Raw genomic sequence first — 72,089 nt, 5'->3', positions numbered from 1 at the left:
TTTAGTTTTAGATGCAAACATGGAAACTAAAGGCTCTACTTTTATTGGAAATTTAGTAATTTTCTTTTTTTTCTTTTTTCTTTTTTTTAATATATTTTTATTATACTTCCAGTTCTAGGGTGCATGTGCACAATGTGCAGGTTTGTTACACATGTATACATGTGCCATGTTGGTGTGCTGCACCCATTAACTCATCATTTACATTAGGTATATGTCCTAATGCTATCCCTCCCCACCTCCCATCCCACAACAGGTCCCGGTGTGTGATGTTCCCCTTCCTGTGTCCAAGTGTTCTCATTGTTCAATTCCCACCTATGAGTGAGAACATGCGGTGTTTGGTTTTTTGTCCTTGAGATAGTTTGCTGACAATGATGGTTTCCAGCTTCATCCATGTCCCTACAAAGGACATGAACTCATCATTTTTTATGGCTGCATAGTATTCCATAGTGTATATGTGCCACATTTTCTCAACCCAGTCTATCATTGTTGGACATTTGGGTTGGTTCCAAGTCTTTGCTATTGTGAATAGTGCCACAATAGACATACGTGTGCATGTCTTTATAGCAGCATGATTTATAATCCTTTGGGTATATACCAAGTAATGGGATGGCTGGGTCAAATGGTATTTCTAGTTCTAGATCCCTGAGGAATGGCCACACTGTCTTCCACAATGGTTGCACCAGTTTACAGCCCCACCAACAGTGTAAAATTGTTCCTATTTCTCCACATCCTCTCCAGCACCTGTTGTTTCCTGACTTTTTAATGATCGCCATTCTAACTGGTGTGAGATGGTATCTCATTGTGGTTTTGATTTGCATTTCTCTGATGGCCAGTGATGATGAGCATTTTTTCATGCGTCTCTTGGCTGCATAAATGTCTTCTTTTGAGAAATGTCTGTTCATATCCTTTGCCCACTTTTTGATGGGGTTGTTTGTTTTTTTCTTGTAAATTTGTTTGAGTTCATTGTAGATTCTGGATATTAGCCTTTTGAAGGCTGGTTCGACAAACACAAATCAATAAATGTAATCCAGCATATAAACAGAAGCAAAGACAAAAACCACATGATTATCTCAATAGATGCAGAAAAGACCTTTGACAAGATTCAACAGCCCTTCATGCTAAAAACTCTCAATAAATTAGGTATTGAAGGGACGTATCTAAAAATAATAAGAGCTATTTATGACAAACCCACAGCCAATATCATACTGAATGGGCAAAAACTGGAAGCATTCCCTTTGAAAACTGGCACAAGACAGGGATGCCCTCTCTCACCACTCCTATTCAACATAGTGTTGGACGTTCTGGCCAGGGCAATCAGGCAGGAAAAAGAAATAAAGGGTATTCAATTAGGAAAAGAGGAAGTCAAATTGTCCCTGTTTGCAGATGACATGATTGTATATCTAGAAAACCCCATAGTCTCAGCTCAAAATCTCCTTAAGCTGATAAGCAACTTCAGCAAAGTCTCAGGATACAAAATCAATGTGCAAAAATCACAAGCATTCTTATACACCAATAACAGACAAACAAAGAGTCAAATCATGAGTGAACTCCCATTCACAATTGTTTCAAAGAGAATAAAATACCTAGGAATCCAACTTACAAGGGATGTGAAGGACCTCTTCAAGGAGAACTACAAACCACTGCTCAACGAAATAAAAGAGGATACAAACAAATGGAAGAACATTCCTTGTTCATGGGTAGGAAGAATCAATATCGTGAAAATGGCCATACTGCCCAAGGTAATTTATAGATTCAATGCCATCCCCATCAAGCTACCAATGACTTTCTTCACAGAATTGGAAACAACTATTTTAAAGTTCATATGGAACCAAAAAAGAGCCCGCATTGCCAAGTCAATTCTAAGCCAAAAGAACAAAGCTGAAGGCATCACGCTACCTGACTTCAAACTGTACTATAAGGCTACAGTAACCAAAACAGCATGGTACTGGTACCAAAACAGAGACACAGACCAATGGAACAGAACAGAGCCCTCAGAAATAATACCACACATCTACAACTATCTGATCTTTGACAAACCTGACAAAAACAAGCAATGGGGAAAGGATTCCCTATTTAACAAATGGTGCTGGGAAAACTGGCTAGCCATATGTAGAAAGCTGAAACTGGATCCCTTCCTTACACCTTATACAAAAATTATTTCAAGATGGATTAAAGACTTAAGCGTTAGACCTAAAACCATAAAAACCCTAGAAGAAAACCTAGGCAATACCATTCAGGACATAGGCATGGGCAAGGACTTCATGTCTAAGACACCAAAAGCAATGGCAACAAAAGCCAACATTGAAAAATGGGATCTAATTAAACTAAAGAGCTTCTGCACAGCAAAAGAAACTACCATTAGAGTGAACAGGCAACCTACAGAATGGGAGAAAATTTTTGCAATCTACTCATCTGACAATTTAGCAATTTTCTATCAAAGCCTTTAATACAAATAAATAAATACTTTTTTTTTTTGTTATCCTAACTTCCATGAGACAGAGAGAGCATGTGTGTGTGAGGAACGGAAGGAAGAAAGAAAGGAAAAGTAGGGAAGAGAAGAGAAGGGAGGGAAATGAAAGAGAGGAAAAGAAAGGGAAGAAAGGAAGTAAGAAAAGAAAGGAAAGAGGAAGGAAGGAAGGAAAAAAGGAGAGAAAGAGGGAGAGAGAAAGAGGAAGAGAAAGACAATGGAGAGAAGGTTTCTAATGGGCATGGTGCCACTGTAACAGATGGTCATGGGGTGTAGACAGCCAGGAGAGGCCTATGAGCATCAAAGGACATAAGGGCTAAAGGCAAGGTTGATCTGGAACCACCTAAACATCTACCTTTCCTGTATGAATTGAGAGAATATTTACTAATGGATTGACTGGAGTCTTTTTTTTTTTTGTTCTTTAATCTAAACAACGGCTCTCTTGAAATTCCATACCTGAGCTGAGCAGGAATAAACTCTTGTACTTACTAGCACTGCAGAGTTTTATATTTGGACAATTAGATAGTACTTACATGTCCCATTAGTTAACAGGTTACATTTATAGTCAAATATATGTTATGTAATAGCAGCTTTATTTAAGAAAAAATATTTTAAATTGCTTATTTTGGTTTTCTTTTGTGAAACTGAAAATTATATAAGTCTATGGTTTAATTTCAGAGAATGTCAATGTAAGAAGTAGATACCTAATAAAGCGTATATTATACTTCAGGCATTATTTTGATTATAGATTATCAGCTGAAAGTGAGTACAAATTTGGGTTATTTCTCACTTAGCTATACAAATATACAGATTCTGTGATAAAAAAGAAATCTTAAGAAGTAACCCTAAAATTAATATCAGGTAATAATGAAAACCTATCCACAGTAATTCTATTTATTTTATTATAAAGAATATTCTACTTAGATTATATGCCTTATCAAAATAGTTTAACTCTTAAATTTCTAGTTCTTTGGATGTTAACCACATAGTCTAATAGAAGCACATAATTTCATAAAATGATGACTAAGAAAATGTAACAGACTTGCCTAAAACCCCACAAAAATATAAAGACAGAGCCAGGAGTCAATGTATAATCTGGAGTCATTTCTAATAATCATTTCCTCTTTTTTAGGGGCTCAGTGAAATTTATGGGTTGGGCAAAAGGTCTCTTCCCAACTTTTAAGACTATGATTATTACTTCAGCTGTTGTTCCATTTTTTGATTCATCTTACGAGTTTATTTTTATTTTATGTCAGTGCAGAGATAATACCTAGAGTGCTACAATGTTTCATTATAACAATACAAACTTACTGCCCTATTCTAATTTTTTTCTCTCTCTTTTGTTTTGTTTTATTTAACAAGTACACTCAAGAATCTAAAACTTTGCAGTGCCTTCAGATCAGTGTCATCACACTAGTACCCATGGAAAGCCAGTATCTCCAGCCCTTCCCTTCTGTCTCTCAGAGAGCCACAAGGAAATACATTTGATCTCAAAATGTTGTAAAACATCAGCATCCATTCATTGTTTTCTTCTGAAGAGCAAGGACACTTAACGGATTTTTCTGTATTATTTTATGTGAGACAACGCGTTGAATGCTTTATTCTTTGTAATAAATAAAATGCTTACCTGGTTCTTAAACTTGTCAATATTTTTTCTCCCTTCCTCCTCCTTCTCTTCTTCAAATAAATCACTTATTTTTCAATATTTGAAATGGTGAATGGTAAACCAAGACTTGAAGACAGAGCCAAAATTTGCCTTGCAGAAATATACATCAGACCTTAAAATAGTATTTTTTTCAATATATCTTCCCATTAATTAATTGATATCTTTAAAAAATGTAAAAAAATTCAAATTATCTTGGATCCATGTGAGAGACACTTATGTGATATTTACCAATATTTCATATTAATATAGATATTTAGGTAATTTGTTAACAATTATATCACTTTGAGAGTTATTTATGCTTTTCTGTCTTGTCTCCTACCTCCAGCCCAACCTATATACATTAATATATAAATAATTAGATTCTTAAAAAAGTAAAATTATGCTAAGTCTACAGAACAATAGAAAATGAGAAGTGGGAATTCCATACAACAGAAATTTTCTGAATTCTTGTCTGTCCAGGCACAAAGCTCATTTCTGAGGTCTGCAATCCTCTCTATAAAATCCGTGTGCATTGTCAGACATCAGAACGGGTCCTGGATCCCTGTTGGCATATGTGGCAGAGTCATGGCCCTCTTCGTGCCACTGCAATTACCAGAAGAATCAATGAGCAGAATAACGTGCTGCCTTTTTCTCTAGGATTTCTTGCTGAGATGATTTAGGCAGTAGATTTCCCCAAAATCAATGAAGTTCTAGGTGACATTTTTTTTTGTTTTTGTTTTGTTTTTGCTTTCTATGTTTGTTTTATGAAACACTCACTGTAAGTAATTTCTCTGCATCATTATATAAAATAAAAGGAAAATAATTAGGAAAGGTCAGATAGAATACTTTTTTTTTCATTTTAAATTCATTTCATTTAAAATGTATTCATTTAAATTAAGAATGGCCTAAGTTAAGAATCATTTTCCATTTGTTTGAAGCAGGGAACAGTCATGTTGTAGTCCAAGAACTCTGACAGCAAATTTCAGGATGGCAAGGGCTGACCCTTTTTGCTGCGTCTAATGAGCTGGGAAGGCCTGAGTTGGCAGTGTTCATTCACATCCACCAGGGTCCTTTGCTGCAGGCTCTTTTGCCTTCCGTGAGGAAATGCAGAATCAGAGCCCCTGGGTACAGCGCACTTCTCAGCGCTGGGATTTTAAAAAGCAGATGTAACCTGAAGAGGCTGATCATGCGGTGGATTTGTTTCTTCTAGGGAATATTCCAAGGGGCCTCTTAGCTTTGCCCGTGCTCAAGTGACAGCTTTCAGGTGATATGGCCAAAAACCAAGGCAAGTAATCCGCCTTAGGCTGTGCATTGTCCCCACCCAGGCATTTCTCTCAAGAAGGACTCAGCCCATAAATCAGAGACAGAAAATCTGTCTCAGAGGAGCGTGAAGGACCCATTGTCCGCAGCACTTGGCTGTTTGTTGAATGTGTGATTACAAGCTGGAAAAACGCAGCCCTTGCAGAGGCTCCAGTCCCTGAATTATACAACAGTGATTAATTAGGAAAACCAAATTTCAAAGTTGTGAAAAAATGAACAAGTTTTTAGAATGAATGGGATTAATTTATGATGTATAGTAGGCAGTCTGTCTAATTGATGTACCCTTTAGACAAGTAAAATAATTAAAAGCCTATATATTCTACCAACTTCATGTGAATTTTTTCAGTCAATTTCTGTAACTCCTTTTGGAACTAAATATAGCACATGCTTTTTAATATGACAAAATCTGCTAAGCGTACTAGATGCTTACTCTTACATAAAGAATTGAACTAAATAACAAAGTATAAGCATGGCTTCTAGTTTTAAAAATCCTCAAAAACTCGGATTTTGTGTTTGTGTGTGTGTGTGTGTGTGTGAAAACACTTTCCTCTTTCTCAGGTAAGGTTGAAAGAAGATACTTTGGTGTTACATTGAAATGACAGCCACCTTCACAATGAGTTACTTGGTGATTTAAAAATTTTCTCTTCAGAAATGTCATCATGTTTATTGAAAATTCCAGAGAATGTGCTGAATGTAGAAAATAATAATGAATAAAAAAGTCTTCATTGATAAGGCATATAATAAAGCATAATCTTTTAAAAGTTACCTTTCACTTTCTGGCTTAGAATAATTATAAATATATATAGAATTTAGATTGAGGTAATCAACAATACTGGATCATTTCCTCCAAGGGAAGGCATTTTAAAGAGGTGAAATGAACTGTCTGGTAATATTTTGGAGTGTTTATGAGAACAAACAGTAGCTTGAAATAAACAAATTCTGTGAACAGAATACTATTGTTATTCTATTGACTCATTATTTAATAAAATTCAGCTATATATTATAAGAGTGTAAGTGCAGAAAAATTGATAACACAGATTAGGACTAAAATCTTTCAGGTTCTATGAGTGTGACTGCTACGTGTAATGTGCATTTTTTGAAAATGACTACAATCCATATTTTTTTTTTCTTTTTGAGATGGGGTCTCATTCTGTTGCTCAGCTCTGGAGTGTAGTGGTGCTCTCGGCTCACTGCAAGCTCCGCCTCCCGGATTCACGCCATTCTCCTGCCTCAGTCGGGCCCAATCCATCTTTTTATTAGTCTTTACATACTTTCTTAAGTAAAACTTTACACACATCCCTTTCAAACATAAGTTGCCTTCTGTCTGTGTGTTTTGCATTGTTCACGTCGAGTATATACATAGGGAATGAAATTAAGTGTTCACTTCTCTTTTCATTGTTCTTGTTTGTAACTTACAACTGTGAATCAGTCCATGGTAATAAATAACTTGCATTGAATATTTGTGTACATGCCTGCTATTCTGCTAAGTGCTCTGATATGGTTTGGCTGTGTCCCCAACCCATATCCACCTTTGAATTGTAATAATCCCCACGTGTCAAGGGCAGAGTCAGGTGCAGATAATTGAATCATGGAGGCTGTTTTCTCTGTACTGTTCTCATGGTAGTGAATAAGTCTCACGAGATCTGATGGTTTTATAAATGGGAGTTCCCCTACACAAGCTCTCTTGCCTCCTACCATGTAAGACGTCCCTTTGCTCTTCCTTCGTCTTCCATCATGATTGTGCAGCCTCCCCAACCATGTGGAACTGTGAGTCCATTAAACCTCTTTCCTTTATAAATTACCCAATCTCAGGTATGTCTTTATCAGCAGCTTGAGAACAGAGTTATACATGCTTTCTCTTCAATACCTCTCAACACTACATCTTGGTAGGCAGTCACACGATTAAATCTAAAGTCCTCACCACAGCTTATATGAATAGTCTGAACTGTTTCCCGCATTTTGTTTCCCATCTTCTTCTTTTCACTCACTCTTCTCTTGTCACAAATGCTTCTTTCCATTTGCAGAGCATGCTAAATATGAAATAGCCTCAGGGCCTTTGCGCATGCTGTTGTCTCTATCTAGAATGCTTGACAATTAGTTGGAATCATGACTCATTTTTCTCACTTCATTCATGTCTCTAGTCAAAAGTTACCCTCTCAGGGAGGCCTTCCCTCACCACCCAATCAATAATAGTACTTTACTTACTCTATCAACTTACTGTGGTTTTTTGTTTGTTTGTTTTGCTTAATTGCAAATATCACCATAGAATATTACATTAGATACTAATTCAGTCCTTTAGTAAATAGGTAACAAACACCTGATACATACCAGGCACTGTTCTAAGATCTTGGGATATGGCAGATGGCAAAACAGACAAATGTCCCTGGGCTCATGCAGTTTACATTTTAGTGAGAAAGATGAAACATAAAGATAAATAAGTAAAATACGTGGTGTATTAGAAAAAAAAAGGACTAACACTTGAAAACTAATAGAACAGGAAAGGGAATATGAACTGTGATGAGGGTGGGATTTAAATTTAAAGTAGGTAACCAGTGAAGGTGACTTTTAAACAAGAATTTGAATGGTGAGAGGGAGCTAACTCTTCAGATTTCTGTGGGAAGAAAATTCCAGGAAGAAGACAGCACATGCACATGCACTATGCAGGTAGGAGAAGACGGGTATCATTAGTCTGTCAGTTTATTATGTGTCCCCTACTACCAGAATGGAAGCTCCATTGCAACGGGTATTTTATTTGTGTGGTTTACAACTAAATCCTTATAGCCTAGAATAGAAATCTCTGAATAAATATGTTTGAATGCATTAAACAAATTAATTATTCTCAGTTTACCAATGAGGAAATTGACACACATTTAACTAATTTGCCCAGAGTACCAAGGTGGTAAGTAGTGGGCTTAAGATTTGAATTGGAAAAAAAAATACATGTATATATGTATACCACCACAATCTGTGTTCTAATTAATATCTTCTGCTGTTACAGTAGCTTCCAGTTCTCTCGGAAAGTAAGAACATGTTGTGGGTAAATTAAATGACTGAACTGGTAATCACGGAAGACAAATCACTATTCTGGATATTTTTATTCCCAATTTTAATTTAGATTCAGAAAGGTTACATGAGGTAACGTCCAGAAGTTCCCAAGGTTAAGGCCAGAACCATCTGAATCAAAGGCTCATGTGATCACTGCTATAGAGACTGGCGAGTCATAGATAGTTAGTCATGATTGCATAATTTATTACTGTATGACTTTGGGCAGTATTCTTTCTTTGTGCTTCAGTTTCCTTAGCCACAAAATGAAAAGATCGGGCTAGATAACCCCTAAATCTTTTTTTCTCTTTTTATGGTATCTTATCTTTAAATATTAAGTCACCAAAAACACTCTGAAAAGGTTTGAATAGTTCTTATCTACCAAAGAGATGAGTAGACATTATCTGTGAAGAGAAACAGACAAGGCATGTGAGAAAAAAAGGGTTATTAAGGGGGGCAACTTGGTATAACAATTCATATGTTAGAAAAAGAGCACATAAATATTAGACTGGTGTCACTGAAAAACAAAGTGAGTAGAGGGAGAAGAAGGATGTTTGAAGCTGCTAAATTTTCTGGGCTCAGAATATGAACAACTTTTAATACCATGGAAGGGAGTGTGGACCTGATTCTGTGGGCAGCAGAATGTCTAGACAATTGCAACACAAAGTTATCTGAGTTGTACATATTTTACATGGTCAGTGATACATCTACTGTATGGGCTACAGTAAAAGTTAATCAGCTTCTTATTTATTTATTTATTTATTTATTTATTTATTTATTTATTTATGTTTTGAGACAGAAGCTCACTCTGTTTCCCAGGCTGAAGTGCAGTGGTGTGACCACAGCTCATTGCAGCCTTGACCTCCCTGACTCAAGCAATTATCTGGCCTCAGTCTCCCAAGTAGCTGAGACCACAAGTGCATGGCATGACGCCCAGCTAATTTTTGTATTTTTTTTGTAGAGATAGGTTCTCCCTATGTTGTCCAGGATGGTCTTGAACTCCTGGGCTCAAGCAATCCTCCTGTTTCAGCCTCCCAAAGTGCTGGAATTAAGGTGTGAGCCACTGCACCCAGCCAATCAGTTTCTTATTTTAAAATATTTTCAACTTGATTTGAATTGTGACAAGTGAAGGTGGAGAAGCAAGAGACAGAGTTTAAAAAGTTATTGGAATAAATTATAAAGGTGTAAAAATAACTTTGGGAGGCCTTCCTTCCTCCCCTCTACTTTCTATCCTGTACCGGGTCTTTGTAGACTGTAAGGCGTGGGGTTCCTGCTCTCACACAGCCTATCACAGCGTAGACAAGAGCATTATGTAAACAACACAGAAACTCATTCCCCAAATCACTTACAAGGTGTAAAGTTAAAAAAAAATTCTAAATTGAATGAGGTGAAATTTAGAGTTTTTAAAAGGCTATGTGGACATGTAATGGCAATTGAAGAGAAGAGTTGTAGGGTTTATCTAAGTAGTTAGTTCAATGGTCAAGAAAATAAAGAACAATGAAAGTTGCAGTTGCCTGTCCTCCCACACATTTATTTTTTCCCTCCTTTCTTTTCCCTTCCTCCTCACACTTATTTATGCTTTGCATAGCCATCTGTGTAAAAATCTCAAAAAGCTTCCTTTAGAGACTGTGATTCACCAGTCATTGCACAGTATTGCATTTCTTGATGACTCACATGTTGAGTAACCCATGTGCACCCTTCATTTTTAACTGGAGATGTGTCTTTCCTCTAGAGTTGCTGAATATCATTTGTAAGGTCAGTTGCACATTAGTTCCTCTACCACAGAAGCCATAGGAAAAAAATCAATACATAGTTTCCAGCAACACCATATAAAATGCAGTACGGAAATTTAGTAGAAATCCACTTCAAAACAGATAAGTCAAAAAGAAAAAAATGTAAAATGCAAATGCAAAGAAGTAATGTCTAGACTTTGACCATATTAGACAATTTCAGATACTTTCAAATCTAAAATTTTGAGTTAATTCTTAAGTATATTTAGTTAAATTTAAATTTAACTACATTAAGCCAAACCACGTTACCAACATAAAATAATGACTTCATTCTAGAAACAACTGTAGTGCCTATCAATATACTGTATTCAAACATGAAATTAATTGCATATGATAGTGATTGTTTCTAAAAAGCAAAGGAATGATTGCACTGATGGTTTTGATTTGTATATATATGTAATTTTATATTATATATGTATATATTTTAGTAATATGCATATGTATCTATTTTTTAAATTATATAATTGCCTTGCTTTAAGTAGTATGTATTTTTAGAAGTGAACTAATAAGTCAATATGCTTTATTTTCCTTTTCCAAACAGATCCTCATATTCTGAGCAATGACAGCTACAGACACCCGTATTATTTCCCCACTTTGTTCTTTTTCTTTCTTTGTTTACTTGACTGCCTTCCATATTTTTAAATCGAAGCCTTTATTTATTCACCTACCTTCATAATATTTTAGAATATATGTCTTGGTTGCCTCCAAACTGTTCAAGTTTTTAAAACATTTTGGGTCTCACATTTTGTGTATATTTTTACAGTAAATATTTTGAAGTGGGAGGAAGAGTATCGTATAAAAGAATGGCCACTTCCCAAACTTTAAAGCAAATTGATTTTGGAGAAGTATTTTCTCATAGTCAGAATGCAGCTCTTCCAAAATAAATGACCATACCAGTGCTCAATGGCAGCAGGCTTCTTACAAAATTGATGTCTGAGAGATAACTATTTCTATTTTATGTGGAAAAACTTCAGTGCAATTAGTTGTTCCATGATAAGAAAAACAAAGTTTATTCATTTAAATGATGAAGACATGAAGACAAATAACCATTCTCATTCAGAAATAAAATTGTGTTGTACTAATATTTCAAAATGTTTGCATTGTTAAATTAATGTTCATATCCAAATTATGTTTCTCTTTTTTCTAGTCAACTCTATTTTGGTTGTATCTGAAAATATTTTAGCATTATTACCAACTACTTTTTACCAACAAAATGTTTTGTCCTTTATTTCAGCTTTAAGGAATCATTGAGCTCCATTTTGTTTTACGCTAATGCAATAAAAATGTTGGAGGAAATGAAATCAATTTAATAAAAGCAAAATGAACCTAAAATTGTATGCTTCAGGAGACAGGCACTATATGAGCATTGATAAGAGCTTGTTATAGCATAGGTATTACTGATAGGTTTAGAATATAGATCTCTTTAGTTGAAAATGAAGCCCAGTAGTTGTAAAGGTGATAAACACTCTTGTAACAACAAAGATGTAATAGTATTATGTTTTTTTAAGAGAAATACAGGAAGGGGTTCTTGGACTTTATTAAAAGAGTACCATTCATTCATATTTTATGAATTATTAATGTGAACTATTATTTATTTCATAGTTCCACATTTAAAAATTAACAGTGCCTTTTGATCCTTCTTTTTGGAAATAGATTATGATGAAAGGAGCAAAGATATTTTGATGAAGTGACTACAGGGTGAAATTTTCAGGCCACATAAAGAGAAGGATAAATTCACTACACCTGTGCTTGTTCTTTTGCATGAGCCTGTGGAAATGATAGTCCAGTTCTTTGACATGAAACTGGATTAACCCAAAGGATAATGAGTAGTTACCTTTAGGGGATTTCCCTCATGTGTTAAGGCATGAATGATATTTCTATTCACTAAAATTCAAAAAGAACTAAACTACAAACAGTCCTCATGATAATTACTGAACTTTTCCATGCATAGATAAGCACTTTGGAAGATACCAAAGTGTATTATTATCTAGAGTTACTCATAAAGATGAGTTTAGGTGGCAACCCCTGAAAGATGTGGATTTGAAGCACCTAAACAATTCCTACCCTATCAGTTCAGGACAAGAAGGATTTGTATCTAAGCTCAAAAATATGTTTAGTACCACAAAAGCATTAATGCTCCCTATGACTATATTGAAGGATATTTCTGCAGTAATTCTTAAGGTCCATGGGTCTGGATGTTTGAGAACTTTTCCCAAACTCATCAAATCTAAATGTGATGCTCAGTCCCCTGATTAAAGCAATATGGCATAGGGCAAGTTACATACTTAACTTAATATTTAAAATATGCATTCAGTATACACAGTTGAGATTTTATTGCCTGGGATAAAATACTCTATGTTAATATCGGTAAAAACTAAATGGTGGTCATGGGTTGCACAGGTTATGGAAAAAGTATAAATTAAAAACCAGAAGATTTGAGATATTATTATACCACTTATCAGCTATGAAATCCTAAGGAAATTATTTAATATCTCAAAGATCTATTTCTCAAGAGTAAACGAACAGCTGCCAACTCTGCTATCTACTTCATGGTGTTTTGGTGAGGATTCATTTAGCTAAGAAAGGCAGAATCTATAGTGGATGAAATGCATTTTGATACCAGGAAGACTAAAGTTTGAACTTTGATATTGCCACTTTTTAATTGAAGGGCCTTGTACACTTTACCTCTCAAAATGTGTTTCGTCACCTGTAAAATGGTCAAGAAAGAGTTGAGCCAGACTGACTTGACTATCTATCTATCTATCTATCTATCTATCTATCTATCTATCTATCTATATATCTATCTATATATCATATATCTATCTGTCTATTGGCTTATCTATCAAATAATCATCTGATTGTATTGGCAAATATTAATGAAGTAGAATAAAGTTTTTTTTTAATTAGTATTCCATGCAAATGTATCCCATTATTAAGTGGAGTAGCATGAAAAAAAGTGTTTATAAAATCTGCTATTCAAATTGGTAACTTTGTGTCTATACTTAAAATTCTAATGGTTTCATATTATTGAAATTAGAATATAGCAATTTGGATACTGTATCAATAACACTTGTTCATTTTTAGAAAATTAAATGCATTCGAGTAACAAAAATATTGTAAAAGAAAATATATAAAACGTGTATTGTCTCTATCCTTCCTTCTGCCAGTCTAAAGAAAGTATTATCAGGGTGTTTTGTTTTGTGACAAGGTCCAGCTCTATTCCCCAAGCTGGAGAGCAGTGGTGCGATCTCGGATCACTGCAACCTCTGTCTCATAGGTTCAAGCGATTCTCCCACCTCAGCCTTCTGAGTAGCTGGGACTCCAGGCACATGCCACCATGCCCTGTGGTGTATTTTGTATTTATTGTAGAGACAGGGTTTTGTCATATTGCCCAGGCTGGAGCTCAAGCGATTCACCTGCCTCAGCCTCTCAAATTGCTGGGATTACAGGCATAAGCCACCATGCCCGGCCAGTCTCAGAGTTTTCTTTTAACACCTAGGATGGCAACTGCCCAGGATGATAACGAATGGGAGTTCTTAAAAATCTTCATAACTAAAAATAATTGAAAGCAAAGACTAAAAAAGATATTTGTATACGTCTGTTCAAATAAACAGTATTTACAATTATCAGAAGGTGGAAGCAACCCACTGCTCTCTGTTCATCAATGGTTGAATGGATAAATGAAATGTGATATACATATATAAAAATCTTATGATTATATATATATAATATCTTATGATTTTATATATATTATATATATATATACACACACACACACAGACAATGGAATACTACTCAGCCTTAATGAAGAATATTCTGCTACAATATGGATGAAACTTGAAGACATTATGCTAAGTGAAATAAGTCAGTCACAAAAAGACAAATATTACATGGTTTCACTGACATGAAATAACTAGAGTAGTCAAATGGATAAGGACAGAAAGTAATATGGTGGTTGACAGGAGATAGAAAGAGGCAGGATAGGTGTTAAGTGTTATTGTATAATGAGTACAGAGTTTTAGTTTGAAAAGGTAAATAATAGAAGAGGTAGAGATGATTGATGGTGATTTTGCACAATGATGTGAATGTACTTAATGCCCCTGAACTGTACACTTAAAATGGTTAAAATTGTTAAATTTATATCATTTACATTTTGCCACAATAACAAAAATCTATCTAGTAATTTTCTGTACATTTCTCTACTTCCTTATACTTATGATTGTAATTATAATCTTCAGGTTTGGTGTTAATATTTAGTATTTCCAAAAGTGGTTTGAAAAGGGTATGGGAAGAAAAATGAAATGGGTCATTTTTGCATTGGCTCAGTCCTTTAATTTTAATCTCCATTTCCTGAGTTTAAAATAAATTTGTTTAATTAATTTTAAGATAACCAAAATGGATTCTGGCTTTGCTTCCTCTTCTAGATAATAGATTTGGAAAGAATGGTTGTTGATTGGTTTAGCAAGGCAGGTATTTTACAAAACCACTCAAGTAGCTACTTATACATAGAATTGATGCCTGTGTATAAATAATACTTGTAAAAATGATGAAAGTAATATTAGAAAATATTTAGGTCTTTTAAAAGGAAGCTTGTCTAGTTTTATATTAATATCATAATATGCTTCATATACATTCATTAGAGTTTTAAAGTTTTACCTTCCACATATATACCCTTAATCTATCCACAAACCTATGACTGAGAAATTTCTATTCTAGTACATACTTTAGAGCATTTATTGCGCATGTGCACCAAGAGATGCATACAAGAATACTTGCTGCAACAGCTTGCTTAATTCCAAAGCAGATAACAATTTAGATGTCCAAAACGGAGGACAAAAAATAAATTAAGAATGCTTACATAATTTAATACTATACCCCAAGGAATAAAATAAACCTAAAACTATATGCAACAATGTAGATGACAATTAGAAACATATTTTGATTGAAGAAAAGCCAGTAATAGTAGGAATATGTACAAAATATTACCATTTTTTGTAAAGCTCAAACCAAGCTAAACTTTCATTTGAAAAGGTAACCCTGAAATTCAGGAGGATGGAGAACCATCGTGCAAATCTGCGTAGGTGATGCGCTGCACACTTTAAGGGGCATCGTTCATATCAGAACTGTATGTAAGGGTAGGCATTCCCTAGATTTGTAAAGTACACAACCTGCACAACTGTACGTGGAGACTTTGATAATAGTAACCTCTGAGGGAGAGAAGGCAGAGAAGTACAGAGGTTGCTTTATCAATTTTGATGTTGCTCTAGTTCTTAAATTGGATAACAGATTTACAAGTGTTCATTATATTGCACATAGTCTTTAGTATTTATCAAATAACATATTTCCAGAAATAATTCTGGGAATTATCCTTGTGTTGTGGGGTAGAAGAGAATGGGGATATAAAATAACTATTTTCCACACAAAGAAAAGTGTTCTTTCTACTCTATTCTTTTGCCTCTGAAAACCACTATTTTTTTTGCTCCCAATAAGAAAAAAAAGTATTTTAATGAAAATATCGCATCATATGTTCCCACTTAGCTACACAATATTCTGACAATAATTTCTTATTTGACAATGATTTCTTATTAAATGTCAGCCAAGTATGGAGACATCCAATCCTAATTCAATGAGAAAGTGTTATAATAAATTATCCCCATTCTCAATAAATACCTTCTGCATTTTTTACCTGATTCTTCAGCTAAGTAAAATATGTCAAAGGTTCCTTGGCATTTCCAGATTGAGAAAAAGACTTTACTCCTCAAATCTGTTATGTTTCCAGTAGCCCCCTTTATTTCTACTCTATATGTGGCAAATAGAAGATGTGATTTTCTACACAAAAATAATAGGTACAAAAGTCAGTCAAAATCAGAATCAATATATTGTAATGGTTGGCTTTTTCCAAAACAGATATACATATTCTCATAAATATTCTCAGTTGATTTTATCTAAGATAGTGTCACTTTAAAGAAATGCCTCCCATGGACATGTTAAAATCACTTACCCTCAACAAGCATATTGCATCTCAATCTTAAAATGAACATGTGATTTAAAAATTCATTATATTTTCAAGTTATTTAAATCTACTCTTAAAAATGCATGAAACTCCCTGTTGTATTCTGAAGCATGAAAGCAAAGTTATCCATCAGTTACTAATCTAGCACATGCTCCTGAAAAAAATGTTTTACTTTTTAAAATGGCTGTAACTACTTATCAATATATATAATATTGGATATCAGGAAGGTGTAGGTTAATTGTGTATTCCTGATTATATCTATTTTTGAGAAAAAGCTCATTGCTTCTGTAGAAAATGTAACATCTAGGAGGGTGTACAGCTCAGGAGTAGAGTATTGGACTGCAGATCAAGAAAATGTAACATCTTATTTTTATATGTACGGGAATATTCTGAGTAAAATGCTAATTTTCAGCAAGTTTTTATTGTTAAGTTACTATAATAAACATTATGTTAGAAGTACATATTCAAATGAAAACTTGTCTCTCCAGTGACATTTGAAACACACCATCTGCATTATGTGCTACAGCAGAATTCAGAGAACAGCTCCTTTCTTTTATATGTAATAGTCATTCTATTATAAATCAGTTTAACATAAAATACTTTGCTTAGAAAAAGAGATGCTTTAACTATAATATTCTGATGGGAACACATTTTTATTTTTCATGTCACAAAAGTCTATAGTATGCCATATGCCATGTGATACATTAGAGAGAAGAAAATCCTAAAATCAAACAAACAAAAATGTGGAAGAATGAAAAGAATAAAAAAAATCTTTAAGTTGGTTTAAATTTATTAAGTTAAAATAATGTAAGCCAAAGTGTGTCTTTGTCTATCTTGATTAGTTCAACTCGTAAACCTAGTTAAAAAGGCAGTTTACTCAATTTTTCTTCCAGAAGAGAAAAATGAGGGCAAGTACAGTATAGAAGAATTTTTAAATGAGACATACTGACAGAATATAACATGGTGTCCCATCAGATGATGTGGTGTTTTGACTGCATGGCTACAGAGGGCTATAATTTAAATGCCATTAAAGACACATAGGCTTTAGCACGGAGACAGGAATACTGTAAAATCTTTTGGTCTGTAGTCACAATGCAGATAAAATTGTTCCTTTGATCTTGCAACGCCAAAGTCTGTTGTCCAGAAGGGAAATGTCTTTGTGCTTCTGTCTTAAACTAAGACAGATTTCATTTTTTTTAATATAAGCCATTCTGTGAACACCATGTAAAATAAAGTGCATTTTATCAAGCAGAGCTTAGTTTTCTTCCATTGTCATTTTAGGTTACATTATGATTATGTAGTGCTCAAAAAAATGTGCCCAAAATACACACATCTGGGTTTAAAATGATGAGACGCTAACTTCAAATGTCTTGATGTGGACAGCTTAGTGGCATTTGTATGCTAGGAGTTAAGAACATTGTAGTTCTCTTCTTTATATGTTTTTCTTTTTAAGCAATGGTGATATATTTTGTCATAAGACTAAGCAGAACATAAACACACACATTTGACCTCTGTAAGAAACCTCAGCAGCTAAAAGTCTGTAATAAAATATATGCTGCATGATTTGCAGAATCACAACCAATGCTCTCCAGATCAAGTCTCTAAATTTAAAAAATTGTAAAATGCTAACAATTTTTAAGCATTACATTGTAATTTTAAATGTATATACTACATTATTAAGGGGAAGCTACACTGTGGGAGATTCTCATAATAGATTCATTATGTCTTATTTCTTTAAAAAAACTAGAAAGAGGAAGTAGTTGTTGGGATTTGCACATAGTCTTGATGGCTCATTGTACATGAACTATTACATTTATGCCAAATTCATATGTAATTTTTGAATGACAGTATGTCAATGATAGTTTCCAGCACCTAGTGTATTTTGGGTCTTAATGGCTTATATGGTGATTCTCCTTTATATTAAAAGATGAGCAATATTATTTTTAAAAAGTAGATAGTGAGTTTGAGTTAGAGATACAGATATTTTTGCCAAGATTAAATCTAGTATTAAAAATGTTACTTGTCTCTCTATTCTAATTAGACTTAAGAACTATTTCCAGTTTCTTTCCTAGGTGAAAATTTTGGGATGATTAAAGGCTGTATGTTTATTGGCCAAAACTAACATTTCCATTCTGTCAAAATTTATGTTATCAGGTGAGAAACTTTTGATAATAAACGTCTCTAAAGTCAGGTTTGAATAGCTTAAAGGCAAAATGTCTTATGCATAAATCATCTGTTTATTTTATTTTCTGCCTTGATACATTTTATTATATTATGGCATAGCAAAATTCTTAAATGCAAGTTTCTGACCAAGAGGTCTTTGGAAAATAGTGATTTTTAAATGTGTAGGAAAAAAGAAAAAGAAAACAAAACAGCTTAATCAGCACTATTTCTGGCACAAATCATGCTCAAAGTGAAGCAATTCAAACATATTGGGCATTTCTGCACAACACTCATCAACAAGCAAACCGTCAAAATCAAAGCCTGTAACTGAACTCTTCAATCATATTGTTATAAATATTTGATAATTTTAACCATTTGTCATGTAGCAAAGGATATCTATAACTTTTAGCTGAAAGGATGTGCTTTCTTTGTTCTAAATATTTCAGATCAGTTTGTATTTAATAGAAACAGAGGCTCCGTTTGCTGTCTGGCCCAAAGTGGAGATTAATGGAGATGCTTCTGTTGAAAAGCTTTTACTTAGTGTGTATTATTACTCAACTTTGACATATTATTAGTAAAGACTTTATAGGATGAGAACAGTGTCCCAGGCATCCTCTTTGTGTTTCCCCTAAAGTCCAATACATATGTCAAATGATGAGTGCCCTGACGGTAGAATGGTGTGCCCATGTCTCCTTTGTGTAAGTGGATCGCTTGGCAATTAAAAGTACATCACTGGCATTTTGTCCAGACCTCTGCAAAACATCAATGATGTGTAAAGACACCATTTTATAAAAATAATTCTGCTTTGCTGATTCTGAAAATAATTTATCTGACTATGAATGTCCAGGATCAACCCAAGATTGATACAGCATTTTTTTGTGACTCATTGCAGGCTGATGAAAAGTGAATTTTAGTTAAGATAAGAAAGGCAAGCAGCATGAATGGCAAGAAAAACAATCCTAGAAAATGTGTTGTATTTTTTGTGTCTGATTTTGAAATAGCTTTTTAAAAACTTCCTATCAATGTCTTTCTAGAATCCATAATTGCTAATGGTTACAAGTATCAGCCCCAGGCAAATTGCCTAGTGAGATTTTCTGCAGCAGTGAAGGTAAACAAACCAGTCACTTTCTAAACAAACATTGCTTTTATGGTTATTTAAGCCTGCAGTATACATTGGAGCATTAAAATAATATGAGAATGCACAGTATCTTCTGGTTATCATAGGAACACTTGAATAAAAGTGATCAAATGCTTAAACATACACAGAATCAGTGTAACAGAAAAGATATTATAAATACATTGCAAAAATATTTTTAACAAGAAGAGGATATTAGAAATTAGAGTCACTGAATACAAGGCATCAGAAATCACTTAAGATGAACTATTAAATTGTGTGTGATAGAAAAAGAGAATAAAAAAAGAAAGATAATAAGAGAGAGGAGATTGAGATTTAATCACTATGAGTGTAAAATTCCAGAAGAAATAATTAAGCAAGGAGAAATATTAAATTTAATTGGAAATTAGGTCAAATAAAAATATACAATGGAAAACTTTGCCATATTTTAAAAGAATGTAGGGAAGAGGGAAAACAGAAATAAAAAATAAAATTATAAACTAAATCAAAATCATATGTAATTAATTATATTTTTGCAGAGCTTTTCTGTGAATCAAAACAATCCTCAATCTGTTCTGTAGCAAGACAGTTTAGTTTCTTGGAGATCATTGGCAATCATTTTGATTACCAAAGTAATTGTAGGGCAGTACTAAAATCCATTTCATTCTTAATTTGATGAACAAAAGACACTAATGCTCTTAAAATGAGAATAACAATTATTTGTAGCCATTTCAAAGATAAATTTGCAGTAAATCAATCCAGCAGTCATCCCTTTGATTATTTTTAAAGAATAAGAGCAATCTGAATAAACAATATATAGATTTATCAGCTCAAAAACACAAAATAATTTTAGGCATTTGGTGACACTAAAATGCAGTTAGATTTGCCCAACATTTAATAGTTCTGCTCTTCTTTTGGAGGTCTCGATTTCTAGAAAATTAATAAGTATCTGAAAATCTCTGCTAACAGAGGTTCTATGTGGGCAAATACAGAGCAGGATGATTCTCACAATACTTACTTTCTAACTCAAATTAATTAATTCTCTTCCAATGACTTAAATAGGAGCATATTTTTGGGTAAGTCTTCTTCCGTGTTAATCATTTGAGAAAATGATGGCAGAAGTGAGTATGAGCAGAATGAGGTTTAATTCTCTAATATACTACTCTATATTTAAAATGATTAAATTTGGAATATGATATCATTAAGAGAAAGACAACATTAACACCTGTAAGTTGTTCAGATTGTGACATGTTGTACATTTGTGTATAATTCCAAAATGTGGTTGCCACAAAATAATGTGTTCACCAATATCCAAGCTTTTTGAGCTGCCAGAAAATATCAAAACAATTGGTGCTCTTTGGAATGTGTAGTTAACTTCCTGCTAGGAGAGGAGTCACAGCTGCTACAGTAGCAGTGGGTTTCCAGATGTCAAGGCTGTGAGGATAGTGAGGTAATTGCAGGAAGGAAGGGATACAATTTTGTTATTACAGATTACCCTCCCCATTGAAATCTCTGGATACAGCATTAGTATCAGTGCTTTGGATATGCACATTGTGAACTGGAGGTCTTCATGTTGAAGTGTAGAGGTCTGTACATTTGCTTCAGTTGAAAAAGCTGGGCCAGGCTTATTAAAATTTGTGGGAAACAGAGTAAATGCTCTCAAAGCTGTATTATCGGATTTATAAAGCATCCATAAGTGTTAATATGTTTTATCAGCAAAAGTTGGTTTTATAAGGACAATAACCAAATAACAAAGTTTAGCTATAAATGTTCCAGTACTATAGCTCATCCACTGAATTAAGAGAAAACAAAATGTTTAGATACCGATAAATTAATCAGCAAATCTGCTTAAGTCCTTCTTTGTATACTAGTGACTGAGTAGAGGAAACAGATGATGATTTTTCCAGTATTCAACCTAGAAGAATTTCTTTCTCAACTTCCCGTGCTATGTAGTCAGAAGAGTACAAATTACTGAAAACTCTGTTTTTCATTCAGAAGCTACAATCATGGTGCCATATTTCCATATGGGAATTTTAAACACTACAGTATTTTGACATATTTTATTGTCAAAACCAATACATATTTGTCCACACAAATTAAATTGAAATTAATTGAAGAAATTCAGTTTGATAATTTCTGGTGTTTTTTTTCTGTTGAGGGGTCTGTATTACTTATTGTACTGAATGTACATATTAGCTTAAGTTTCTCTGTAAATGAATGAAATAATTGGTGCATTAGTTTCACCTAAAACAAGGCAGGGTTGAGGATATTCTGAGACTTATGTGAAGTTGACAATTCTGGATTCATTCTACCAGCCATGAAGAGAGAGACTTCTCATCTCACTCATAAGAGATACACCATCCTCTGCTAAAACTCTAAGCTTTTCATAGTTTTTGAGGGCAGTTACATATCACTATTGAATCACACTGAGCTATTCATGGTCAACTAATAGCCGAAAGTCCCATGTGCCATTCTTATTTCATGTCTCCCACATTCTATGGAATTTTGAAGTTAAGGCTAGAACTTTATGCCTGTCTTGCTAAACCTGACCTATTATATCTGACTAAGGCACACTGGATTGTACAATTCCAGAGAGTGCCATTCCTATCATTAACTCATAAGTGTTCTTTCTGAAGTTACACAGCCTCTATGGCCGCAGGTGGCCTTGTCTACCTTTGAATTTTGCTTTTAAATCATGGATAATTTATTCACTACAGCAGATGTCCTCTAGGTTAATTAATAATATACCTTAAATTTAATAGAATCCTGTCAACGTTTAAATAAAATTATTGAATTAGTGGGGTCTTAAAGTACACGTAGGTGATGACTTATAGAAGGACAAGAGCTATTGGGTACTTTAGGGAGGGCTGAAGACTGAGGACATAAAATGATTAATTCTTTTGTGGCAGGTGAAATAAGGATAATTATGGGAAAATATAAACAAATATTGATAACAAAGTATTTGCTAGTCTAGGAGAATGAACTTTGACTTTGTAGTAGGCATTTGAAAAAAAAAAAAGATTTTAGCTAATTCAAATCCCCGTTTAGGAGTTGATTATCAGTTTTGTTTTTCTTTTAACGTTTCCTGTCTTTCAGTGGCATGTAAAGAATCTCTCATTAAAACAACCACTCTCCTAAGTCATTCTTTCCAGTGGTAATGCTGATGTGGCCTGTTGCAAATGAGAAAGCCCAAATGAATACAATTTATTTATTTTTATCTACATTGCCTTTGCTATTTTAATAAAGAGAAAGTTCTCAAGTCAAAATAAGTTGTACCTAAAATTAAGCATGTCTCCAGAACAATGACTCTCTATACTACTGCATCACCGGAGAACTTGTTAGGAATGCAAGTTCTCAGAAACTCTGAACATCAAGCCCAGCAATATGCATTCCAATAAACCCTCCAAGTAATTCTGACACAGCTAAAGTTTGAGATACTTTGGCCTGGCAAATCTATGGTAGCTGAGTGTTTCTTCAATAACTAAGTTGGAAGAAATAGTGACCCAGTACTTGGTTAAAGGAAATTGTAATTTCTTTTCAATTTGAACATATTCACTGTAAAAATGTTTAGTCACATTTCAAATATACTGGCAAGGATAAGTTCTCATATCCACTTTTCCCCTTTATTGCATGCCGTATTATTTGTTTTCAGGGAAAGACTTTACTGTAATTTAAAAGTGCAACATACAGGAACAAAGCATTGTTACCCTAAGCTCTTCATAAAGAAAAAAATTGAACTATAATCATGCCACCATTTTATTATTTAGTTACTACAAGTTGGACTATAAATCCTCCCAAGTTTAATATCTGAATTTTGATACTACAGATTCATGGTAATATGTTTAGCAACATTACAATTAATACCTGAAAGGAACTGATCCCACATCTATCCTCAGTGAACAATGCTGGGTCTACAAAAGAAAAATCTATTTTAATATTCATGGATCTAGATAGCTTATTAAAACCTCAAATTTTAAAAATATAATAAAAGAGAAATATTGGTAGATTTAAATTTTGGGGCCTTCACATCACCTAGTAGAGAGTTTTAAAGTAAGTGACCTGGTGAGGTGAAGTGGCTCATGCCTGTAATGCCAAAACTTTTGGAGGCCAAACTGGGAGGATCACTTGAGTTCAGGATACCAAGACCAGCCTGAACAATACAGGAGGATTTCATTTCTGCAAATAATTTTTTTTAAAAATAGCTGGATGTGGTGGCACACACCTGTGGTTCCACCTACTCTGGAGGCTGAGGTAGGAGGATCGCCTGAGTGGGGGAGGTTGAGGCTGCAATGAGCCATAATCACGGCACTGCACTCCAGCCTGGGCAACAGAGAGAGAACCAGTCCCAAAAATAAGTAAGTAAGTAAATAAATAAATAAATAAATAAATAATCCTTAGGAGCTTTGGGAAATTATCCATGAAAGTCATAAAGAATGAAGGGCAAATTAGCTAAGTCGTTTCAGGTGCTCAATGAGGAAGCCATATACACAAACACACACACTCATTAGATATTTATAAATTTATACTGAAGGGAAATCTTCAACATTTACTAAATCTTGAATTGTTCATGTAGCTTTTTTTTTTAACAGATAAACTAAGCTAAAAGTTACTGGTTTAACAACTTTCACCATTTTTGAAACAATAATGGATCAATTCCATATAATATACTTTTTTCTATTGTGTAAAGCTGAAGATTTCATACTACCTAGATATTTCTGTTATTGACTTGCCTCCTAAGCTTCCATGTGACTATTATTTTTTCCTTTCTTATCAATTTATTTCCACCAAAACACACACACACACACACACACACACACACACACACACACAGAGAGAGAGAGAGAGAGAGAGAGAGAGGCATATTAAGTTAATAGCTTCTCTGCCATCTCATCTTAGTTTAAAAAAAGTTAACAGTCCATATTTTAGACATGATTATCATGATTATCAGCTCAATTTAATGATGATTTCCCAGGTTCTCTTCAGATTTTATCTTTCACTCTCAATCTTTGTGGTCTCCCAAGAAATCTGTGCTTTAATACATGGATAAAGCCAACATTTATGGAAAGGCACAATGAAGGCTACTCTTCTGTTAAAATCAGCTCCATGTAGAATCATCATAGTAGGGTCTTGTTTTGTTCACTGCCACAGAAAGTTACCTCTAAAAACCTATTACCATATTTAACTATAATACACAAGAAAACTTTTTCATACCCAAAGGCAAACATTTTGCATCTATTTACCTTATTTACACTGCAAATTTTTCAAATAAGGCACAAAATAAGAGCCTACATTCAACATCTTTCAACATTCAACGTGTGTTGTGTAGCAAATATTTCGAGATGAATGTACCATTGCGATTCTTATTTTTATATCCTGCAGAAACATTTGCATTGTAGAGCTATTCTTAACTTATTATATAAACTTTCTCTGTGCAAAATTCCTATTATTGTGAATGCAAATAACCAATCAAACTAATTTTGCATAAAGATAAATGAAGAAAGCAAAATCGCCTAGACAAATAATCTAAGCAGATTTTGTTCTCAAGGGAACATTCGGCAATATATGGATATCACCATAGTGGGAGGGGATACTATTGGCATCTACTGGGGAGAGGTCAATAATGCTGATAAAAATCCTCCAATGCACAGCAAATTTCCTCAGGACAAAGAATTATCTGGTCCAAAATATCAATAGTGGCACCTGTTGAGAAATTCGGGCCCAGAGAAAAATAAAGTGTTCTCTAGGCCAATATGAATTGGCCATAGTTACTGTAATTTCCATGTTTCCTACTTGAAAAATGAAAGCCTTCCATCATAGCAGTGTAACCCTGCAACATGAGTGAAATTCACTTTTCTTATACTCAAAATCTCCACTTCCACTCTAATTCTCAACTCCTGGGGAGAGCTTTCCTTCTAAGTGCAGAAACTATGACTAATTATTACAGACAAGCATTGAATCTTTATTGACTAACTAACATTTTTGCACTGGCATTTTGAATTATGTGGTACATTGCCTTGTGTGAATGTTTAGCTTTGTTAATCACTTTCTTTTACTGAAAAGGAAGTTATTACATTATGAAATTACTGCTCCTTATAAAAAAAGTAGTCATTTCACTATCTATATAATTACTATTCCTAATAAGACTTTTATTTCTATTTCATCTCTTTCTAAATTTTCTTTGTGATTGAAAATTAGTTGACAAAATACTAAACCACAGCCAAATTTCTAAACAATATAAGCTGTTGATCAAAATATACCTTTCACTGTGCCTTTAAAAAATTCTTGGTTTTTAAAGGCACAGTGAAAGGCATATTTTCTAGAAATGTTTTCTCTACTGTACATTATAACCTTTTTATTTGTTAGCCAAAGGATGTTTCTAGGCTACCCTGGCTAAAGATGTCACTCAAAATTTAGTGTAATTTTGCAACATAAAGATAACAGTAGACAAATGTTGCTGTGAATTTACAATTTATCTAGCAATATAAAAATAGAACATTGGGAATAATGTATTTTTGTGCAATCTGATTTCAAGTTTCATTGAGTTATATCCTTCAGTGCTATTTGTAGAATATGGGCAGGTGATACACAGCTGCACTTCCTGTCCCTGAAGATTCTAGGAAAGGCAGTTGGCATGAAGCCTAATTATTTCTGCTATATTTGATTATAGATACCTTTATTAATACCACAGATACTGCACACCTACAAACTCTGATGATATCTTCATATCAGTTGTTACAGAGAAGTCTATAGAAGTAACAGGAAAAAATAATCATGTTCATCCTCCTTTGTGATGATTTCCCTGTACTTTTTTGGCTAAGAGAATTCAATTTTCCATATATACAAATTAATTATATGATAGTAGTGTATATTTTTGATATATTATTATTTAAATTATGACAGCCCTTGAGACAATTCAGATCTTGATGATATTCATCTGAATTTGGAGACCATAAAATATAAATTAAGCCTGCCGACTGCCACATGATTCTGATTTCTTAAAAAAAGTGATTATTTTTATTTCACTGAGATGTGTCCTTGGTGTTTTGAGACTGAAACATATGCTCTGAATAAATAACAGGTAGCACTTAATTGTGGAGACGGAGAACGCTTTAAGTATTGTTATTTCATCAAAATGTTCATCTTTAACTGAAGAGATGACCATATTTTAAACATTTGAATCAAAATATGTTTAGGTTTAGAAAGCTAATCAAATTATGATTACCTAAATACATTGAAGACTTGCATTGTTAATCCTAAGGCAGTCTTGAAGCCTTTTGGAGCAACGACTTTTTGCTCTTCTAGTTTTCAAAAATCCTCATTTTCAGTAATATCGCCACACACATTTTTGTATGATATTTGCAGTATTAATCTGAGTGGATATTTCCTTTAAAATTGCTTTATTTCTCCAGAAAAACTAGAAAGCCAGTTTAGGGGTATAATTTAAATTTTAAAAGCCTTGTTTAACAAAAATATTTACTGGTATATTTAATATGTTGGTTTAAAAAATATTATATCTATTAAATCTTCAAGAACAAACTATATTTTCTGTAGAATAAAACTGATTGTCTCCAATAATAGGATCTAGCTGTTTATTGGTAAACATTTCCTCCCCACCTCACCACTGCCAATTTTTATGGGAATTCTTATAAATGAGAAGATGAGATTTTTTTCTCCTTCTTTTTTCTTTTTTAAGAATACAAAGCTAATAATAGAAAAAAAAACTTCTGATTTCCACCAAAACTGATGAAATAGCTTACCTTCTTTTCTTCTGGGTAATCCCTTTGTTCTGGTTAAAACTACAGAACTGTGAGTAATAAATAACTGGAATACACAAAAGTGAAATAGGGATTGTACTGGGATCCAAAAATATATTTATGTACAGAATTTGGTTGGTTTATATATTTTATACATATACAGAGGTCAGAAGATTTATTAGAAATTCAAGTAAGTTTTGCTATATGAATAATACACTCAGGCAATTCAATACATATTCTTGCCTATGTTGAATGATGGACGGTTACATTTTACTGTGAATATATTTTGATGATTATATTTCTTCTCAAACAGTCCTAACCAGTTTCTGAGAAAGTATTTTCTTTGCCTAAATATATGCAAAACTATAATTAAGCCAACAGCACTTATAGACAAGCTGAATGGCTTAGGACAGTTGATTTTTTGTGCATCATTTTCTTCATCTGAATATGAGAGTTGTATATACAGTTTCTATACCTTCTACCAGCTCTGAGATTCTGTTAATTCTAATGAAAAATAAGAATAAAGACAAATTATACATTGAAATTCTCAAGATCATAGTGAATATTATGCAAGGTAGACAGGTACCTACATTTATCATTTTGTTGGTGATCCTGCTTCTATCAAAATTCATGCCTCAAATTACTTCATCTACAAATAATCCTGACACCCATAGAGCACAACACATTAAAAAATGGACTAGTGGACTGGGGAGGCCCTTCTGAGATGCACTGTCTCCTTTTTAAACATACTCTATTTTCTGGGGACATCCAGCATGGAACAGTAGTCAGAGGCCAAGAACTACAGTAAAAAAAGGGGGTGGGAAAAGGGGAATGAGAGGAAGGAAAGTAAAATATAGAATTGTCAAAGAGATAAAATCAAGTGGAAAGTGTGGGGACACAGGAATGGGGCGGGGAATAGAAACTAACTGGAAAATGGATTCAGCGAGAACTACCTACAGCACATCTTCAAAACTGGGAGCCTGATTCACTGTCAGACGCAGAAGTGTCTTCTTCCCAGACTCTGAGCTCCAGTAGCCACATCTTTAAATTGCCTGACTCCAACAGCTGATTTGGTTGCCACCACATAAATAGAAATTATAGCTTTCAACCCTTCATTTTATCTCTCTTACCTATAATCCTCTAGTTCCAGTCTGTCTGACCACTTGACAAAGGTTTCTTCATTTTTGTTTTGTTTTGTTTCAACATTAGTGCAGCATTGGGGGAACACTTAAATACGTTTTACACATAGAGAACAGTAGACAGCCCTGGAAACCCCAGATGAGAAAAGATATATCCTGCTGGGAACATAAAATGGCGCACAGGACACACACTAATGATTCTTGTAATTGAGATTGTCATGTGTCTTATTAAAAGCCATCATCTACCTGGAGGTCTTTCTTGAAAAAAAATGCAAAGATGCTTTACAGATTTTACTTAAGAATGTTTCTCAAAGCCTTACTGATCTATTTTCATAGGTATGTTGTTTGGTTAGGTCCTTCAAAGGGCTTCAAGGTTTACTTTTATATTTAAAAAGAGTGAAGATGAAAGCTATTATTTGAATACAGCATTGCATTCAGTGGCACCAAGATGCTTATTACAAGTGCCCCGATGAGACAGTCGAAGCGTCTCATGGAAGCCAGTCTCCTCTAATGTGTATTTTGGTGCCCTGTCTGCTGGTTCGCCTAAGTGATGTGGCATACATTTGATGAAAGGACAGTAAATGACATCAGTTATAAAAGACATCTACTAATGAGAGGAATAAGAGGAAGAGAGAGAGATTGAAAAAAAGAATAAGAAATTCTCTGAAATGGAAACAGCAAAGCACTTTGATTGAACTAAAAGAAATGACGTACCTTAATCATGCCCTAATTTTAGGGTACCACCAACCAAGCTACTCACTCTTCTTTGGAAAGACGACGTGTTTCTTCAACTTCTGTACAACTGTCATTGAAGATTTAAATCAATCTCCCTTCAGTATCCATCATTGATTGTTGGTAATTTTGCCAGGATCTCTGTACAAAACAAAACAAAAAGATATTATCTGAAACTCAGGCCATGCTGAGCAAATTAGCTGAAATTTATTTTTATCCTCTTATGGGGATGTTTTCCAGTTCAACAATCCATAGGGATCTGCCAACTTTTCACATTCTAAATTTTCTCCTTTCTAGGGCTACTAATTTGGTCACAGAAAACATATTTTTTTCTCTATAAATAAGCTTTGTCAAATAACAACCAGAGATTAGTGAAAAGATAAACTAGTTTTGGATATTTCTGGCATATTAATTGAATACAAGGTCCACATTTTCTCTCAATGCATATGCCATCCGTAAAAACACTTAAAAATATTACATTAAATATTAGCATAATTGTTAAGGAAATCTAAGATTTTATTCTCATACATCTTATATAAATATACTTGCTTTTTAATCATCCAGTATCTCTAAAGAGACTTTATCTACCTAATAATAATATTATTTTATGTTAACATCGTTCTTCTAGTCTATGATAGTAAATTTTCAAATAAGAAAATATTAAATGTGATTAAGCAGTGTGGTTTTTCCCCCTTCAATTGGGCTAAATAAAGACAAACAAATCTGTTTCTTTTCTTTTCAATATTGAAGTATAGAATCCTGATATTTTGCTTAAAAAAATACTGTAAGAGACTGCTTAGAATTTATGAGTTTGATGACCTTCTTAGGTTAGTCATTACATATCTCTCTGCAGGAATGCATTTCTATTACTTTTTTCTTGAACATTTTCTATATTACAATATGTTTTATTCCCATGATATTCTATATTCAAAGCTCTAGAGACTGCTTAGGAAGCACAACTAAAGAGGTGTGAATGACCCTGTTGGCTGAAACGCAAGGAAGTGTATTGAAAAGCTTCACATGTCATCCAGTGCTGTTCTTGCCTTCCAAGGCAGAGGCAGTGCGCTTGGCAGTCTGGGAAAGGGCATAATCTTGCCCGCATTTTCTGGATGGATTTTTGGGTCACTCTGGCTCACACTGGCTCACTCAGCTATTCTGTGTACATATACTTAGTAGTGAAATGACTAAAAAAGGAAGGGTGAGTTAATATCAACCAATCATGTAAACAAATATAAATAAATAAAGTAATATACTTTAAGAAATTAAAAGTCACAGAGTATCAGATTTAATTTTATAGCATGTGAAACATTCTGAAAAGTGAACAAATACACAAATCAACTGGTCTTTGGTGTAGTGACTACATAGCTTTGGACTGATTTATTCTACTGTATTCACCAGAGACTTCCTGTCCTTATTAATAAACTGAACTGTTCTGCATATTAAGCTTAAAAGTTTTAAAAGACAACAAAAGTATTGCACACTCCCTTCAACTCCACATATTAGCATTTTGTAGTCAGTGCTGGCTTTGTAGATTTAGTCCCCATTTTCTTCAGTTGGCAAAATTCTTCATATTACAGACAGATAAACTAAGGCTCTAAAACTCACTAAGATTTCAGAGTAGCTGAATAGGGCTAAAAAGTCCAAATTCCCAAACCAGTGCTCCCATTTGATAAACAAATAGATGAATACTCACTTACATTATTTTAATATCTCAAATGAAATATTAATTTTATTAATTAATATTTTAAACACCTTGGTTAAATACTCCATAGTATTCTTGTTAGATTTGAAATGATACTGAAAATGTATCCTGACATGAATGTTGCTCTGAGACTTTAAGGGTTTGTATAAAACATTTAACAGACATAGGGTTTACCTAATATTCTCTTTCCTTTCAATTTCCTTTCAATTATCTCTCATTAGATTATAAAGTAATTTCTTAGTCTCTTTTCTCTGTCTGATCCTCCTATTGACCAAAGAAATTTAAGAAATTCAGGAGCTAGGAAGGGGATGAAAGTGAACAAAGTGTGTTCTCAATTTTTAAAAAATTTGTTTTAAAACTTTCTTTTTAATTAAAATATCCCCAGTGAAATTTCTTGGTCTACTACTCCTGCCAGCTACTATTAATTATACTTTCACCTGTTAAGGGTCTAACACGCTCTAAAACATATTAAGCCAAGTTTTCTGTAAGTATTGAGCCTATCTGTTAAGAACAAAATGATACTGAATGGATTTGGGTGAATATGTAAGTGGACAGGAAGAAAAGCGTAATCTTCCTTGGTAAATGACAAACTTTCTTTGTCTCCCAGTCCTAGGCTTTGTACCTACACACTGCCTGGTGTGGTGTGGAGGCCGACCAGACGGCCTTCACTGTTAGATGCCAGAAGAAGGGACTGCAGAAGCCAAGGCCCTGGGCACACAAGCTAAAACTTGCATGCTTGGCAAGGCTCAGATGCCAGGTTTGAATCTCTAATAAACCACTCGCTGCCTCTCCAGTAATGATACCCTGGGGCTGCTGGGAGGGGATTCTTTTTATAGGAAACATACTCATAAGGATTTAATATTATCTTTCAGAACCCTTTGATTTAATGGTTTTTTAAAAAAAAAAAACTTTTCCCCCTTATTTTGTAGACCCTGTGATGTGAGCCAGTGTTAATTCCTAATCCAACAGTAGTATATAATCAACATCTCTCTACTGAGCTCAATATTCCTTTTCCTTTTCAGCCGTGTGCTTAAAAAAAAAATAAAATATCTTGCCACTGAATGTCTTTTTACAGACTGAAAAGACTTTTAGGTTAAACAACATTTGTTAGGCTTTGATGCAATCAAATGCAATTTCAATCTTGAATTATTCAGCCCTGCCTCTCTGAAATTGCACATATGTGTCAGCTTTCAATTTTTCTCACTAGTGTTTTACACATGAAATCTATTTTCACTGAGAAAATGGAATCTTTGTGTCTTTGTCTCTAGGAGCGCTGCTTTCAGGCATGTTCTGGCAGGGGCTTTGACTGTCTAGGCACTGGGGGAGGGGCCTGGCAGTCATTTGTCAGCTTTTCTTGCATCTGTAATTTCTGGCCACTCAGCAGTATTAGAAGGTCTTAGAAAGGGGGTGAGGAGAGTGCGGGGAAGAGCTTGTCATTGATGAAAGCCAAACCCCGAATAACTGCCCAATGTTAATGACCAAAGAGAGGAGAGTCTGAAAAACTTTTATTGTGCTTTAATGAAAAAGACTTTTTGGAAATAGCTAATTTACAAAATTGCACATGGTAACATTTTCAGATCTCAGTTTAGAAAGCCCCTGTCCATATTGTGTTACCGATTTCATTGCTTTTAGCTTGGCAAGGGCTCATGAAACTATTTTAATTTTCCACCAGTGGCTTCTGGTTATTTCTGCTCTTATTTCCTTGTAACAAAACTGACAGCCCAATTAAACATCTGCATTTTTTAATCTGAATTTCCCCCATAACTATTTTGCTTTTCTTCTAAAACTTCCAGATGTTTTGGTTCCTTTATGATTTTAATGCATGCGAGTATATTTCTTCCCATTTCAAAGAGAGAGAGAAAGAGAGAGCTAGAGGGACTGACCAGATGTTTCTATATGAAAAGCTTTGTAATACACCAATAATCAGGTCAGTATTTTTGTCTCTTTATGAGAATATTTACATTAGAATACATCTCATTGTCTTTCAGCACTTTACAATTTGAGTCGATCTGTGCAACTTATTTTTGTGGGCCATTAGATTTCAGAATTCACATTGTGTTCTGTTAATTAATCCTTGTGGCAAATGAAGAAAGTAACCAACTCTGTTATTTCAGTATCTAGTAACCGGGATAGAAGCTGCTGTGATTTGTTTCTTATTACTTGTCTTTTTACCCACCCTGTGGGAAATAAGAAGTTGTAGGTTATGTGAAGCAACAATGTATTTAAATTCATTTTCCAGATTTGTACAAACATTGACGGAATCATCAATATCTTGCCTTGAAGAGTCTGGACAAGAGTTTAAAGAGTCTCTTGTATATTTCAAGAAAACCTGTTTCCCATAATTAATAACAGGAAGCCTGGTAAACAGACTTTTGCTGACAAATGAAACTGAAACAGTAACATATACACAGAAACATGGGAAAAGAAAACAATGCAGCATTGTATGGTTATTCCAGAAGAGTAGCTCAGTTTGGATACACTTATGCAATACTCACATAAAACCTCAAAGCCCAAGATTATTAATTATATATTTCTGACCATGGAAACACATACTTGCAGAGTACAATCATTTATCCCACTGCTTACTATCTGAAAATGATCTCTGGCTATTTAGACATCTAACATTTAGGCAGAAAATCATTATTTCCTGGAATATAGATTTTCCAGACTATCAAGTAAACATGAAGAAAGACAATTTAAAAAAAAATTATTACAAGATTGTAAAAGTCCATTCTTGATGCATACTTCTGGAAATGAAATGGGAACACATAAGATAATTTTGGTGTAAGTTTTTTTTGGGGGGAGTGAGGAATGTATATCCAATTTGGGGAGCGTATATTTATGAGGTCTCAGGCACACTAAATGCAACAGTCATTAATTAGACAATTCACTGTGCAACTTGACCCACTTGTGCTTAAAGCTCTGGACAATGCTTCCCCTGGAAGTAATGGATCTTTATCTTCCAATTGTATCATAGAATGGGAACTCTCTGATCCCAATATTGATCTTGAAAGTAGCAAACTGAGGTTATCCATGGTGTCCCTGCTTAGAAACATTGAGTTTGAGTTTAAAATTTTTGTTTTTGTTTTCAAAAAAGAATTAGCTGCTTATTTAAGTTAACTATTAGGAATGAATTGCTTGATCCTTAAGTGATTTTTTAAAATTACATGTTAAAGGTGATTATCTGAGAATGGTTAAATGTAAAATAAGCTTAATCAGATATTTATTTCTGTTTATTTTAAGATGAATAAGAGAATAAGCAATGACGGGGGGAATAAGAAAATGTTTTTGTTTTATGATGTATTATATTGCACATTAAAGGATGTATTTTGACGATTCGAGAGTAATAAAGAGACCTAAACTGTGCTACATAAGTAGAATTACTTGCCTTCTTGGTAGGCTCTCGTAAGTCGTATCTTAACACTAGAAAAATGAGAATGGAAAGTGTCCTGGGTGGCAAGGGCAGCGGTTTGTGACATGTATAATATACATTCATACAACTGACTTAGGAACTGAAAACCAAATATATATTTTTCTTAACCATATCCGCAGTGGATATAAATTTGAGCCAAGGAAGTTACACTCAAAATGGAATAGGTCCAATTACAAATAAATAACACTTGTTTCATATTTTATATATACCTGAGTGAAAGAGAAGTACATATGACACACTTTAACTCTGGAATCTTATATTTATTGTGGAAGTTGGAATCAACCAAACAAATACTTTGAATTTAAAGAACAGTTGAGTTGGAATAATTATCAGAGTAGACACTTGCTAATTGCAAGAGAAAGTAAAACATTTCCTTGGCTGTAAAATTTCAGTGAGTTTGTAGGTAAGCAAGAACAACATGCAAAAATTTAAAGTGCTGAAAGTGTACTTATTTGAATTGCTGTTAAGTATAGGATGGACTCTATATTTTTTTTAGGTATATATTAGCTTTTGGGGAAGCTTTTTGGGAAAAAAGTGTTAATGAATCCTAAATCATAAGAAATGTCAATAAAGCTGTCGTTTGTTAAATCCTTGTAGAAAGAAAAGAAAGCCAATCAGGTTTCTTACTAGAATTATGCTATTTGCAAATTGATGCTTTGGAAAATATAAAATATCCTTCCAAAAATTTTAGATAAAAGTCTTCTCGGAAAACTTTTAAATATAAACTAACTTTTAAGTAACAATCATAAATTTATATAAAAACAAGGAGGATATCCAAATTTAAAATAATGATTTTCACAGGCAGATTCATTATCATACTCTCATTTTACAATATTTAAAGCTATTCTTGGAAATGGTTTATCATAAAGACCATGTACATGATATGACTTACATTGTTTAGTGATATGATCCCAGAGCCACCCCAAATCTGGTTACACTAATTTCTCAGGTAGATTAGGTTGAATAGAATTCCCAATACCTGGTAGGAATAAAATTTCTCCTCCTTTCTTTGGCTCCATGAGAGCACAATGTACTAGTCTTTAGATGAATCAAACAGGAAAAATTTGGTGTATATATTTCAGAGAACAATGAGCTCTGTGTATGATTGTCAGAGCATCAGTAAATTATCTTGCTTTTGTGGGAAAGTACTAATGAAAGCTTCATTTCTTGAAAATGAGATCTGGAAGAAAAAATATTATTGACCACAGCATTATACATGCCACTGAACTTGGACAAAGATTTTAATCAAAGAGCTAAAATATATCAAGCAAAGTTCCAAGTTAGACTTGTTTAAATGTTCTCATAGTAACATCTTTTGGTTCAAGTGGTTTGTGTATGGTGTATAAATTTCATTTTTGTTTGCTCATCCTATCATAAACACACGATTGGTGATTTCTCTAGTATACTGTCTTCTAGTTTCCATTTTCTTTTTAGTAATCTGCCACAGAAAACAGTAAAAATCTGCATCTTGACTTCTGCCTTTCCCTGTATTATTAATGTATTCATTTAGTTAGTCTTTTATAAATTTCCTCTAACAGGTATTCTACAGGGATAAAACGTATGGGTATAAGTGGAAACTGGAAAAATTATTTCTTGACTACTTGGTGCCTTCTAACACTTTCAGTAGCTCCTATAATCTATCTGATACCTAGTAAATTTCCAATACAAGCAGAGTAATTTCTGTTGTGACTGTCAGGTATGAACAGGGTAATCCCCATCAACAGGGTTTGCTGAAGAGCAAGGAAACAGCGTTGGTATAATTCTTTGACAGAGAATTTAGCAGTTTCAACACCTCCCTTCCTGCTCCCTTTTAAGATTCATTGTTATCATCAAACAAAACTCTAAGACTATTTCAGACTTCCCAAAACAAGGAAGTTCTTTCAAACTCCAACCAGGTTTCTGGAGATCTTTTTGTCTTGCATTGTCGTGTGCTTTGCTTAGAACATCCCAATATATTTCCTGTCATTGTCATCATTCTAAACACTGCGACCTGTAATACACGCTGAGCCCACTGGAGGAAAACATGTTATTTTGTTAATAATGTGCTAGCAGTAGAAATTATTAAGATTGAAGAGCAGTTTTTAAAAATCTATTCAAATGTGAATAAATGATGGTTTTGATAGGACCTACATTAAAGTAACAATTACAATTTTATTTGTAGCATAACTATAGGTCAAGGCTGGACATGCACATTGACTATAAATATCAAGAGTGCTGATTCTTCTGTAATAAACAACAGAACATGCCTAACATATAAAAATCAACCTTTTTATTTTGGCCTTACAATAAAAAACAAAATGGTGAATCATTACTGCCATCCAATTAGCATCCTTTTTTCTAATTTCTCACCCTTTACATGTCTTCTTCCTTCAAAGAGAAATCAAATTCGCTTTGCTAGAGTGTAAATTATGTTTATAAATTCAAATTTTGTAGAGCAAAAGTATAACATTTGTCTTGGTGGTTTAACAAGTAGAATATTCATAATATATCCCATCCATAATATATTCAGAAACGAATTTAGCTCTGCTTTACAAAAACTACAGATATTTAAAAATAAAAATAATTTTGAAGTATAGCTGCATTTTTTTTTGTTTAAATGAGAACTCAAATGATATTGCTTGAGAGAGTTTCTGACTTTTAAGAACCCATGGATTTATTTATAGATTACTTAGCAAATGTAAGTATACATTATCAATTTGTTAAATTCTACTTGCTTCTAGATAAAGGGTTTATTGAAACCTTAAATATGTTGTATAAATTCTCTATGAAAGGAAATTAGAACAATGTATAAGCAACTTTTGGGAATTGATGCTCTTCGATTCTACATTTCTGTTCTTCATGGGTTGCAATATCTCTAAAGTGTTCAGTTCACTTTTATTGAAGTGTGATAAATAGGCATGTCAAATTGTATACAGAGAATAGAACACAAATCAGCTCTGCCTGTTTCTGTTGTTTCTTCATTCTCTAAATAAGTATCCATTGCTCAATACAAATAGGGTATGTGCCCTTTTATTTGGCAGGTCTTATTTCTTCATTGACTTCCACATTTCATGGGATGGCAATAGAATTAACAGCCATTTATATATCTGGGAAGAAAGATGTATTGGACAGAAAAACAACAATTTTCTTTCCTTTTTAGTATATTTTGTACTTTCTCTTATAAATTCTACGGCAGCAAACAGTGACTGAGTGAAACTTGGTATACAAATTTTAATCTTATAATTTCAGATAACAAAAATCATTCCTTTAACAATATTTATTATGCAAAACCATCAATATTTATTTTTCATTATGCACAATACAGTTTTTATTATACATAATGTAGCAATATTTTAAAAGTTTGCTCATAAAATTAACACTGTAAATAAAATTTATTGTTTGTATATTATAAAAAGATAATGTTATATTTTATACTATGTTACTAGATTTTTATCTATAATTTCAAGAAGAATTATTTGGTTGTGGTCTTGAACCTCTATGAGAAAATATTTCTTATGCTAATTATAAGCTTAGTAAACTTAAATATTTGAGATATTTGTGGTTTTGAGTGGCAGAGTATTTTTTTATTATTGTTAATGGGATTAGAAAATTCTGAACTTTGGAACCTAACAAAACAACCAAATAACCATTTCATTATACTCTGTCATCATATTTACGGTGCTCATTGGAAGCAGAACAGAACAACGCTAAATAGAAGACAGAAGATGATACACTTCAATTTCTACTCTTACATAATCTTTTGAAAACATCTAAAATTTGCAATCAGGGTTTAAGCATGCCCGACTTTCAACAAATGCAATTTCCAAAAAGACAGAGTTGAGCATCAATAACTCTGACAGGATAAATTATTCTACTTTTAGCAAATCTACATGCATCCATTATAGCATCTTCTTAGGCAAAAAAAAAAAAAAAAAAAAGAAAGAAGTGACTTTTTCCTCTTTCATTGGAAGGAAACCTAGCATATAACCAATGAGACGACTCCCAGTAAATATGCAGTGCCATCTTGATTGCTCTTGGTGACTATCCATACTTAAACAGAGACGGTTCCTTTCTGTATTTTAATAAATCCTTAACTCTGTTTCTTATACTCTTCTATCTCCCATACTTACTTTGCAAATTCCCCTATGATCAAGGATTAGCACAACACTGAGGGCTGAAATGAAAAGAAGGATCTAAGAGAAAATACCTTGAAAGAGATGACAGAACTCATCTTTGATGGAACAAAGAAAAGGTTAAAAAATTCTCTTTGGACACCTGAAAAAAATGTTTTCTTTTTTTTTTTTTTCTTAGAGAATAAGCAATTGGTGGGAGTCACCAGATTATCAGTTATTTAACCTCTCAAGACTAGTGGCAGGTTTTTCCTTTCTTATTTAGCTTAAATGATTATTTAGGAGTTAGGTCCTCAGAAAACAAGGATTGTTTCCAATTCTCTGTTATCTTTGTACCACTTAGCCAGAATATCATGCATTTTAGGGGCTGTCAATAAATACACAATGCATTAAATTCTCTTTGCGTTTCCAGAGGAAGCGGGTAGGGAAAAGAAATAAATGAATGCCTGACTCAAGGGACTGAGAGTCTATTTGAGTGAGGTGTGGGTCTAGTGGAAATCTGCAGAAAAGAATCTTGTAGAGGAAAAATGACTCACAAGTATGTGAGGGGGAAGACTTTTTAATGTCAGTGTCCATATTTCCTGATTAAAGTGAGGGTATTTGCATCATGTTCTAGCATTCTAAATATAAAAGCAGCTAAGAATCTCCAAGAATCCCTTAAATTCTTATTCAAGAACAAAAAGAAATGAATAGTTTAGAACTCAAATATTGTAATAAAAAAGTACTCTCTAGCGCAATAAAATCATTACAATAAAACTTGTTAGCTGATTGGTTAGTGTTTTAGAGTGCTGTAAATGCATAGTAACTGAAAAATGTTTCAGAATTTAAAAAAGAGGTCATTGGTTAATGATTCAGAATAAAGAAATATGTGAATGGTCAGGACTAACAATAAAGTTAGACTTTTTCTCCTAGAAATAGTTTGTTAAATGATATCTTTAAGGATGCTTTTAATAATATTTATGCTTTAAACACACATATTTAAAAACAAGACAACACAGAACATATCACTAATAGAATGTATTTTCCCTATAGAATGTGCTTGTTAAAATTGTTCAAAAATGAATTATTGCATGTTTGTGTTCAGCCTAAAAAATGCAAAACATTACCAAAATCACTACACTAATCTTTTGAAAATAAGATGCTAACAATTTTTTATGAAGCTAACCATTTAAGTCAATATTCAGAATTTTTCCTCATGCTAAAAATACGTTACATATTTTAAATCAAAACTCCTCTTGAATATGCAGAAGAAAACTGAGAACAAAATGTGAAATTTAGTAGAAGGAACAGTAGCTTTGGAGCTCTGGGATCTGTCTTGACTTGTGACACAAAGCATGTCACCCAGGCCTCTCTGAGAGATGGGGTTAATCCTAACAGATGAGCTCCCTAGAGAGTAACTGTGAGAATAATTACCATTATAAATATGATATAATGAAGTCCTCTCAGAAAAGATGCTCTTCATATCTGACGGAATCTTACTTGGTAAAGTCTTATACAATAATTTGACCTTCACTCTAACTTAAAATACACCAGAATCCAGCCACTTCTCACCACCTCCACAGCTGCCGCCCTAACACAAGGCACCTGCACCTCTTGCCTGGATTATTGCCATACCAGCCTCAGTGGCCTCCATGCTTCATCCTTACGCATTATCACCACCCCTAGCCTAAGCTGTTCTTTGCACAGAAACCAGAGTGATCCCTTTAATTCTAGAGCCAAATCACATATGTCCACTGGTCAGATCCCAATAGTTTTCCATCACACTCAGAATAAAATTTTGAATCTTAACCAGAGCCTTTCAAGACCCTACATGATTTGCTCACCTCACTTCTTCACTGCGTCCCCTGCCACTGTCTCCTTGTTCACTCTAACAACCTCCCTCTTTACTCTTTGCTCATACATCCTAATGACATTCCTGCCTCAGGGCATTTGCACTTGCTATTCCCCTAGTCTGGTCTGGAGAGCTCTTCTTTGGATATTCATATGACTCCCATCATTCTTTCCTTCAAGGCTCAGCTCAAATAATATCATATCATAGAGGCCTTTCCTGATAGCCTTATATAAAATGTCATACCACATATAATAGTCTGTTCTCATCCTGCTAATTAAGACATACCCAAGACTGGGTGATTTATAAAGACAAAAAAGGTTTAATGGACTCACAGTTCCACATGTCTGGGAGACCTCACAATCATGGTAGAAGTAAAAAGCCACATCTTAACATGGTGGCAGGCAAGAGAGAAGGAAAGCCAAGCAAAAGGGGAAACCCCTTATAAAACCGCCAGATCTCGTGAGACTTACTGCCACAAAAACAGTGTGGAGAAAGCTGCCCCCATGATTCAATTATCTCCCATCAGGTCCCTCCCACAGCACGTGGGAATTATGGGAGCTACAATTCAAGATGAGATTTGGGTGGGGTCACAGACAAACCACATCATTGCATTTTCATAATTCTTTTATTTATCTTTTTAGTATTTATAGCCCCCGATTGATTATGTATGTGTTTACTGTGTGCAGTGAATTTGTGTTTATCATTGTCTTCTCAGCAACTAGAAGGGTGCCAGACTTATAACAGGTACTCGATAAATACTTGTGGAATGAAACAATGAATCAGACAGCAATCAGTCACAGAGATACATCAGCCATAAGATATTTTAGGATTACATCTATTTGTTGTATTTCATAATCACTTCTTCTCCTAGTCTTATAATGGTACTTCTGTTACATGCAATTCATTTGTTTCTCAAGATTTATTCTTCGATAAGCTCATTATTTGTGCTTTTTAATGATGCATATTTAGGGCATGCTTCCATTAAAATCTGTAAAAGTAATCATTGTCTTCAGCATTGGTCATGTATTGGGCATAGATTTTTAATTCACATAATTAGAATCCCACTCCTATCTGATTCTCCTCAATTTCTAAGGTTTTTGTTTTCTGTTTATTTTAAAAATAGGACTATTTGAATATTACAATTTAGGAAGAGGCAACTTAGTAACCTTCACATTTCTAGAGATATTCATGTTCTAGAGCTGGCTTTTGGATTTCTTCAGGGATTTTTCTAAATCTTTACACATTAACTCAATATTTTAACAAATATTTACTTGTATCTATTAGATCAAGGGCACTCTGCTGAATGATTGAGATCCTGCCTCCAAGGATTGGTCTTCTAAGGATGAAAATACAGTAACACAAGAAACATTGTTGTAAGTACCCTTAAAAGAATAGAGGTGAAAGGTTATTGACATTTAAAGAAGAGATTAAGTACCACAGTGGTAGATGAGTAAGTATTAGAGAAGGTGGCATTTGAGTTGAACTACATTTGGATATTCAGAAAAGAGCAAGAAAAAATCATTTCAATAGGAGGAAATAGCATAAGCAAATTTGGGAAGTATATGGAAAACAAAACAATAAGTTCACATAATAATGGGAAACCTTGGACTATGATTGTTTACACACTCAATTTCTTTGTGCAAGAGTGTGCTTACTGTAATGCACATTATGGCCTAAATATAAGTGGACTTGTACATACACTTGAAACATGTACTTAAAAAATAAAAATTTCTTTTGTTTTTCCTACTTTTATAACTTAAAAACCCCCAAAATCAATGTTTAAGTTGCATTAGACAATTCAATAAGTAATACATACAATTGCAGCAATGTAGGCATATGTAGCTTTGAGCTCTTGAAGAAAAAAAATTACATAAGTTTTCAATTATTCTTTATATTCAGTGTAATCAGAGTATGTGGCACACACCTTAAGTTACTATTTAAATGTGTTAACATTATCAGGTATTTGCTTCCATGATAAAATACCTGCCTACAAATGCACACTGAGATGGTTTTCATGTTTTCTGTGCCTAGTGATTATGAACACGGAGAACTTGCTAGGGAAACCTAAGATAAAACTGCTCTTCCATCTTTGTATTTTTAGTGAGAATCAACATGTTATCTCCTACGTGCAATTCATGACTTCACTATAACTATCTTGAAACACTGCATTACTAGCAAATATATGGCCAAAGAAGGACACAAATAACTTTTAATTGTTAGAAGGCTTGCATCATGTGTGAATCTCAGGCAGAGCAAAAAAATGTAAACTTCAGTTCGAATGTCAGTATTAGGCATTTTCCTCATCCGAAAGCATTGTTTGCTTTATATAGTTTCTCTTTTGAATGATTTTGAGCAAGGCAGAGCAATTATGTGGAATGCTGGCAGAGGCCCATGCAACATCAGCCCCAAGTGACCAGGCACACACTCTTGGGAAGTCCATATGTGAATTAACAACTGAGAGTTTTTCCTGTGTGGGTTGCATTTGCTTTTTATACTATGAAATAATAAAATTATATCCGGCCTGAAACTACACCAACTTAAACATGTGCTCCAAATGTGTAAATGAAGAAAAACACGAGGAGAAAAATTAATGGCTGCCTGTTTTTAAGTCTTTTGTTTAGAGAATAAACACTTGAGGAAAAATATGAGTTACATTTCATGCTTAAATCCATATTTCATTTTTTGCAATTACGATGTCACCTCATCTGAACTGATGCCTGAGTTATCTTTCCAAATGCAGATTTGATCCTGTCATAGTTTTGTTTGCAATCTTCAGGCGACTGTCAATTACCTGATACATAGATGTGTTCAAGGAACGTGGTCGTATAAATGAATTAGGTGTTTGCAAAGGAGCTAGATGGCATTCCCAGAATAAAATCATACACATATATGTTGAGATCCATTTTGAGAATGGAATGTTGTATAAATGCCTCCATAAACCCATGAGATTTTCTGAGAATTCTGCCAGCAGATTGCCTTCACACTCAAACTGCAGCTCCTCTGGGTTCCCGGCCTATGGCCTGCTCTACAGATTTTGGGCTTGCCAGCTTCCACAATCGCATAAACCAATTCCTTAAAATTAATATATCTCTCCCTCCCTCTGTCTATACATATGCAGAGGTATACATTTATATATACATATCTTATTTTTTTCTCTAGATAACATTGACTAATGCAGGAAAGTTGCATGGCTTGAAGATGACCATCTGAATACTGACCAGCCTCTTCACATATATTTTGCTCTACAACTCCTTGGTAAATCCTGTCACAGACTTGTTTGTAAAATTGTTTTAGAACTAGGACACTTGAAATCTGTTGGATATGTCAGCTTCACTTTTGCACTGAAATTATTCCAACATGCAGGACTGGCCTTCCCAGTAGTCAGTACAGTATCTCTAGAATGTCTGGTCTGAAAGGTGACAACTTTGAAGGCTATTTCTGCTGCATGCCACAGCCCTCCTACTGCTAGCTACCCTGGAAGGCAAAGGGTTGATGTCAATGGAAGAACCAAGAACAGATGATAATGGAGGAAAAGCATGAGAGAATTCCACGCCTCATCAACATCTTTAGCAAAATTGTTTCTACTCTCTGCAAAAATTAATACTACATGGTGAAATGATGTGGCTGGCAATGTTCTCATCTCATGATTAGGACATAAATAACTTTTAATTGTTGTTAGAAGGTTTGCATCATGTATGAATCTCAGGCAGCAAAATTTTTCATATGGTAATGTACTTTTTTAGATATTTGCCATGTCCTATTATTTTCAAGTATTTATGATAGGCAGTTTAAGAAGGAGACTTTGTAGAAATGTTGAATGAAATCCTTTACTTAAAATGTAGGCTTAATTTAATGTTGAAACCAGAGTTGAAGTAGTTGGTGGAGTGTAGACATGACGTTGAGGGGCAATTTTCTTGTAGCTGGTTTGGGTGGAGAATCAACTTGCTCTGCCCTTTACAGTTTGGAGCACTATTCCTAAGTCCTGGGGAATAAAGGGCATATGCCTCTTGTGTAAATCCCCAATTCTTCTTCACCCATTGTTTTAAGTGGAGATTTCTGGCAATCACTTCAAGCTTTGGTAACTCTTTCCTGTGGAGAATTATCTACTTATTACCATATATGTGTAGGTTTTTGTGAGCTATCTTTATGAATATTAATTTAAATAAAGAAATAAAGCTAGGATTTTTTTAACTTTACTATATTTTTGTACTTTATATTCGATTGCCTTTTATTTCTTTTATGCATATCTCTATGGGGAAAAGTTTCTTTCCCTACTCTTGTCTTTTCATATGTAATGAGTTCCATTAATGTAACACTTTAAGCTCTCCTTTTTATTCTACTCCAGACATGCATTTAAATGGGAAGTTGGGAAGGAAAAACTGGACACGTGAGCCTGCATATCTCCATATCTTCTTTTTCTCTCTTTCTCCCTCATCCTCTCACTGTCTAACTCTCATGTTCCCTTCCTCTCTTTGTATTGCCTACAGAATGTAATTCCTCCCAGATGACCTCTCTATGCTATAAATTTTCAGCCCACATACTTGAAGGTGTGAGTCACATTCTTCAAAATGATCAGCTGTAGCAATAATAAAGGTGATATTCTGCCTCCATCTATTTTGCTTCTTATTTCAGAACTTGAGTGGGGGAGAAGGGTGCTATTTATTGACTTCCTCAAGAACTCCAACTATCTAATGCATGGCTTGAAACACATATAACCTTGCTTTCTGCGTGGAATGAAGTATTATCAACACATATTTACCTATATTTTATACTACTGTTTCGGTACTTTCTTTTTTAATTGTGATTCAGAAATATGTGTGCAGTAGGGCCTAATTATCATATTCTTATTTTTCTTCTCAAACAACAAATCAATTGTTTCAATTAATTGTGCTGACACTTCATATCTCTGAGGTAAAATGATAATCTGTACCTAAATTAGGAAAATAAGTCAAAAGAATACGGATTAAGACTTTTGATGGCAAACACCTGGATTTTGCTCGATGAAGGAATATAAACTTGACCAAAAAAGAAAACAACTTCAACAACTTTCTTTTTAAAACTATTTTACCACAGATTGTGTTATTTTACAAAATTGACATATTTTACCCTTAATAAATCTTTTTAAATTCTCATTGCAGTAAAGCACACAGGGAGTCTCAGCAGAGGGTAACGCTGCTCCGAATTATGATTTCCTTATTCCTTCCTATAGTGTTCCCATTAATTCAGAGGTAGTATTTCTCTCCAATGAGAAAAATCATCAAAATCAAGAGCAGAAAAAAAGGCTACCTTTTCATTTACTCTCTCAGTAATTGAAACCCCCCATACCACTCTAGCATCTAACATTGAACTACATAAAAGCTATAGCAATTCAGTCAAACTCTTGAAGCTGGCTGTATTAGGGACAATGAGCTACAATTATACTCTAAAAAACATAATTTGAGACTATACATATGTCAAAGTCAACACTTTAGAAGTGGCTAATAAAGAACCATATTGATACCGAAAAGTCATTAGGGACAATCAGCTGTGTTAACGGGAAAGAATGACATACTCTGGGGGGAGCACCATGGCAGTTGTTATCATAGCTGCTGGGAATCCTACTGGAGTGCCATTTCCACAAAAATAAGAAGAGAGCATAGACTGTCAGGGGCTTCCTTTCATGGCACTTGAAATCTCTTTGGAGCTGGCATTGCACACCTGATTCTCTATGACCCATATAAAAATGTGGCTATTGCTTCTGAATGCCTCCCCAGCTTCATCCAGATTCCTAGGTCAGAGAACCCCATGCATAGCTTCTGTTTAGTCGTCACAATGTGTTCCTTTGCTATCTCCTTGCAATTTCATTTGCTTTCTAAATCAATTCCAGCTGTTATTTTAAAAACCATCTTAGCTTAAAATCTTTTTAGCAGTTTCATTTGTTACATCTCCCAGGTTCACCGCATAGAAAGAATAAAACCCCTGACGTTTATGTGGCCAGTTTCTAGGAAGTATAATTCTGTCATCTGGCCAAAATACAGACATACCATATTTTATTACACTTCACTTTATTGCACTTTGCAGAAATTGTGCTTTTTGCAAATAAAATGTTTGTAGCAACCCTGCATTGAGCAAGTCTGTCTGTGCCATTTTTCCAATAGCATGTGCTCTTTTTGTGCCTCTTTGTCACATTTTGGTAACTCTCTCAATAATTCAGAGCTTTTCATTATTATTTTATCTGTTATGGCAATCTATGATCAGTTATTTTTTATATTTACTGTTGTAATTATTGTGGGTACATGAACTGCACCTATATAAAATGGAGAATTTAACTGATAAATGTTGTGTGTGTTTTGACTGCTCCACAGACCAGCCTTTCCCCTGTCTCTCTCCCTCTTCTTGGGCCTGCTTCTTCCTTGAGACACAGCAATATTGAAATTAGGCCAACCCTACAATGGCCTGTAAGTGTTTAGGTGAAAGACAGAACCACACCTCTCATTTTAAATTTAAAGCTAGAAATGATTAAACTGGGTGAGGAATGCATGTGGCAAGCTGTGACAGACCAAGAGCTAGGCCTCTTGTGCTAGTTAGCCAAGTTGTGAATGCAAAGGAAAAGTTCTCCAGGAAATTAAAAGTGCTACTTCACTGAACACACAAATGATAAGAAAGCAAAACAGCCTTATTGCTGATTTGGAGAAAGTCTGAGTGATCTGGATAGGAGATCAAACCAGCCACAACATTCCCATAAGCCAAAGCGTAATCCAGAGCAAGACCCTAACTCTTCAATTCTATGAAGTCTGAGAGAGGCGAAGAAGCTGCAGAAAAAAGCTGGATGCTAGTAGAGGTTGGTTCATGAGGTTTAAGGAGAGAAACTGTTTCTGTAACATAAAAGTGCAAAGTTACAGAGCAAGTGCTGATGTAGAAGCTGCACCAAGTCATCCAGAAGATTTAGCTAAGATAATTAATAAAGGTGGCTACACTAAAAATATATAATTTCAATGTACATAATACAGTCCTCTATTGAAAGAAGATGCCACCTATGACTTTCACGGTGACAGAGGAGAAGTCAATGCCTGGCTTCAAAGCTTCAAAAAACAAGCTGACTCTCTTGTTGGAAGCTAATGAAGCTGGTGACTTTAATTTGAAGCCAATGCTCATTTACCATTCCAAAATTTCTAGGGCCCTTAGGAATTATGCTAAATCTACTCCACTTGTTCTCTATAAATGGAACAACAAAGCCTGGGTGGCAGCATATCTATTTACAGTATGGTTGACATGCTGTATTTTAAGCCCACTATTGAGACCTACTGCTCAGAAATATAATTTTCTTTTAAAATATTACTGCTTATTGAGAATGTACTTGGTCACCCAAGAGCTCTGATAAAGCTCTAATGCAGAAGATTAATGTTGTTTTCATGCCTACTAACACAGCATCTATTCTGCCGCCCATGGATCAAGGTGTAATCTTATTATTTAAGAAATACATTTTGTAAGGCTATCACCGCCACACATAGTAATTCCTCTGAGGGATCTCAGTAAATTGGAAACCTTCTGAAAATGACTCATCATAGTAAATGCCATAAAGAACATTTGTGATTCATAGGAGGAGGTCAAATTATTAATAATAACAGGAGTTTAGAGGAAGTTGATTACAACCCTCATGGATTACTTTGAGGAGTTCCAAGACTTCAGTGGAGGAAGTAACTGCAGATGTAGTGCAAATGGCAGGACAACAAGAATTAGAAGCGGAGCTTGAAGATGTGATTAAATTGCTGCAATCTCATGATAAAACTTTAATGAATGAGGAACTGCTTCTAATGAACAAGCAAAGAAAGTGGTTTCTTAAGGTGGAATCTACTCCTGGTGAAGATACTGTAAATATTGTTGAAATTACAACAAAGGATTTAGAATATTACATCAATTTAGTTGGCAAAGCAGATGCAGATTTTGAGAGGACTTACTTCAATTTTGAAAGATGTTCTACTATGGGTAAAATGCTACCAAACAGCATTGCATGGTACAGATAACTCTTTAATGAAAAGAAGAGTAAATCAGTGTGGTGAGCTTCACTGGTGTCTTATTTTCAGAAATTACCACAGCCATCCCAAACTTCAGCAACCACCCACCTCACCAGTTAACAGCCATCAACATTGAAGCAATACCCAAAACCAGCAAAAAGATTACAACTCTGAAGGTTCAGACAATCTTTAGCATTTTTAACAATATTTTAAATTAAGATATGCATTTTTTTTACATAATGCCATTTCACACTTAACTCATTATCATATAGGGTAAACACACTTTCATATGCACCGGGAAACTAGAAAATTCATGTGACTCACTTTATTGCAATATTTGCTTCATTGCAGTGGTCTGAAACTGAAACCACAAAATCTCTGAGGCACGCCTGTATTCTTCAGGTTAATTGTGGATTGGTAAAATATCAAACTAAGCTCTTTCACGTTTGTTTGGCATGTAGAGAAATAAAAAGTTAATGATGGTGACATTGATGAATGGGATGGAATTAGTATCAAGCTTCAATGGTAAGAACAAGAATCTCAGAAATGTAGTCCCAAGTTTTAACATGACAAGTGGTGAGAACTCACTTGTCAATTGGAGGGTGTCAGATGACCAATTTTCTAAAATCAGTGGTTCCATAAACTACTGCTGCTATGAGAGTCCAAGCCATTCCAGAATTTACAGTTTGATGAGAGTATTCTGTCTTCATCTGTCTAGCTCCAAGAGCATCATGGCATCCTACCACTTCTCCTGCTCCGAAATGATTCTGAAACCACTAGTTTTTAGGTCTAAAGTTTGCTGAAAAAGCTATGTGGCATAGGGCGTCAAAAGGAGCACCGTCCTAATCTCGAAGATTCTTGAGGAAATCATACGTCATAGTGTATTGGATCAGATCATGTGGTCAGTGGTTATGCTAATTGTATTTATGCTATGCCCATCTAAACTCTCAATGATATCATTGATTTGATGAAGATAGATCCTGAAACATTGAGAATGACATGAACGAATGTTAAGATTCCAGTTGTTATTTGTAGTATATCTGAACTCTTCCAAAGGCCTGTACATTTATTGGAACAAACATCCTACCGCAGCTGCTACTTCTTTGATCACATAGAATATGTCCCTGCTTGGTGATTTTCTTTTCTTTCATGACATGCACATCCTTTAAGAACTGGGGAAAATATGACTTTAGTAAACTAATAACAACATTTTTTACATACTATCAAAGCAAGAAGTAATTATGAGATTTAATAAAATGCCCTAAGAATTTCATAAGAAATATTGATACAGAAATGCAGGTTTTTTTCTGAAACTGATACATTTGATTAATTCTTGGAGTCTCATTTTAAAAACTCTAGATTTTATTATAATATCACACTAAACATAGTTTAGTGTTTATTTTTATTTTTTATTTTCCTTTTTTTTTTTTTTTTTGGAGATGGAATCTTACTCTGTTGCCCAGGCTGGAGTGCAGTGGTGTGACCTTGACTCATTGTAACTTCTGCATCCTAGGTTCAAGCAATTCTCCTGCCTGAGCTTCCTCGGTAGCTGGCACTACAGGTGCACACCGCCATGCCCGGCTAATTTTTATATTTTTAGTAGAGATGAGGTTTTGCCATGTTGGCCACTCTGGTCTCAAACTCCTGACCTCAAGTGATCCACCTGCCTCAGCCTCCCAAAGTGCTGGGATTATAGGCATGAGCCACTGTGCCTGGCCAATTTAGTGTTTATTTTTATAATTCTAAATCTTTAGAATATTTACTCCTCTGGTCATCATTACGAATATCAATTATGTTAGCAAAGTATTGAATAAGGACAATTTAAAAAATGTAATTCCCTGAAATTTATTGCTATCCACAAATTTATGATTTTTACAATAAAATGTTCTGCAAACATGCAGAAGATACATTTTGAATATAAAAGAAGGATTAATTATGGTGCATATTTTAAAATGTCATTTTGAATCAATTTGCTTATGAATACATCAAGAGCAGATAATACATTTTTCTCATATTTTTTATATCTTCCTACCTGTGTAGTGCAGTGTTTAGAATAAACAAAGCCTTAATTAATAGATATTGAATTAAGGTAGCACAGTGATCCAGTCTCTGTTCTCCTACCCTGAAAATTAACTAGGGAATTTGGTCAGCATCTCCTCTTTTGTCTTCTACTCCTCAAGGACAAATCAGTAAATTAGCTTTACTCTTTACTTATATAGTTAAAAAAATGAATATATGAATGCTTGAATTCATGACTCAAACATCACTTATGAGTATGGAAGCTGAAGAAAAAAACTGATGAAAAATTATAAACGGGTACTCAAATACAAGACATTCTGGCTGGGTGCAGTGGCTCATGCCTACAATTCCAGCACTTTGGAAGGCCATGGTGGAGGATTGCTTGAGGCCAGGCCTGCAGTGAGCTATGATCTTGCCACTACACTCCAGCCTGGGTGAGAGAGCAAGACCCTGTCTCAAAACCAAATACAAACAAACAGAAAGCACAAACAAAACTGTTTCTAACAATAGTTTTTGGTTTCTTTAATGACTTTTGCAGTGACTACTCAATAACATTTGGAACTCTGATTCGTTTTTCAGGGATAAATAATGGAACTTCTTCAGGATATTCAACATGACTTCAGCAGACAATTTCAAATTTATTGTAGAATTTCTTAGAACTTAGGGCAATACTGTAGAGAACTTTGCCACAATTGCTTCCTGTTCCCTACTATTATGTTGCATTTGACCTTCAATAAAAGTTCTACTACAGTAGGCTGAAATTGCATATAAACACACTAGAGACATGTTTTAAAATAGTGGATACCTTCAAAACGAAGGTATTCTGAGGTATTCCTGCCTCAGCCTCCTCAGTAGCTACCACCACAGGTGCACATCACCATGTCCAGCTAAATTTTATATTTTTAGCAGAGATGGAGTTTTGCCATGTTTGCCATTCTGGTCTCAACCTCCTGACCTCCAGTGATCCACTCATCTCAGCCTCCCAAACTGCTGGGATTATAGGCATGAGCCACCGTGCCTGGCCAATTTAGTTTCTAATATATATATATATATATATAAAATATGCATACATATTTTTATGTATATTAGAAATTATTTCAGATCTAGCAAATAACAAAAACTGTTCTGTTGTTTATGGAATAAATGAGTTTCTGTAGTGAGTTTCACTACCTGACATAAAATCAAGAACTATTTTTTTAGAAAGCTGGGAACCAACAAGAAAATTTTTGGGCAATGACTTAACACTACTTCTCTAAGAGAGAAGTTGACTTGAGTCACACTTTCACATCTTGTAACTTTCAGTTGATCGATGCGTAAAGAGTCACAGGACAGAAGAGAAGGACTTGTGAGTCCAACCAAGTCTCTAACTAAACCGAACTTTAGTTGTTTATGGAAATTTTAGAAAATGCCAAAAAAAATTGAGAGGTGTGAGATTTTCGGATTTCTAAGTACATATTTTTAAACCTTGACAGACTCCATTAACCTTGATCCAAGATTGAGACCATCTACAGTTTTTATTTTTTAAACCATGAGAACATGAATTATGTTGATGCCCAGTGACTTCCCCTGAGCTAACATTTGAGACTGATTATAAAGTGACTACATTGTAACAATTTGATAACACTGTCCTTGGACTCAGTTTTATCCTTTTGCAAGGATTATTGGTGGCTACATTGATTTGGATGGAAGCCACTACAGGCTGGACTTCTGTGCTACTGTGAACTGTCTTGTAGCCAAGCTCAGTACATTTACTAAAACTCTGTGAGATTATTTTTTAAATTTGCAGCCATTATTGGTATTTTTTTTAAACATTTGTTCTATTTAGATGGAATAGCAGAATATAACGTGTTGAACAGGTAAAGGAGATAAAAATACTGAACAGATGAACCATAGGGAAACATGACTGAGAACAAACTGATATTTATAAAAATATATATAAGTGGTGTGGAAATGAAAAGTGTATTATCCACACAGGTCAAATCTTATTATGATGAATTTTAAGAGAGTTTAGTATACATTAATTTTAAATAAATAAGTAGAACGAATGGACTTTTCCATTGTGCTTATACATGTTCTATCTCAATCTTCCTTGTAATGGAACTTATTACAGAGTTTTGACCTGTGCATCTAAGTATTGATTACTGATGATAATCTGAGATAGGGCCCACAACCTTTCTAGGATTAATATGATCTTGCATTTGAAAAATTATTTATTACTTTGATGTTTCCCCCTCCCCCCACCTATTATCTCATGTTTTAAGACAAAAGTGGTGGGAAGCCATGAAGCAAAGCAGTTAGATGCAGGAGTAAAAAGTCTCTCTAGCCTCTGAATTCAAATCCTAGCCCTATCCCATAGGTATTATAGCATCTTGAGCTTATGACCTGGCCATCCTGTTTCTAAGTTTCCTCATCTCCAAAATAGGATAATAATGGGAGAGTTGCCTCATAGAAATTTTATTAAAATTAGGTGCAATATACATAGTTTTATGATTTACTTGTAGTAAGCACTTAATAAATGTTTCTCATATTATAAGATATATAGAGCATGTGCTGTTATGACTGTTCACAGGCGAGGAAACTGAATAAGAAAGGGGTTATGTCCTTCTGTAGGAAGTCTGATGTTTCTTATTAAAATGAATTGCTAAGCTTTATCCTTAGCAGGACTTTTATCAGAGCTAATGTTTTTAACCAAATGGGTTCATTGTGCCCTTTATTTCCCTTGACACAGTCATTTTTAAGGGGAAGTCCAAGAAATTGAAAGAACTATACTTTTTATCACTCTAGATACTATATGAATGTAGATTACTTGCTTCTCTTCTCAGGCCTCAGTTTCTTTGTCTTTCTGTAATCTCTAACGCTCTTTTCTGTTAGAAGATGATGTTACATTATTTCACAAACTAGACAATTAAACTCTTGAACTCTAAGATTTGACTCTAATAAACAAACCATCCTAAATTAAAAGAAAAGGAACCCACATTTTGACCATAAAAATGTTATGGATTATTTTGTGGTAATAATTAGGTACTGATATTAGGCACTCCTAGGCCAGTTCTTCCTTTTTTTTTAACATCCCATTTCAAAAAATGTTGGAAGGGAAATTCAGATCCGTAAACTCAGCCTAACATTGACAGCAGTTATAGAAATAAAGTTTTACCTACCAAGTCCAAATATGATCATTAATAATGTACTGTGTATTAATAGGTGCACATGGTATAGACACATCAATGCCTAATGCAATGACAAATCCAAATCTAATGCATCCAAATCTAATAGAAGTAAATATTACTAAAATTCTACATTATTTTTATTAAATAATTAATTCCACATTTTAAACTAAGAAACTACTTGTGATATTTATTTAATATGGTCTGCTATTGCATCTCTAACCTTTTTTCCTTCATTTTCCTCTGTCTAAAGATTGGGCTTATATGACCAAATATCAGTTGAATACACTGATTTTTTTAAAAAAAGAGGGATGAAGAAAATCACAGACATTTCTGCAATTTCATATTATGGATAGATTAAGAATAACTGAGTTTTGTATGCTACGAATACCTAAAAAGCAATTTAACTTGAATCTATTCTGTGTTTATAGAATATTCTAGACCCGGAGATAGTTTTGGTAAACAAATAGATTTAAAAATTTGTTTCTAATTGTCTACTTTATAGCATGATCTAAATAGTTATTGATTAGAATTTCATAAATCAAGTCTTTTGTATAGACTTCAGTGGAAAAAAATATTGTCAATATAATTATAACTATTTACATTTCAAGTATATTTTTAATTCATGTTACATTTCTTCTTTAACTCACTTGTGATTTTTTTCTCCATGGACTACCATTACTCATGCTACACTCTTCATGTTTAGATTTATGTTATTATCGCTACTTCTGACATTTGAATCTATAAGTTCCATCCCTTATGCTTACTATTAATGGAAGTTCATTATATGTACATCGTAGTTATAAACCAATTTAAACCTAAAGCATAGTCTGAATTAACAAGAGAATTTATAACTTATTATCATTTATTCAGAAATAAGAAATCTGAGTTAAGTTTGCAATGATAAAATTCAGGGTAAAAGTGTTGGCAACAGTCACTCAATGATCAACTTTCCTATAATAAAAAATAATGGTAGTGCTAACTTAAAACATAATAAATTTGATAATACTCTGAGGACATCCATTTTGTGACTCTTAGTATTAATGTCTAAATCAGCAGTTGGAAACTCCCCACAGTCATATCATGTGGTTTCAGTAATAATAGCTAAAATGTATCCTGCAGTGAATCTTTTCTTTTTTTGAGCTACCCAATGGTTCCATATTATTACAGAATTTGCAGAGAATAATTTCTACCCCAAAAGAATCTTTACAAATAAGTGCCCATGCTGTTTCCTGACTTTACTTGGCTTATCTGTAAAATGCATTATCAGAATTGAATAAGATCTTTTTAAGCTATGTGATTTTACAAGTGATACTTCATAAAGAAAATCAGCGGATTCTGGTGAAGAATGCTTTTCAGAAGACACAGATAGGAACCAAAGTTCATATACAAATGAGTTTAAAATATGAAAATTAAATACTAAAAGAGAATAACCTTGAACAAGTGAGACCACATTTTAAATAGGATGGACCAGTTGGCACATGTATAATATAGAGATTATTTTGAGAGCTCAGAATTTATTAATTGGCTAATGGTCTCATTTTTAGATAATCATGTAGAGATACGTCCTAAGACCTTGGAGATCCACCAGCCCTACATCTCTAAATTACTGATAAGGAAAATGAGGTCCAAAGAGAGCCACCCAGCTGTTGAATAACATGTCTTCTGACTCCTTACCCAGTGCTTTTCTTATTTGCTATTTCATCTTGAGAAACAGACATGGGTATTCTGAAAGACAGTTAATTAATTGACCAAAATTGTGGAGAAGAAAACAAAAAAGACTGAAATAATAGACATTGACTATGTAATTATCTGGAGGAAAGAGTATTGGTAGCTTTTTAAGTCTAAGAAAGATACAAATGTCCAAGAAAAAGAAAAAAATAATAAATATTTAGTAAACATATTTCAAGTTCTTTTGGCCAAATTATAAGAAGAGAGCCTTTAAAAAACAGCTTTCCATATTCCTGAATTTATTTTATAGCAAAAATGTGATGTCTTTGAATAAATTACTTGGCATACAAAACTCACAGAATAAAGAATTTTAAATATATTATTGTATAGTAATAATATGCTCTTTTGATAAATGGTATGGCTGCAATCATTGTGTCAGCATTTTTTACATAGATCTAGTGTAAAAAGTCAGGAGTCACATTTATTGAGAGCTATAATATACTCTCTCTGAACCTGAGAAAAAATGGAGTCTTTCATATTCACCTGTCTTCATCTTTAGACCATGTTAGCCCAAACATTGTCTGGAGTAAATATTTACTAGTGGATACTAATTGTCCAATTTTGAAATAACTCGTAGTTAATAAATGTGAGTTGAAGATAGTTTAGGTGGATAGCAATCTCAAATATCTAACAAAGGTAGTACAGTTGCTTACATGTTTTAGGCATTAAGATCTTGACTAAAGTTTTAAATTGACTATAGGTATCTCTTGATATATTGCTACCTAGATAATTTAATTAGTGAGGGAAGTATTAATAGGGGGCAAATCATTTAAACTCACCTTTACGTACATCTGAAGTTTTTTGTCTATAGATTATGTTTAGGATCATACATGATAGGAAAGGTGCTGATGCAGATTTCTACTCTGACGCTGTGGCAGATACAGAGCATTAGAGGTTTGTATGGCAATGCATTACCACATGGTTCATGTAAATCTGCAGTAATACTGTATTCAAATAAGGATCTTGGTTTCAGTACACTTGTTCAGAATTGCGTTTGCACCTTTTTAAAGGAAAATCTAGTTCCAAAAAGCAACCCTACTGTCAATGCTCTTTCTTTAACTATGATATTGGTGTTATTTTCTTGGCCAACAAAAGACAATTCTTATGGATTGTTAGAATATTTTACAATAAGCACCTTACAATATCCTTTGAGAGTGTGGCATATGAAAATTAATGCATGGAGCTAACTGTAATACATTCTTCTTTATGAAAACAATAAAATGGGAGAAACAGAAATAATGTTAAAGAATAATATTTTAACCATATTACCAATTCCTTATGTAACATAAAAATAGGTAAAATGTAAGACTTAATTCCAAAGAATTTGAATAAAATAAAGGCATGAGGCATATTTTCTCAGTTTCTGCAACCATGAAAGTTAGTTGAAGCAGGTGGAAAGATCTTTTAATTTAAATCTTTAATCAACGTTATGGTTTTAAACTAAAAATATATTAATAAATACAGTATCCAATGAATATATTTATTTGAAAAATTTCAATAACTTAAAGACAAATTTAAAAACTAGTTAGGAATTTTATATTTGATACCTCATTCTTTTTATTGTTTCTGATATGTAGGTGATTAAAATGTAAAAATAGAGACAAGAAAGATAAGTTGCAAACTATGAGATAGTGATTACTTCCACAGCCAGAGGGAAATCAGGATATGAAATGAGGATGGGAGTCTTCAACTGTATATAAATAGTTCTTTTTTTTAATAATTTGGGGGTAAGTATAGCAAAATATTATAAATTATAAATCTTGGTGGTGGAAATATGGATATGTATATCATATTGCTTTACTTTTCTGTGTAGTTTAAAATATTTCAAAATGTAAAATAAAGTTTCTTCTACATTTTAAAATTCTAGCTAAAAGAAATGCTTATATATTATTTCTCCAGTGAAATTTTAAAACCAACCTTTTCCTCAAGTTAGATATTTTATTGTCTTCACAATTCAAAGCCATGTATTTAAAATACATGAATTTATGTAGTTTGGATAATTCTTTGCTAAACAAAGCATTCAGCAGAAAAGTAAAATAAAATTCTGAATGTTACTAATGTAATCCAATACTTGCAAAACTTTATTTCCCCTTTTTATGTTTGTATAGTTAATATAGAGTCATTTCATATGTTTATGCATGTTATATATAATAACATTAGATTTTAGAGGCATATATATGGTTGGTTTGTTAAAAAAATCTATTAATTAGTATGTATAAATGGATGCTCATTTATATTTATCAAACGCCATGTAAATACATAAATATATTTTATAAAATGTTGTAGTAAAAATTGTTTACTAAAAACACTAAAGTAGTTGATGTATTCATCTCTTAGTTTATAATTTTTAAAAATAAAATTAATCCTTTAAACAAATATAAGCCTGGAATAGAAGAGCTTTATTTACTACTAAAAGTGTACGTGTGAAAACATAGAGGAAATAATTATATAAAGTTTTCTATGTCCCCCTCAAAGTAAAGTAGCTTAAATAGAAATCACTATTTTAGATATATTCTTACAAGAATTCTTTCTAACAACAAATGTAGTAATCTGGTTTAAATGTAAGTTGCACTTGAATAGCCTTATATCTTGAAGAAGAGCAATATGCACTATTTATTAATTATAAAAGGAAACGAATCCAAGTTTACTGAGTTTTTAAAGTTTTTAATAAAAATGTGAGCATCATAGCTACTGGATTATTTGCTATGTTCAACACACTCCGTTCACAATTAAAGTTTGCACATAGTGTCTAATAATGGTCAAGCACTTGCAAAAATGTTGCACCTGGAACAGGGAGGAGTGAGAAGGGCAAAGGTCAAAACCAGTCCTTAATAAGCATTGACTAAATAGACTTTGGACTCAGTGAAAAGTCCAGACGACCCCTGCAGCGTCATCTTACAGCTCTGATTTTCCTCTTTTCAACATGTAGTATAATCCATAAATACAACCAAATCACTAGCAGCTTAGTCTTTGGTTTGGTTTTTATCTTTCAGTTTCCCCCCACTGCCCCCTTCACAAAGATTTGAAAAATTAACCCCTTTCTGTCCTCAGACTAACCAAATAATGAATTTCTTCATAGTCACTGTTGTCAGCTTAAATCGTTAACTCTTTTCAGGGCAAGAGGCACTTTGTAAAGTGGCTCATAATAACCAGAGTAGTGACTGAGTGTTTCATTTTCTCCCAATATATTTTGAATAGATAACTAATAGTAACAAGCCAATCAAACAATTATACAAATCAGTGAATTATGTCTCTTTTATAAATGTTTTTAAAGCAATAAAATTAAATTAATACTTAAAACCTTGCAAGGAATTTTTACTTCTGCTTTCCCATCACACAGTGGTTGTATTTTCATGAGTTTCTTGATAATTCATAGGTATAATAAAAATGTCTATAACCAATTTTTGACACACTCTTCTAATTTCAAATTATTTGATACAGTTTACACCCTGATATTCTTATTGGCATAGTCTCCTCTTTTCACACTTGTCTTTTGTTTTTCTAGTCCAACATTTGCTGAAGGAGAAGTTAGCTCCTTTAAGTTAAAACAGTAATTTCCCTACAGGAAATATACCGAATCAAGTATAAACCACAAGAATGAGTCGAGCATCTACTTCAAGTGCATTAGTTGAGAGAAGCCTTCCACTCTGAAGTGGGAACACTTCATGAACCAGAAGTGAGAGCTGCCCAATCAAATTCAGTGTAATCGTATTATTCTGTCTACTACACTGCAGATTTTCAGAATGCCAAAGACATCTGCGTCGGTCCCTACATTTATCCTTTTGATGTCATGTCTACCCTGTTAACCCTGTTTCCCTTAGAGTTAAAAATATAACATTTTAAAAGAAAAATTTAAGAAGACAGCTCTGCGTGTGAAACATAAAGAGCACCATTGAGGGTGAGGCAAAGTCCTAACTAAGCAGAAATGACTGGGAATGTAGCAAACTGGGTGGAAGTTCAGGAAGTGTGCTATAGTCTGAAGGAGGATCCTTTAGAAGGAGCATGAAAACAGATAGAAGTAGTGTCCCTGGAGAGTTAAAAGAGGCCTGGGTTTCTTAAGGATTGCTGTTCCTAACTGATTGTCGCAGTCTTAGAGAACAGGAAAGAGGATACAGCAAGGGGCAGACATTTTGCACGATTGCAAAGCTTCCCTAACTGGCCCTATTTTTTTATGCTCTGTTCGCCTACAGAATCAGGATACATGGAAACAAACAGAGCAGTAAATCTCAACCATGACCCCACACAAATAAAAGTACCAAAACTTATTTCAAAGATAAGTAGAAAGTGTTTCTTATTTTATGTAATATTTTTGATTATCTACAATCTTGCAGAATCAAGACCAATTTTTCCAGAGTAACACGGAAGAGGAGAAAAATGGGAGTAGCTCAGAGTTCTATTCCTTATTTAAAACTATCTGTCCAGAACATCTTAGCTTCAACCATCTGAAATTATAACACCAATGTAATTTTACTGTTTTTTCCCCCAAGATTCTATTATCCATTACCTCCCACCAACAAAGTTAGATTCAGCACTATTAAAATGTATAGTTTTAAAAGTAAAGCAAAACTAGAGATTTGTATAATGTAATACTTTTATGCTTTTTTTGTGTGTATATTTTGTTTGATTTCTTAAGTTTCTAAAAATATTGTATTTATTTGAGGTAGGAAAACAAGAATTGGCTAAATCACTGCCCTTAATTTTTCTAATGGGTTTTTATAATTCCTAAATTGATGGGAAAATCATCAAATATTGGAAAATTCTTATATTTTGGAAGCACAAATTGATTCGCAGAACATATATATATATTATATATTCTCTCTATATAGATTGAATATATATATAAACACATATATATATAAAAGATGATCTCAGATATTTAAATTTTCCATGTTCATAAAGAATTTACTTCATATTTTGGTGGCTTAGAACATGCCTTTATATTTGTGAATCCCATGAACAAATACAGTTCAGTTTTCTCTGAAATTTTGATTTAAAAAAATTATAATTGATCTTATCATTCATAAGACTTGCACTTTTCAAACAATTGAAAAAACGAGGCTTTTGATGTTTAGGCAGCACATATTTTTGGACAACTAATAGATTTGCTTGAGATATAAAGTACCTGATGAAGAATGAGCAAAGAACACCAAATCAGATAGAGTGTTGCCCTGAGACCACTTCAAAAACCCTGATAATTAATTTGGAGTTTTTCTTAACTCTATTATATATTTTTAAAGTATACACCTTTGGTTTATGGTTTTTTCTACCTTTATTAGGCGAACAAATGTCAATATGTCTGGATAACCTGTTTTCATCTAATATTTTCACCATTCGAATAATAAATGTCTTTTAAAAAAATCTTTGACTCTTTGCAGTAATAAATAAATTATAAAGATAATTATTTGAGTCAAGAATTTTTCAAAAAGAAAAAAAATTCTGGGAACTTAGATGCCCACTTTTAATATATACGTAATTCGCTGAGCTATACTGAATATGGAGATCACCTTCTATTCCTGATTTTTTTTACTGGTCCAAGTTCAAATAAAATTTACATAAAAAATATTTTCCTTATAAAATGACTATACAGATAATGAACCAAGAATATTACATAGTGAATATTTTCATGGTAAATTTAAAAAGCATATGTATCTTCCAAAAATAATGTTTTTTTAAATAATAAGAAAAATTAATTTAGTACAACCATTCTTTCATCTTAATTCAACCAATATTTTATTTTTTAACCAATAAAGTGCTTACTAGACAGTTGAAACTGTGTAAGCAAATAATAACTTAAAAAAATTACTTGCGATAAAATGATAGAAAAAGCCAACTCAAATAATTTTCATTGAAGACGAATCTTGCAGCTATATTAATATTAATAAAAATTAAATGCTTTTGATTAGTCTAGATTGGCTTGTAATGGTAAAACACAAAGACAAAACTGAGGCAGTGAGCCTCACAATGCCTCTACTGATTTCTCTACTGGCCCTTCCTCTGCACATGGTCAATTAGAATTGAAAATCCTGTGCTGATTTCATTCGCTGGAATTTTTAAGCAGGTCAGGAAGAAAGATGTTATTGAAAGGAAAAGTCTCATCTAAATAAGAAAGGAGCACGTGGCCATCTGGTCTTAGCTATACATATAAAAAGTTATTTCAGCTGAACTGCAGGCTTGATGTTTAAAAAGATGTGCCAGAAATCAAACCAAAATCTGTTTACGGTAAAATATCCCAAATGTTTCTTTTTAAACTTTCAAATATGCAATACACAGTTCATTTCCTATCTGTGATTCATGAGCCCATTTGACCCCAGCGCCTCACTGAGCTTGACTGAGTTTCACTCAGTAGAACATTCAATCATTTTTAGAACACTTTTCCTTCATAGAGTGTCAACAAGACAGTGGATCTTTTGAAAATTGTGAAAATAACTTTGATAGTTTTCACTCAAATTAATTTTGAGTATTGTCGTCATGTAGGATTGCAAGAATAAAATTTGAAACATAAAGCAGCCAAACCAGTTTCCCTTGTTTTCTCATCGCAACTTGAGGTTCCTGTGCATTCTCTGCACAGTGCTCAGGTATCTACTCACAATAATTTCAGGCCCTATGCCTAAAGGCTAAGTTAAAAAAAAAAATTCTCTTTTCATGAAGAGAAATTTTAAGTGTTGAGTCTTCTTTTGCAAATCATTTTCATGGTAGTAAGAAACAGAGATGGTTTTAAAAATCACATTTTATACTGTTTGTCAAATTAGAGTCATATCTTTTGATATTCTTTTTTGACATGAGGTATTTGTGGTAATTATAACATCAATACATTAATTCATCCAATATCTGATAATGCCCTTCTGGTAGTATAGACATAGCTAGTGGATATCGCAATCTGAATTTTATTGTATTGAAGTACATTAGTAGTCTTCAAGAACTCTTATTATAAAGTGACAACAATTATTTGGGGTCAGAAGACTATATTCAAATACATTATATATATATGTACATATATATATACTAAATATGCTACATGCATGTAAGAGACATACATGATCATAATACCAGCACATGCTAAACAAGGATGTAGATTTAAGCTAAGTCTTCAGATAAATACTTGGATTAAAATATTCTAATATATGAAACAAAAGCCTCTTGACATATCTTTGACATAAAATGTCCATTGGTTGTTTTTGTATATCTACTATGTTTGTTCTGCCATTTCAAATAAATCATTGCCATTGTGTAAGAAGAATAAACTGTACTATAGTAAACTGTTCTTTCTCCGTTATGCTCTGAAAAACCATTTGTTCTTGAATTGGCGTTACGTAGTTCAGCTATTTCAATCAAGTCCATTATCTTCTTGTCTTTGAAAGATGCCTTTTCAGTAACCTGTACCCAATGGGCAATGTCATGTATTGTTTTTTGAAAGTAGGTAAAATTTAAACACAACTATTTGCCCATTTTAATCTTTGATAAGGAAATTATATAATTAAACATCAATCTTCCACTATATGTTGGAAGAACTGTTTATGTCAAAATTACAGAGTTAGGCCAAGAATTTCTTAAAGAAGTTATTTATTAGTTCATAGTGGAGTCTTACCCTATAGACTGTCATCTAACTTGTGTAGCTTGTTTTCTCTAAGTACAAAATGTGTCAATTCATTAGCTACATACTTTTCTTAACAATAGTAACATGAAAGCAGAAAAAGAACAAAACATTTTTTCATTTGTTTTAAAACAATCACACAATACATTGGCAAAATGAATCTTATTAATTTGTTGACATATACGTAGTGCTGTTTATACATATATGCTTTGAAATTCCTTTCAGATTAATTGCCTTTTAGTATGCAAGAATGAAGAAGTATTAAGAGCAAATTCCAAAATTTTAAAAATCATGTATCAGATATGTGGTATGTAAAAACTGGTAAGTATAGCAGTCATTCTATTCTAATGAAGATTAATTTAAATTACACATCAAAACTTGGTAGTTAAGGGGTAGAATGTATACAGAGTTGTTCTATATCTACATCTCAAATCTGGCAATATGTTTTGGTAAAAGTATTAAACTTTATTAGAGTGAAATAAAATAATGTACCGAAGTGTGTGCATTAATAAAAATCTGAGCACATGTTTGGTGAGTAACTACCCAGTATAAGACCCATCAAACAGACTTGAAAATAAATACAAACGCTGAACTAGCTCACACGAAAGTTAATTCAACTATTATCTAATCCATAGATATACCCTTATAAAAGCACATGAGAGAGGATTACTTCTAAATCATTGGTACAAAACTGTTCTCTCCTAAAGAAATAAGTTAAAAGTAAAAAGGATTTAATTGTTACAAAATGTTAAGTGGCGAATAAAAAACACCAAGTCATAATAAATTGAAGTATTGTAGCATTTTTATCCAACTTGATTTCAAAATGCTCACCATTTCTACATCCTATTTATATCATTGAAATTCAGCCACCTTTCAAATGTTCAAACAGCATATTAATAAGGCTTCCTAGAACCAGGAAACTCTGACTACATCTATCTTGATAAACATACCCATCCTGCCCCATAAACACATCTTCAAAAGAAAGATAGCTGCGAATAAAATAGTCCTTTCCTGTGGGTGTCGGTTAACCCCACGAGCACGTGAACTTCCTATGGGCACACACCCAACATACATTAGCGATTAGGTGATTGAAAACGTTGCCCACAAAGGCAAAATTTTATATATGATGACATCACCAGCTAACCTGGATTTCTCTGTGATATAATGATATAATTTCCTGGTTGAGTGTGTGCATCTTGAGATAGAGAAAGAGAAAAGAGAGCGAGCATGTGTGTATGTATGTGTGTGCGTGAGAGAGAGAGAGAGAAAGATGCTTAAAGAACAGCATCATCAGAAATGGTATATAACCTTCTGCAAGGTTTGGAAGAATCTTTCGACAGACCTTTGACTTGTTCCAGATTTCATGCAGCATAAGTTCATTCAAACATGCATTCCCCACACAAATTACATTATGTTTAGTTAGCACACTATTAGTTCCTAGAATATTCTGATAAGATCTGTTGAGATGAGATTTCTACACCAAATGAGGCATGTGCATCTGTATGATATGGTGCGGGAGTTGCAAAGTCCCTTGAGACCTGCCTTTGAATGGGTAAGACGTCTTGGTTTCAAAGGTAATGAAAGGGTTAAAAATTGAGGCTGTCTAGGGTAAGAGAAAGGGGATATTGTTGTCTTTAATCTTTCCGCAGTATGTGTAAGACTTCCATCCCGGATCTGCACATAGCAGTGGAATAGGCTCGGCATGCATTGCGTGCAAGCTCCTTGATTGTAGAAGGGGAAAAAAATCTGGCTGGAGTCCAGACAGGCTGGAGCTCTGTTGATCATTATGTCTAGCCTTCAGGTGTCTCAGCACACAGTGGGCGGCGGTGGGGGAGGTGTAGATAACATGAGAGCAGACAAAGAAAAAAAATGGTGTATTTTTATAAGATTATGTGAAAATTTGTATTTATTTTCAAGTCTTCCTTAAGAAAATGAATCCTAACGTCTTGGACTTTTATAATTAGAACACAGGCTCTGCTCTGGCAGCTCTCTTTAAGCCATAATTAGTTATGTCTGGAGCCTCTGAATAATTCCTTTCAATAATTGATGGAGTTAATATTCTCTTTTAAAAATGAGGAGGACAATGTTTTTCACAAACTCTTTTTGTTGGAGGCTTTGTCATTCAAAGTCTTCATCAGTCATAATCACACTGGTGTGATTTGCCTTTTAATTTCTTATAAGACTTAGCTTATAACTTTTTAAGGATGTGGATAATTCTAAAAGTAAAGGCATAATGCATTGCTAGATTACTGTAGCTGAATATAAAAAGAAAGCAGTAATACAGGAACATTCTATCCATTTGTTTCCAATTATTTTATAAATTTAAAAACTGCATTGTGTGTTCCTTCTGTTTGAAACTCCATCAAAAAAACCTCACTATGAATGTAAGGAACTTAGATGCTAATCATATCTTTTGCTAGCTAGAAAGAAGAAATGCCAAATTATTTTATTCTTCAAGCATTCTTCTATAAAGAAGCTTCCGCATGCTTCCTCCCCACCCCCACATCCTCACTCCACCCTATTAGGAATTTCAAAAAAAAAAAAAAAATCTTTATACATGGAAGGCTAGATCCTAAGACAGAAAGCTGTCTTTTCCTTCTGTCTTTACCCTGGCCACTTTCAGTCGCCTTCACTTCTGCTGGGACTTTATTTCACATTGTGTGGACTACAACACCGAAACCAGTTCAGTCTCTATCCTTATTATAAAATTAAAAGTGGTGGTTAAAAAAACATATAAAGAAAGCCCTGGCTTGAAGCCATTGTTCAGAATTTAAGAGCTATTTGCCCCCAAGTGTCTTTGCAGTCTTTCATAGCTAATTATAATAACTGTCAGATGTCTGGAAAGTCTATGGTGCCCTTGTCAGTGGAGTCAGCAAAGTTTGTCTTTTATTTTTCTTGGGGACAGAGCAAATCTGATTAGACATAAAGAGCAAAAAGAAGTGAACTAAGTACATATGCGTGTGCCTTCATTTTTTCTTATGAACAAAGCAGCACACTAGAGCGATGTTCCGGCGCACAGCCTCCTACAGCTACTCTTTGGAATGCCTGACTTTTATTTTTAATTCTTTATCCTCAACAGAATAAAGTATGCAACAATTGTCCCTGGAATATTTTCCTGCCAGCTGAATAACCTTCAATATACACATGAAAGAGTACCCTTAAGAAATCTTCAAATATTGGATGTTTATGACATAAAACTATTTTAATCAGTACACTTGACAGAAAGAAAGGTATACTTACAATTTCAAAACGGTTATTTGCTCTAGTTTCTTGTCCCCGGAGGCAGAGCAGAGGCTTTTGCCAGACTGTCCATGATGCAGGTGCAGAATTCCTGTTTTCATGCCGGAGAGGAACGTAGAAAGTGCTTCATAAAGTCACTCGGAACTCAGCCACTTGTGCTCAGACATCCCTTGCTCCTGTGGAAGCTGTACTATCTGCAGTTCTGAATTGAACTAAATTACAGCCCATGTGAAAGACAGGGGCAGTGAGTCATGTGAGAGATACAGAGCTATCCTATTGGCCACAAAGACATAGCTTAGGCATTCTGCCTTTTCCACCATTGGTGAATAGTTAAAACTGAAAGCATCTAGATCCTCCTCTTGAGCTTATTTGTCCTTTATGTGTGGAAGAATGACTGTAGGATTTTACAGTGACAGAATTAGTTAAGAAAGGGACTGAAGTCATCCTTCACAGAGACTGGTGGGAGGTGATTGGAAGCTCAGCTTTTTTAAGATTTCTTTTTTCTTTTTATCCCCCTGCCCTGCAGTTTTGTCTATAATTTGCCTGTTTGCCTGTCAGAAAAATGTTTTTTGTATTTTTTTCTCCCTTCAGTTAACCTTGGAAGTGACAGAAAGTAAATTATCATCATATTCCTTTGCAGAACTGTCATGTTTTGAAGCACAAAATCAATTATTTTCAATGATGCATTTTCAAATTTTATTTTTACATTTACAGAGACTTTATTGTAGTTCTAAACTAACAAACTAAATTGTCCATTAGTGACACCAAAAACAGAATTAACTTTTGAGTAATTATTACATTTTGGAGAAAGGAGGGGTAGAAATAACTCTGGGAAATAATAAAAGGCAACAATATCAAAACAAATCAAATAAGGGGCTTTAACTAAGAAGTGATAAAGAAGAAATATATTTCTCCATCAAAGCCACTCTTTAATTTACCACTTTAGGTAAGGCAGAATGTCCAGAAAACTGCCAGTCAGAAGGTATTTTTAGTTTTGCTAGGATTCTTTAATTCACCTAATTCCTTAAAAATACTTAAATGTGTTTGTAAAGATTTAGAGGCTGTAAACTACCTTAGAAGTCATCAAGTCTCACATTCCCTATGTTAAAGGTGAGGAAGGTAGCCTCTGACAGTAGTGACTCTCTTCATAACACTGATCCACCGTGTTATGCAAAATAAATGAAGGAAATATTGAAATAAATACTAGTTTGCTCTGTCTTACGTACCTACTAAGAGCCAGTTACCTTCTCATTTAATTCAATAATTGTACAACCCATAGAATAAGTTTAACTACTTTCATTTCTCCTCGGCAAAAACAGACTCAAATGTTTTACTACCATGGTAGTGCCTGGATTTGAACCCAAGTGGCTGATTCCATGCCTACTTTTTCCAACTAGGTATGTGTCCTTCCAAATAATGATGGTTGTCACTTATAGATTCCTTCCTACTGTATGGCAAGTAATGTGCAAAACCCTTTAGAGCTCCTCATTCAGTTCTCACAACTGTTAATGAGTCAATTATTCTATTTTGCTGATTTCATTGATGAGGAAATGAGGTGTATACTACTCAGTATTAGGTAGATGGTAGCTGATAGCATGTGATTCAAACCAGCTCTTATCTGTTTTACACACTATATGGATTCTCATCACAGTGTTAAATAAGACTTGATTTTTCCGGTTTTTTTTCTTGTCTAATATATTAGAATATTTTGGCATAAATATGGAATATTAAATGTGGTCATGTCATTATCTGGGTCTGTTTGGTTCAGACCCAGATCATACCATTAAGTGATCCATAGGGGACTGGAAATAAGCATCAGAGGAGCAGTCATGGAACCATATTTATCTTGGGGCCCTACAAGCAGCCTCACACAGGGTCTTGCAATCATAGGAGCTTCCACATCAGTTGAAGGGGCACATGCTCTCAGAACATCAGCCTGGGTATTAATGAGTCCTACTGCTGGTTCAAAATCTGAAACCCACTGTTTTGCAGAATAAGTACCAGATCATTTCAAAAATAGTGTCAAAAATTCCATTTCAGCCAGATATCAAGAGCCACCAAGGAGTTTCCTGAATTGTAACCCTCCTGCAGCAGCTGTAATCATACAAATGGGAAATTTGCATTGGCTCCCGCAACCCTTGTGTGGTTTGTTTGTAGATGGGAGGTGATTACTGAAGTGCAACTGCATCTTCACCTGCACTTTCTAAAGCACACATTGCTGTTGCTCAGAGTATCATATAGGACAGGTTAGGCAGGTCCCAGATAGCATCGGAAGAGAGTTTTTAGTCCTCTACTGTTTTGAATACTTTTGCTTCTTTCCATAAGTGCTGCTTACTTTCCTGAACAATCCACAATCCAATCACCTACCCCATGCTGTCCCGAACCCTTCCAGGTCAGCCCTCTCATATAGTGAGCATGTGATAACATTATGTTCTCCTTATCTTCATCAAATAAGCTTCTCTATTATATCACAAATATTTCAAAGACTGAGCTGTATCTTGTTACATTTTAATCCTGCATAATGCCCATCACAGTAGAGATGAGATAAATATTTGATTTTCTTTTTTTTTGGCCTTCAGTGACCTATTCACTGGTACACAACAGATCAGAAATAAATCTGGTGAGGTAATGCGAACGTATTTTTTAAAAACTTAGCACTTTAAAATATAGTCTAAAAAAGTGAATCAGACACTGGAGAACAAGTAGGAAAACTATTATGAGACCACAGAGTCTCCCTAATATTGGTCTAAATCAATCACATACAACACTTATACTAACTAAACTGATGGTCATGGTATTAGCACACACTTAACCTCAGTCCTCTCTGCTGTCATCTACCAACTTCTCCTTCATTCCTCTCATTTACTGTTTTTCGGATTTCCTTTTTGTCTCTAGTCCTGCTTTAGTTCGGTGTTCACAAGGGCAATCTATTCAACACTCTAATGTCTCAGTTCAGCAACTTCCTCAATTTCGATGAGGTTCACTGCCACTCCCCGTGACAATCACCCCATGCTCATGTGTTAAAGCTTGGAAAATTTTATTATTTATTTATTTTTTCTTTTTTGAGATGGAGTTTTGCTCTTGTTGCCCAGGCTGGAGTGCAATGGCACAATCTCGGCTCACACCAACATCCGCCTCCCGGGTTCAAGCGATTCTCCTGCCTCAGCCTCCTGAGTAGCTGGGGATACAGGCACACTCCACCACGCCCATCTAATTTTGTATTTTTAGTAGAGATGCAGTTTCTCCAGTTGGTCAGGCTGGTCTCGAACTCCCGACCTCAGATGATCCACCTGCCTCGGCCTCCCAAAGTGCTGGGATTACAGGCGTGAGCCACAGCGCCCAGCCCAGACCGCCTACTTTCTAATCACCATCTCAATGTTTCCAACTCTTTATCACTATGCTTTGTTTTTCAGCTTCTCTGATACCTTCAATCCTTTGGTCTCTACATTTTCTCCTTATCTATCACCCCCTTCATTCCTTTTCTCCTCTTTCCTTTCATACTTCATTCTCTCTTAGAGTTCATGATTCATGATTTCATACAGTGTCCTGAACTTTCTTGCCCTGTTTTTCTTCTGATGGCCTCCTCCTCCCAAGAAAACCAGATTTTGAATCAATCCAACTGTTAAACTTTTCTTTTCTTTTTTTTTTTTTTTTTCGAGACGGAGTCTCACTCTGTCGCTCAGGCTGGAGTACAGTGGCGCGATCTCAGCTCACTGCAACCTCTGCCTCCCTGGTTGACGCCATTCTCCTGCCTCAGCCTCCCTAGTAGCTGGGACTACAGGCATCCACCACCACGCCTGGCTAATTTTTCGTATTTTTAGTAGAGACGGGGTTTCACCGTGTTAGCCAGGATGGTCTCGATCTCCTGACCTTGTGATCCACCTGCCTTGGCCTCCCAAAGTGTTGGGATTACAGGCGTGAGCCACTGCTCCTGGCCTAAACTTTTCTAAGCTATTCTGGGCTTTCTAAGAGCTGCTGGAGAAAAGTCTCTTAAGCCTAGAAAGGATGTTACTATAGGCCAATAGTCTTCAGATTTGACCAGTTACTCAGTGCTATATTAAAAATCTATGTTTCCCCAATCAGCTCTTTTTACCATTTTCCACAATGCTATCCAATCTTTTCTCCACCACCTCTACTCTGCATTCTCACCAGATTGTGTTGCCTTCTTATTCTCAGGAGAACCAATGAACTTGCCATATGTAGATTCAACTTTATCTTATTTATTCTCATCACAATGGAAAAGTTGTTTTTCAACCTTTTCAAGGCAGATCACTCACTGTGTACATGGATATCAATCTCTTCTACCTACTTGGAAATTTTTTCTTAGATGTTTTTATCTTTCTCAAATTGTCAACATGTCCCTGCCTATTAAACTCATTGATATTAGCATTTAAAAAATGCTGGTTTTTTCTTTAATATTTAAAAATCTCCTCCATAGATACCAGGTCCTGCTTCCTGTCTTCTACCCCTCCTGGGTAAATCTCTTCAAAGATTTAGTGATACTCACTATTACTGCTTCATTTCCTTTTTTTTCTCTACTTAATCAATCTGGCTTCCATCCTCATCATACTGATTTTTGAGAAATACCTCTGTGCTACTAAAACCTATGAACAATTTTCAGTCTTTGGCTTCTCTAAAATGTTTGTGGACATTTGGGTTGGGGCACGTATACACCATGGAACACTATGCAGCCATATAAAAGGATGAGTTCATGTCCTTTGTAGGGACATGGATGAAGCTGGAAACCATCATTCTGAGCAAACTATCACAAGGACAGAAAACCAAACACCGCATGTTCTCACTCATAGTTGGGAACTGAACAACGAGAACACTTGGACACAGCACAGGGAATATCACACACTGGGGCCTGTTGCGGGGTAGGGGGATGGGAGAGGGATAGCATTGGGAGGAATACCTAGTGTAAATGATGAATTAATGAGTGCAGTAAACAAACATGGCACATGTATACATATGTAACAAACCTGCACGTTGTGCACATGTACCCTAGAACTTAAAGTATACATAAAAAAAAAGTTTGTGCAGCTGGCCACTCTGTTTCCTAAGGTGTTCTCCTTCAGCCTCATGTGTTCTGGCTTTTGTCACATCTTCCCTATGTTTCCTGTGTTTCCTCCTCTTGTCTCTTGAATATTTGTATTTTTCAGAATCTCCCATAGACCATATTCTCTTCTCACTCCGCAAGACTCTCTTTCAGTCATCTCATTCACCTACACAGTTTCATTTGCAATTCTGTACTAATGATTTCCACATTTCTATCTGCAGACCAGAACTTTCTCTTGAGCACCAGAGCTGTAGATCCCACTGCACCTTCCCTTGGATGGCTCACTGATATCTCAAAGCCAATATGTCCAACACGGAAGTCATCATCTCATCTTAAAATTGTGTAACTTTTATTGTTTCTTATCTCAGCGAATAGTACCACTATCCACCAGGGGCCAAAGACAGAAAACAAGAGGCTAATATTTATCTCTTCCTTTCCTTTACATAGGCTTTCATATCCAGCTAATCAGCATGCACCATAGATCTCTTGCATCTGTTCACTTTGCTGCATCTCATTCATAGTAGGCATGCTTCAGTATGCATAATAGTTAACATTAGGTGTCCCTTTTGTCTCCAGTCTTGCTTAACTCCACTTCAGCATCCCTGTGACTGCAACAACCCTTTCTCAAACTTGCAGCCAAATGGACCTTTTAAAAAGGCAACCTTATTCTTTTACTCCTCAGCTTAATACTTTTTAGTGGTCCCATTACTTCTAAGGCAAACTGTGAATGTCCCTGAGGAGCCTGCTTTTGTAAGCTCCAGTGTTTTATTAAAGTAAATGCATGGAAATGTTTGATGTATGAATAACATTATAATTTACTTAGTTAAGTCTCTTAAACTTGCCCTCAAACCTTTTAAAATCTTCAAGTGAAACTGAGGCATCAGCAGTGGACAATATTTGTCCAGTGGCATGAAGAATTCCTAAGGGAGCTAACGTTCTAGTCTTAGAATATGAAGACAGAGTAGATTCAATATCTTTCTTCTTCAAGAGGATTGAAAGCCCACTCACAGCAACAGAGAGACCTGTTTTCTCTTCCC

At 34.2% G+C, this 72,089-nt stretch overlaps 1 long non-coding RNA gene across 1 annotated transcript; it reads right to left on the bottom strand.

Annotated features, from left to right (window-relative positions):
• Positions 1 to 17,552: 17,552 nt before the first annotated feature.
• On the bottom strand, positions 17,553 to 66,218 carry LOC134759178 (uncharacterized). Its single transcript, XR_010135113.1, has 2 exons — positions 65,994 to 66,218; positions 17,553 to 29,320 (listed from the first exon to the last, which is right to left on the bottom strand). It is a non-coding gene; the product is annotated as an uncharacterized lncRNA (long non-coding RNA).
• Positions 66,219 to 72,089: the final 5,871 nt, after the last annotated feature.

The sequence above is a fragment of the Gorilla gorilla genome, chromosome 1 (assembly GCF_029281585.2).
Source record: "Gorilla gorilla gorilla isolate KB3781 chromosome 1, NHGRI_mGorGor1-v2.1_pri, whole genome shotgun sequence".
Classification (NCBI taxonomy): Eukaryota; Metazoa; Chordata; class Mammalia; order Primates; family Hominidae; genus Gorilla; species Gorilla gorilla.
Note: the sequence above shows the minus strand (reverse complement) of the source record. Positions and strands in the feature narration are given on the sequence as shown.